The 72,089-nt window shown below is 35.2% G+C and overlaps 3 protein-coding genes across 5 annotated transcripts in view; 2 read left to right on the forward strand and 1 right to left on the reverse strand.

Moving 5' to 3' along the window:
- Positions 1–1,237, forward strand: part of LOC129003019 (ubiquitin domain-containing protein UBFD1-like) — a 10,726-nt gene extending 9,489 nt beyond the window's left edge. For all 3 annotated transcript variants that reach the window (XM_054431214.1, XM_054431215.1, XM_054431216.1), the window contains exon 7: positions 1,044–1,237. The gene's annotated coding sequence lies outside the window, so the exon portion shown is untranslated. The remainder of the gene's footprint in view (positions 1–1,043) is intronic.
- A 6,209-nt stretch (positions 1,238–7,446) lies between these two features.
- LOC129004385 (NADH dehydrogenase [ubiquinone] 1 alpha subcomplex subunit 7-like) lies at positions 7,447–8,062 on the forward strand. Its single transcript, XM_054432955.1, has one exon. The coding sequence runs from the start codon at positions 7,472–7,474 to the stop codon at positions 8,006–8,008; it is 537 nt and encodes a 178-aa protein (XP_054288930.1). The 5' UTR covers positions 7,447–7,471; the 3' UTR covers positions 8,009–8,062.
- An 18,532-nt stretch (positions 8,063–26,594) lies between these two features.
- Positions 26,595–60,057, reverse strand: LOC129003106 (noggin-2-like). Its single transcript, XM_054431344.1, has 2 exons — positions 59,856–60,057; positions 26,595–29,142 (listed from the first exon to the last, which is right to left on the reverse strand). The coding sequence occupies exon 2, from the start codon at positions 29,140–29,142 to the stop codon at positions 28,384–28,386; it is 759 nt and encodes a 252-aa protein (XP_054287319.1). The 5' UTR covers positions 59,856–60,057; the 3' UTR covers positions 26,595–28,383.
- Positions 60,058–72,089: the final 12,032 nt, after the last annotated feature.

Genomic DNA, 72,089 nt, shown 5'->3' on the forward strand with positions numbered 1-72,089 from the left:
AGATTCAACATAGTTTGATCAAACACTCATAGATAGCAGCACTTGTATGGAACTAGCCAGTCCCGTTGTATTGCCAATTGGAGGGAGAAAGATGGGACAACAAGTTGATTTATAAGCTTGCTAGAAGGGCATTTTACAGGAAGATTTACTTCCAACCTACACCATAATAACGCTGAATTCCTAGCTAAATTCTTCCCGGTGTTCTGTTGCGCATAAATTGAATGGAACATGGCCGAAAGGAACTAGCACACTCCCCGGTGAGTGGCCCACAGCGAACGTCTTCAGTTGCCTTTTTTATAGCCTTAAGTACATTTGTGTAAGTTAAAGCATTGAAAATTGATGGAAGTAAATAAAAATATGTCTCATAACACTTGAAACATATAGCCTACATTACTTTCGCCTATTGAGTTTAATGATGATCAAAGTGTCTAATCGAAATAGATCACTACTTACCATCTTTTATATGTATTAACCGTCCTGTAAGTAAACATTTATGTTTCTAGTATTGTTACGACGTACTTTTATTTACTTTTAATCTACTTTTTTATTAACTCCTCAAAAATATCAAAAATAATAAATAATAATAAAGGTTTTGTAATCTCAATGATGCCGGGATTAAAAGATGCCAATCCCGGGATTTTTGGTTATAAAAAATTGACCGGAATTTGAGATCCCTAAGTGCAAAGTATAGAATATAGAGTGTGCTGCTAAATATGGATACGACAACTTTTTAACCAATTCAAACTAATAGGACAATAATTTATTCTAAGCTAGAGCATCTTTTATGGAACATAAACTATCTCAGTAACAAAAACTAAGAGAACATTAATTTTTTAGAATATATATAGGCCTACAGGGTGACAGTTAAGTCTTATGACGACTTTATTATAACTTTAAAACGAGAAGAGATATCACGACGAAATTTGGCCTGTCATTACTAGAAAGCTACTTTTCTGTGTACATGGTAATCGAATGTCACCTATGGAGGATGTTAACTGTTTTGATGATCAATGATTTTAAATTAATAATTTATTTATTTACAGGATTTATTCGAAGAGGAGAAAACTAGGAAGAGAATAAATTTGTTTGAATTATCTTGATATGGTGTAATTTAAAGAGATTTTGTCTTTCGTTTCACCTCTACAGTTGTTGGCTTTATTTTGAGTTTTATCTTTGTAAATTAAATAAGTTAGATTTTGTATTTATTACTTTATAAATAAAAATAATATAAAAGTGACTCTCACATAAAACCCTGTGTTCTTTGCAACCTCCTAATCTGTTTTCTGTTCTTAATTATCTTTTTGCTTTTCTCGATTGCTAAAGTAAGCTTACACTATTTCACCACACAAGGCAATCTTTCCATCGTCCTACTCAAATGTACAAAATTAGTGATGCAGGGCTTCACAGAAAGTGTAAAAACTATTTTGTTGTTATTAAATAGCCACTTTGGCAACCAGTTATTTAACCTCTTGAATTAATTGTTATTAAAAGTAAAATGTTATAATTCCGTGAAAAATAGTCTTGGAAACGCTAATACAGGTGTTTATTTTAAATCTGTCCATATCTGTTGTGTACAAAGGTAAGGCTCGCTTGTTTGTTCTCATTTTTCCCTAATTTGGCCTTGCCGAAATTGCCGTAATAAATCGTTTTGACCCACCCTGTAAATACTGATAAAGAAAATTATTTTTTTTTGCACCAGAATGATCGGAAAGATTAGACCTTTAAATAATTGATGTATCACATAAACCATGCAAGTTAGTGTTTTCGTTGGACAGTCATGACCTACCTTCTAGCGGCGCCGTACGTGTCCGATGCCTATCACGCGTTTTTCGTATTTTTGTTTTGGCCAATTTATGTTTTAATGTTTTTGTGTACGTGTATGTGTTATTTTTGTGAACTTTAAACCTTATGACGACCATTCCATGGATTAAATCAATGTACGTTTGAAGATCTGAAGATGTGTTTTTACAACATGAAACGGCCGTAGTCAATTAACTACAAACCAGGATCACTTGACGGATACAGGTAATTTAAACCTTTTATTGTAAAAATCAGTGATCCAGAGGCTATACCATAAAAATGTCATATTTAAATATTTACAGCTGTCTTAAATTAATTGATATATTAACATTCTTTCAAAATGTAAACACGGATAATTTGGAAGCCCCTGGGACGTAGCCCAAGGGAAATATGAAAATTAAATGATATAATATTGCATTGTCATGCATTTGTGAGCTATGTTTCAAATTTCAAGTCTCTAGCTCATCGGGAAGTATCGACATTTGCAAGAAAGCGAGTTAATAAAAACAAGCCCATGGGGCGTAGCCCAAGGGAAATATGAAAATTAAATGATATAATATTGCATTGTCATCCATTTGTGAGCTATGTTTCAAGTTTCAAGTCATCGGAAAGTTAGTATAAAATTACTTGCAAAATTTGTACCGGACAAGAAAGCGAGCTAATAAAAACGTTTTAAAATTTCTAAAAAAAAACACCTAACCCCCAAATTGGCCCTTTTGAGAAATTTTTCAATATTTAAAAGAATTTTATTGGATCCAAGGCGAAATTATGGAGGAATGAGAACGAACAAGTGTTAAAAAGCCTTACCTTTGTACAAACAGATAGTTCCTTAGATCTTGTGCGATCTGGAATGTAGAACGATGTGTATTCCTCCCAACAACTCAGGACAACTGATGTCCCATTTACAATCTTTATGAGAATCATAGTGTGTGACACTTTCCTTTGATCTTCCAAACTACATGGATTGAACTGAGTTCTGATGAGAACCACAGGAGCAGCAGCCTAGCGATATCCCATTTTGCAGCCAAGAATCCTGATGGCACGGACTTGAACTCTCTAGAGAAGAAATAAGTCCAGTCTGGTAGTTAGCTCAGACAGGAGAGTTGAATTTGAGGAAGGGACAAACCAGAACATCACAGCTGTCAGTGGGGGGTGTGGAGGGTTAAGTGTTGCAGGCTGTCATGTTTGATTTTTTTATTCGTTGTGTGTTACAATGTATATTTTTTCTGCGCCTTTGAGTTTATCAACAGTTGACCAACCAAAATGTTCAACATTGTTTTAAATTGGAGTGCACAAACCAAGAAAACAGTTGAGGGACAGTCATGCAACTGTTGCAACCGTTGTTTCCGGACTCAATTTGCCAGACAGCTCCACGACTCAAATGTCGCAGGACTGTCGCTCCAGGCTTGGTGTCCATCGAAAAAATTCTAGACGCTCACACATACGACTAGTGTCGTTCAGTCTCAGTTGGCTACTCATGGTACCCACAGTAACATAGTGTCACTTGTGTTGTGTAAAGTTAGTTTGGAAAAAAGTACATTTTTAAGTATGAGTTGAGGAAGTTGAATAATTAATTTATGATGTTGAAAAGAGGCCGACTTTATGTTTAAAGTCATTGAAAGACTATGCTGATATTAATTTGAAGAAGACGTTGTGGAAGGAGGTATCCTAGGCAGTTACTAAAGATTAGAACAATCTAATCCTCTTCTTTTTTTGCGCGCAAAATTTCAATATCAGAGAGTACATAACTATTGCTGTATCATTTAAATCCATACTGCAATGTCCAATTTTTGTCTTAAACAGTTGCCTGTGTGCACACTCCTGCGCAACTGTCCCTTGACTTCAGAGTCTCCGAGTAAGTTGCGCAACAGTCCCCATAAAAAAATTACAATTTGAAGAGTCCATTATGGATATAATGTTTCTGTAAACCACTTTAAAATGCCATATTTGGCAAAACTTATTATGTAGTAGATATAAATGAACTGCAAGAGAAGGTATGTAATAGTTAGGCCTTACAACACCTAACAACAAGCCAAAAACAACCACCAGTTAGTTAGTTAACTTTCCAGAAGTTGTATCACAGTTAGGTATCTCTGGGGTTTTTTGTGAGACCGTGTATATGAATGTTATGATGATTAAATTTGTTCCCAATATTTCACTGCGCCACGTCTTGTTCATGAGTTATTGTAGGTCTTGAATAAGTTGTTATATTCTGGTTGTTTATTAATCATTCTTTGAGTACAACTTGAGTACGCAGTTGCATTAGTCATAACATTTTCTATTGACTCATACTCTTGATAGTTTTTGATATAACTTATATTAAAGATGTTTAAGTTAGAAAAAATAAAATGCCCGCCATTTTGGATTGGTATCCTACTAATATTATAAATGAGAAAGTTTGGATGTATGGATGTATGGATGGATGTATGGATATATGTTTGTGATAAGTGAACGCGAAAAATACTGGTCGGATTGGGCTGAAATTTGGCATGATGATAGCTCACATTCCCGATTAACATATAGGCATATTCTTATTTCAAATATCCTTTCGGGCTCCGCCCCAGTGGCTCTGGAGTTTCCCATGTTAACCTTATTAGAAATGAAATTATTGAATCTTAACACGTTGGGTGCTGATGACGGGAATTCCCGCCATTGCTTAACATTGAAATAAATGCAATTTTCATGTTCAAACATGTCAACGGCACTTTAAGTGTTAACAGCTGTTTCAATTAAACAAGTTGGTTCTGTTCTGTGATGTTCAATAGCATTAAAGTTACAAAAATTACCAACAGGGTGCAGCACTATTATTTCTTTTACATCTATGACAACAGCTAATTTGCAACCAAAAGGTGAGTGAGCGTAGCGAACGAACTTCAACCTGGAGGCGAGTTAGCGTAGCGAACGAGCTAACCTGAAGGCAAGTGAGCGCAGCGAACGAGCTCCAACCTAAAGGTGAGTGAGCGTAGCGAACGAGCTCCAACCTAAAGGTGAGTGAGTAAAACTTCAACCAGGACGTGATTGAGCCATGCGAACGAGATAATCTTGAAAATTAAGAAGTTAAACGGGGCAAAGACCGCGGGTTACAGCTAGTAGTTTATAAATCTGATACTTTGTGCAAAGATTATACTTATCTGTCACTACTTACGTACCAAGTTTCAAGTAAATCGCTTAATAAATTGGTAAGTTAGTTATGGATTCATTTGTGAAAATCACATACAGAAAATCAGGCATCTTAGACCCATGTTTATATGGTGTTTTTACTTTGTTTTGACCTAAGGAACAAATATCCAAAAGGGTTACAGAGAGTTCCGAGACACCCTGTATATATATAAACATAAAATTTTGAACAGATGGTGTTTTTGGCCTCTGGGGACATCAAAATTAAAAAGTAAATCGATCCCGGATCAAGGTCTTACCATCGATTATACATCGACGGGTCTTACCGTGCCACCCCTATGGTAATAGCTATAAATTTGCTAAAAATGAGTTGTCCATATTTTATCTATATCTGTCTTGGAAATCTCCCCTACTAGTTTGGTATCTGTAAATCTCTATGTTTTACCTCTTGTTTTAGCCTACAGCCTTGGTATCGTACGAATGTTTAATGGACATTGTGGTGTAGGGGTGAAATTAAGTGAAATGAAATGAAAATCCTTTATTGAGTGAACTTAGGTCCTTTCTTACACTTAACCTCTAAAAAACTAATAATAACAACATAATATTAACAAAAAATACAAGAAATTTTGTAACATAACAAGTAATAAAATAGATAGGATACATTTTATTCATCTTCCCTAACATACAGTCACACACACATACACCACACCTTCTGCTGCAACTAGGTCTAACGCACACAACATCGCACCAAACCACGGCCATCCAGTAAAGGTAATTTTCTGTCAGCGCCACCATCAGTTGGTTTCGGTCTTCTATGGATTTGATGGGAAAAGTTATGGAGTTCCATAGGCAGCATACTACTACTGTTACTGCTGTGGCCTCTGGTACCCTAGATGGTACTTGGCCTCCCCAACACACTGCCTCCATAGGTCTCTGCTTCTTGCATCTTCCTTCCTTCTCCCTAGCTTCCTCAGGTCTTTCTCCACTTGGTCGAACCATCTAAGTTTCGGTCTTCCAAGGGGTCTTCTACCTTCTGGGTTATTCCTCAAGATGTTCTTTGATAGGGAGTTGTCATCTTTTCTTAGAATAGGCAGCATAATGTCACTAAAAATGATTTATTTTAAACAGTTGTTCTGTGATGAGGAATGGGAAGCGTGGATAAGCCAGAGCGGGTAACCCTTGCGCCTCTTCCATTAAAGTTTTTTTAATTCTTTGCAATATGAATAAGTAATGGAAAGTATTCGTATTCATGGGGGTAATGGAAAGTATTGGTATTTTTCTGATGTCCTCTAATTTCAAAATTGATTCATTAATGTCGAAACAATAATTTTGTACACGTTGTAATTTTTTTGCCAAAGCCACAGTTATATCATTAACCACAGTGTTACAGTAGCTTGACCAGTAAGAGTTTAATGTGAAAAGGTAAAGACGTTGCATCTTCTTCAGTGTGTTAACAGCGGCAAACACTCTTTTACAGGTGTTTACCAGCACAGTCCAATGTGCGGTTTAAAGTCAAACCAAGACTTTTTACTTTGTCCTGGTACTGCAAAGTGGTTTCGATTACAGTGATATTTGGTAAATAGTCTAAATCTGAGTGACCGTGAGTGACCTATCATGATTGGCTTTGTTTTGTCAGAATTGAGTCTAACTCTCTGTTCCTTTCTGTTCATTGAACACGAGGCTTTTTACCATTGGACCATCAAGATGTTTAATTTATGCATGAAATTGATACTCAATAAACAGAAAAATAGAAAACTTAAAAGATTTTACCTTGACCCTAAATAAAAATATACTTGTATTAACAACTATATCCAATACCAAACAAAAGTTTATTAGTGAAAAAAGATTGATACCTTGTATTTTTTTTTGTACAGGCTTGACTAGTTGATTTGTTGAGTGGCTGGTTCAGTTGGCTTTTTATCTGTAAAATGATCACGATATTCATTTGTTTTCCCTTTATCACACCAACCTTTACACTATTTTGTTCCTCAATATTTTTAAGCAGGGCTTCAGTTATATTATATTTCCTTGAGTGGAGTTCTCAGTTCATTCCAAGATAATCTTGAAATTTATTTTCTCTAATTTCCTAGAGTCCGATAAAGCCATTTGATGTTGATTTAATTCCATTATTTATCTATTAATAATCTCAGTTAAAATTCTTTGGAAATTTTATATACAGTAGAACCTTGATAACAAGACACTCATAGGGATTATAAATTAAGACTTGTTATCAAGGTTGACTTCTTATCAAGGTTTACAATAACATGTGATTAAGGGTAAAATAATTTCAAGGGGATTTGGAAATGACTCCTGTTATCAAGGGTCTTGTTATCGAGGTTCTACTGTACTGCACTAAAATGTTCACTCTTTTACATATATCCATCCTCCAATACTCCTTCCCAAGCACAGCAATTCATTCTAAGCTGTGCAATCCAACTATTTGAATAATTGGAAAAATTGTAAATAAAAATTTTAAGTGTCTCACTCTCACAGCTGTGCAACAACTAACCTAAAACTGTTTAGCCAACATGTAAACCTTTAGAAGATAGAAATAATGTCAAAGAAACCTATAAAACTTCCCTATGATATTCCTTGGATTCTTCAAAGGTGTAGAGCTTTTTTGCTCGGTAGAGAGCACAGGTCAGCCCTAAGGTGGGCCAAAGACTTGGCACCTAAAACTCAACCTCAACCCGATCTTCCTCTTGGACCTTCCAGTAAAATACGCTTTAACTACTATTGCGACAGAGATCCTAGAGGGGAAGTGATGAGGCCTAGAGTTCTCTATGAAGCGGAAGTTAGAAAGCGAATGGTGTCAGAATGCAAAAGAACAGAAGCTGCAGGTTTCATGCTGGAAGGTGTAACAGTTGGGCTTGAAGAAGCAGCAAGAAAGACAGAAGAAGGAAAAGACAAAAATGAAAAAGTGAAAGGCTTTGATGAAACCAAGGATGAAGCAATTCCCACTGAGAATCGAGAACAGAACTTAGGAAGAGTGAAAGAAAAGGATAGGAACGCTGTCAGAAGAGTCCCAGGAAAAGTATGGCATTGGGACACATTGGATGGTGATCCTACCAAAAAGTGCTGTGGAAAATAAAATGTTGTTACAATTGTAGCAACTTATACCTAATTGAGCAATTTATTCAAAAAATTAAAATGCAACAAATTATCTTAAAGACAGAATATTTATGACTACCGGACCGGTACCTTATGCATCCAGCATTAAAAATAGCTAAATTTACTTGTATCATTTCAATATAAAAACAATAATTGCAAATAGAGACACTAATTTATTGAGTAGTTACCAATCTATCAACAGTTGTATGATAGTTTTTTAGGCTGAGGATATTATGGTTTGAAACAATAATGAAAAGTGTAATTTGTTATGGTTTTAGAAATGGCTTATACACTCTAGAGCTGGTAACTTGATAACTGATTTAAACAAATATTTGTTTCCCATTAAGTGTTTATTTATAGGCCCATGGCCCCATGGTAGCTTTATAGGCAGGACAATGGTGCTTATAATGTGTGCTAAGTCCACAGAGCACTAAATAAGTAGAGTTTTTATTTAGTGCTCTGTGTATAAGTTTCTATAGTGTTTAAATTATTAGGCCAAAAATTCAATTAAAATTTATGTAATTTAGAAATTAATGTCTTAAAACTCTCAAGAATTTGGAAAATAATAGTTTTTCCCACCAGTTACCTGACAAAGCTGACTTTTTCTTGCAATTATTTTAGCACGCAAAGTAGCTAATTGCTGCATTTACTAATTTTTCCGCACTTATTTTGCTTTTACGACACCCATTTGTTGCCGCACTCTAGTATTCCAACCAGACAACACAAAACAGTGTGTTTTATTAGGCACGTAATTTGTACGCTTATAATAGGTCGGTGGCACTAAAGATACAAACTGGTACGATCAGCTGGTTGACTATTGATACAATCTGTTGTTTCGCGTTAACCGCGTCCCACAAGGTATGTTCGATTTATTTTCAACACTTGGATTGAACCATTGAACATAAGAAACATAATTTAAATGTTTGAAGGAATAATAATTAAGTAAAATATTTGCAAATAATGAACACGGAGAAACTTATTTTTCTTACAGTTACCTGACAAAGTGGGCTTCTTTGCATTGGTTAGCACGCAAAGTAGCTACAGTAATTGCTGCATTTATTTACTTTTGCCGCATTCATTTTACTTTTGATGCACACCAGTATGCCTACCAACCAAACAACACTAAACAATGTAATACGTGTACTCTTGAAAATAAGTTGGCAACACTTAAAGATACAACAACTCGATCAGCTGGTGCAGTGTTTCCCATTTCCGTCCAGCTTGGATTTAACCTAACATTAAAACGTGTTGTTTAGTGTCTGAAAGACTAATTTAACTCATTTCTATACTTTATAATAACTGTAGGAAAATATAATGTGTAACACGAGTGCAAAGTGCCACTTCGCACACTAGTTACACAAATAACTATTAATTGAATTTAGTTGTACCCCAGAAGAATTAGCAGAAACGGCCAAACATGTTTTATTACACCCGTTGCCTGAAATTTCAAGGAAGAAATATGAACGCGGCTATGAACTGTTTTCTTCTTGGTGTGTAAGTAACAAAGATACTTTCAGATTTTTTATTATGTCTGTGAGATTCCGTTCTGATTTTTATTTGTTAAACATTTCATTTCGGTTTTCATTTGTTAATCTGTTTGTTGTTAATTTGAGGGTGTTGAAACTGCTTAAACGAAGTTCTCCTGTACATACATGTTTATACTGATTATACCCTTAGTTTGATGTTTTGTAGGGAAAATATTATGTGTAACACGAGGGCAAAGAGCCTTTACTGCACTCGAAAAACGTTCCACACCCGCCTGCGGCTCGTGCGTTAACATTTCTCTCAAATAACTATTTGAATCGGTTATTTAAACTAATGTTTATGATAAAGAAAGATGCAAGAGTTAAATTTGAGATAGCTCTATTTCCAAATGGAAATAATCCTGAAATTTACATTTTTTAAACAATTCGTCGTGGTGTTAACAAATTTCATTGTCAGTTCATCAGTTCATCTAGGAGTACCCCTATGTTTTTGTTTACAATTAATTTGTTTCTTGTCATTTCAGGTTTGCCCGTGCGTCGTTACAAGGTATAGGCCTAATTACAAATATAAAAATATAATTATAGAGATAGAGCAATAGAGTAACAAGTAACAAATAGAGCAACAGCATTAAACATTTATAGTATAGATGACTGATTATAAATTAGGGACGTTTGTTTCTATAATCAATGGTCTTATCACAGGAAAAGAAAAACGTACCGGTGCACTAAACGTTTATATGGATGGCTTTAAAGGAGGTTAGGCATACATTAAAAATACTTCCTTGGGGTTGCAGTAGCCTATCCTTATGTATTATTGACAATTTCAAGAAATTTGCATGTACTTTTATATGTTTAAGAAGTTTTACTATATATTTTCTCGTAATTTAACCAATGAGACAGCAAAATACCCTCTACATAAATGGGACAGAGCTTCCTCTCATTTCTTATTATGTTATCTGTTTCCATAACAAAAAGATGAAATCTGCAAGATAGCATGTTGTATTCCTGCTCATAGGTAGCTTCTCCCTCGTTCAACACACCAACTAACAGCTGTTTAGGAATGGAGGAAGACATTTTAACATCAATTTCCAAACATCCATTTCCATTGTCCACATCCTTGGCCCTGGGAGGAAGGTTGTGGGTTTGTCACTATTTTTAGCCCATTCAAACGCCCACTGCTCGTGTATTTTAACAGTTTTATCATCGCTCGTGTGTGTGGGATACTTGTATTATACAATGTTGCATACTGAAAAATCGCACCTCCAGCTCGTGTCATAACGTACTTGATCGCGCTCTGGGGCCGCTCTGACGCTCCGACACCCACGTGTGCAACTTCTTCACGATTTGTGTTGAAGGTGGACAATGATATTGTAGGGTGGATAAGAAGAAAGTGTTCCTAGTGAAGTTTAAAAACTCTTCATATAGTGCCTGCCTAATAATCAGAAACCGAGAAAACATAAGATTTGATCTTGAGAAAAATCAGTAGGTTTTAAGGGTTACAATCATACCAACTCAGTATGAACTCAACTTCGTAATGCAGTGCTGTCTCTAAATTTTTGCCTACAGAACCAAAACTGCCCTCAGTAATCCACTGGCGGCTGTTTGTTCAGCTTGTCCAACCATGCTTCAATTGAGAAGTCCTTAGGCACATGTCCATCTTTGCTCACAAACTCCTTATAATAATAGTGCACCCCTTCTTTGCCAGCCACTCCTCCTTGGTAGTCTAGTGGCATATGTGTTTAGCCAACCAAATGGAATGTCTTCATATGATAGTATTCTTTCCTGTGGCATGTTTCTACCTTTTTCCACATTCCATAAAATTCCTTCAGAGTAGTGCAGACCCTCTATACCAACCAAATGCGTCTAGTCAGTTAGTTGTCCATTGGCATTTTCACTTTCCTCGCCAAACCTTCAGACAAAAGTGCGCTTCTTCTTGCCACCTGAATACCTTCAGTAGGCCACTGGTGATACTGTAGTTCGTCTTTGCCAACCGAATGCCTCTAGTCAGTAGTCCAGTGGCGGTCGTTTGTCCATCTTCTTGTCCTACAACACATTACAGGGTGACAGGGACAACATGTCGGACACAAAAACTGGAGTCGTGGCCGCGGAATAAATTTGCGGTCGGCGATGGTCCGAGGCGCCGGATCGTGCGGATACCATCTGGGGGGGGGGGGGGGTCCAATTAAAAAGGGAACCAGAGCCCAGACCACATTTTGGATCTGATTGTGATCCTTGGTGTCAAGTTGCCGCCTTGAATGGTGGGGCGCCACCGCGGTATGTTCATTGTTACTGGATGTCGGATACGGTTATGTTTTTTCTTGATTTATGCGTTGTAGACTGAATTCAAAGATGTGCACTTCAAGATTGGCCTCGGCTAGTGGTAATAATTTTGATTCACAAATTTGTCGAACATTCGATCCTATATTGCTCGAATCTGTATTCAGGTCAACTGATTAGCGAGTAAGACAACTACTTTTCAAATAGTTGGACTGTTGAATATGTTAATCTTTTAACACAGAAAAGAAAATATTATACTGACATTTTATGCTGTGACTATAGATAACTACCATTTAGTAATTTTCCATTTTCTGGTAAAGATGTAGCCATTTTGTGCAAAGGTTCGACTGAGCTATCTACAGAATATGCTTTGATGAAATGCCTTTTCTTTTCATGCACACAAACTGGAGGGGGAACCAATGGCATATTTTATATTCCTTCAACTATAATATAACGCCAGGTACAATATAACGCCATTAGCTTAGCTCACTCATTCAACTACAGTACAATATGAGTTAAAATACGCACATAGGGCGTCCCCATCTTAAATCTATATAAATAAAATTAGAGCTTTGTCTGTACATTGTTCAGAATTATTTATTTTGTTGTTATTTTTACGTTTTATACATTTAAGAAGCCGAAACAAGTCTTATCTCAATTTCTGTCTGTCTGTATGTCACGGCCCAGAAGGCATTTTACTCGGCCTTCTCCTGAAAAACGACAGTACCTATCATGATTGAAATCATTTTAATGTATTCACTGGATTAGTGAGAGTGTCTTTAGCCATTAAAATATGGCCTCACTACATGGAAATAAAATAACGGTAGTCCAAAAACCCAATTTTGTGCGATTTATATCAAGTTTTCTCCCAATGTTTATCACATAATCATCTATGAAATAACGAACCGCTGTTTGGATCAAGATTCTTTTTTCTAGCTGCTGTCATGATATGTTTACATTAAATTATGTTTACAAATACCTCAACCTTTCCTGATAACGTTTTAAAAGCAAATCCAAACCAAGTGAGATTAAAAACGTTTTTTACTGATATAATTGATTGATAATAAATAAAATTAGAGTTTTGTCTGTACATTGCTCAGAATCATACATTTTTAGGTTATTTTTTCGTTTTATACATTAAAGAAGCCGAAACAAGTCTCATCTAAATTTCTGTCTGTCTGTCTGTCTGTCTGACACACTCAAGATGGCATTTTACGCAATCTTCTCCAGGAAAACGAGAGTACCTATCAAGACCCAAGTCATTTTAATGTATTCACTGGATTGGCGAGAGTGTCTTTAGCCATTAAAATATGGTCTCACTACTTTGTAATTAAAATTACGGCCGTTCAAAAATGCAGTTTTGTGCGATTTTTGTCAAGTTTTCTTCCAATTTGTATCACATAATCATCTATGAAACAACGAACAGCTGTTCGGATCAAGATTATTTTTTCTAGCTGTCACTGAAATGTTTACAAATGTTGTTTACAAACACCACAACCATTTCCGATCACGTTTTGAAGGCAAATCCCATCCAAGTGAGATTAAAAACGTTTTTATTACATAAAGGATTTAATTAATCGCAAGTGGAATAATATAGTGTAACCGTAAATAAAATAACTAGGCATCATCCAGGTCAGGAACCAGAAATATGTGTATAAAATTGTTTTGGAGTTTTGATAACCAGAAAGAAGACATTGAATCAAGATTGAATCAGTGTTGTATACGGCTGGGAAACTTAAATTTACTAATGACCGTCGCCAATAGCTTAGAAACAATGTTCCACTCATTGACGGCTCTTCAATGGCGGTTGTGTAAAGTGTAAAGCAAAAAATTACAACTGCAGTGGGTGATTGTAACAGAGGTTTACGGATGATGCTGAACTCGATTTTCCAATGTTTCACTTTCTGTTCCTACCTACTATATAAAGTCAATAGTTCCTACTCACCGTGTGATGCAATCGCTGGACCATACAGCCAATAGGCCCATAGCCCATCTCTTGGGTACGTGTGGTACGTATGCTTACCCAATTATTTATAACAACCCTTTCGACAACGATCCTTGATACCGGTACTTTTCCATAGAATACACGGCCTACCTAGGTACTTAAGAAATAAAATTATAAACGTCCAAAAACCCAACGTTGTGTGATTTTTGTCACATTTCCTTATAATGTTAATATATATACCAGGAACCATTGTTTAGAGAATACGTACTGTAATCTATTAAATAACAGAAAGTTATGTTGTATAAGGTTTTTTTTTAAACTGACTCCGATAAGTTTACATTAAGAGTTGTGTACAAATAAAGCAATTAATGGGAAATAACTTTGATTGCCGATAACTTTTTACGAGAAAATCCAAAACCAAGAGATCAATAACCTTGATTAACGCATATAATTGGTCGGCTGTACTACAGTTCTTAACTGTAAACGTTGGTTTTTGGTACGGTACTGGTTCTTTTCCTTTTAACCTTTAGTAGCAGCAAGAATCATTTTTACGTACCAACACATCACAGTAATTTACAAATTAGTTATCGTTGGTGTTGTACCTTATTTATTACAGGCGTAGGCCTATTCAATTTAATTGATGTCTTAACTGTATAATTTTTGCTTTTTCTGTCTGGATTCCAAAATGTTATGCTAAGAAAACTATAACGCATTTTAGTAAAACATTTATTCAGCAAACCATCATGAATTGTTCAAACACTTTGAACGTTGTTTATGTATCAATAGTTCGTGGCCTATTTTGGTAATTTTTATTACAAATTACCAATCTAAATCGTCTATAGTAGGCCTACTGTACTTCATTTCATATAGCAAACCGATTCAGATAGCATTTCGACAGAATTTCGAGTCATCTCCGGTCCAAGCAAATATAAATTGTTATGATCAAATTTTATGACATTAACAAAGATTTCAAGTACTAATTTTATATGTACCTTTTTACCTTAAAGCGTAGCAGATTCCCTAATTAAGTTCGGTATTTTTGTGTGTATGTATGATGGTAACGCATTAATGTCCTTGTTTCTCAATGTTTCACGGAAAGGACAAGAGCGCCTTGATAATGAAAATGTCAACCCTAATAAAGTGTTAAATTAAGAGGTTGAGGTAGTACCTTAAATACTTTTAACCATTATGTTATAGTCCTTTAAATTCTGAACAAAATTGTACAAATCCCATTTCCGTATATTTACTCTCACCGCTTACACATGATAAAGGTTGTTGACAAACTTATGGGAGAAAGTATGTGTCAGAATGCTGATACCGTTTATCTATCTATCTATATATTAATAGGCAAGCATGTTTCTTTAAAACCTTTTTTCTCAGCTCGTGTGCATCGCAGGGAAAATCTACGTATACTGTTGGAAAGATATTTTCCTGTAGATGTGCAGAATGCCTTTAAAAATTAAAATAGGCTAACAAATAAGAACAAAAAATGAATTTGAAAACTTCAAAAAATTAACATGGACCATATGGGTTGCCATGATGGTGACGAAATAACAACAAAATGTAAACAGAAAATCAAAACAAATGGAGAAATTCCAATCATATGTTTTATTTACAGTGTGGGGAGAAAATAGAGAAGTCTGTACATTAATTATTTTTGGTCGAGTTTCGACCACAGGACGACCACTAGTTTAGTTTAATCATTGGATATAACATATGGACCAACAAGATCCGGGTGACGTTTAATTGCGAAGCATTAGTTTTGGCTTGAAACTGTCAGATACTGTATTTGCGAAGGAATAGTTTTGTCAGCATATCTGAAAGTATGCAAACCAACTGCTGTGCTTTATATATAAGAAGGTTTTAACTGACTATGATAAGATCCCCGTGCGTAGAACGGGCACACAGCTAGTTGATAATATTCTCACTAAATGAAATGTGGTTACAACCGGTCCGTATAAATGACATTGGCACCAGAAATCACAAAAAAGACCATTCCAATATTTAATAGATTTATTGAAAATATATAGACCCAAACTGCAAGGGAAATCAATCCGACTTGTCGGGAAAAGGATCTGAGAGCAAATGTATTACAAAACCTTGATAATGCAAATGCTTCGAGAATAATAAAGGTAGATTAAATGTAAAATATAAGATGTCGTGGGACTTATGTCAATGTGTGTCGTCTAGCGTGTGTGTGTAAGTTATGGGTCACGAGTGGCGAGTACTCTGTAGTGCCTACACAGCATGGGTCTGGTGCCTTCGTAGATACACAGATATCTGAGCTCATCGCCGATGAATGAAAACACAACAACACATATCGATTTATTGTGTTGAACTGTATGACTTATGGTGAGAGAGAGAGAGAGAGATGTGGTCATTTCCAATATAGAGACAGATTTTCTCACCTTAGATACCTAGCTTTATGTGTTTGACCGTTCCTAACCCACGATTGACGATTGACGTAATTAATTAGCTATTTGTAACTGGCAGGGTTTTAACCCATATCCCCAGGGTAGAGATCATGCGCTCTAACCACTCGACCAACCTCATACCAATGTTAATTTTCAAGATAAATTTACAGTAACATGTTTCCTTATTGGAAAGCTAGATGTGGGCAATAGTAAAAATGCTCTTTCGCATTTCAATAGTATAGTTTTAACTTTTCATAGTTTTGGGATTTTATTAGTATTGAGAATAATTAGATTTCGTTCGTGTTTTCAATGTAATAGGTAGCCATTTTTATGTTCTTATCCAACAGTCCAAATTCATGGTACTCAACGTCAAGCTTTTGCTATAGAAAAAAATCTACCAGATTCATCCCGATCAGAATCGAACTAACAAATGTCAGATTTAAAGCTTAGTATTGTATCCATTTGCCATATTACAGAGTTAGCGTTTACTACAAATGATAAAACAAAATCTACATCAATCTTATGCTGCAAATATATTTGATGTAAAAAAAGTTAAGCCATTAACATAATCCCTAAAAATGTTAAAATATTCCTTTCAAAATTATTTTGAAACTTTAACTCGGCTTGTTGGGGAGACGTATCGACTTGACCTTGTCAAATAAACACTATAGACTTGACAAATCATCTGTCGAGACAGACGCTGACGCGGCGGCTGCTGAAGACAGACGGACACACAAACGGCGCGGCTATTACCATCAACTGGCGCCTGCCCACAATCGGTCAACATACACAACACTCAACGTAGAGCATGGGAGTTATGTTACCGGATTTAAGGGAGGGGATTGTCCTCCCATTTACTTCGATCAATAACTACCTATTGCTTCAAGGCAACACTTGTTTCTTGCTTGAGTCTTTGCTATATGCAGTACCACAACTACTTGATTCAGTAAAAGCATTAAGTTTGGGTACAGCAAATGGATTTATTATCATTTTGTCAGAATGTAAAATACAGGATCCTTTTTTACGCAACCCAATCATAAGTACCTACATAGATTCACAGGTTACGCACAATACAAGCTCATGCGATGGCAGTTCTGCTACTTTCCTTCATTGGCGATTGGGATCGGCGCTATAATTTTTCAATAATTCCTTGTTTTCAACGAATACAAACATTTTGCATTCATTGTTGTTTTGTCACTATCATTTTTAAGAGATATGATTTACTTGTAAATGAAGGGAGGATTGCAAACCATTCCAACGACGTTACGGGACGTAAAACAGCATACAATTAATGTACACTTCTTAACATTAACATTTTATCCTGCTGAAGAAAAAATGTAAGAAATCTATTGGTTGTATATTTTGAACTAACTATGATATAGGTTTAATAACCAAATATGACAAAGTGACAGCATTTCAAGAGAGCAATTATTATTATTTGCTACAGCACAGACAATTATTATCAATTCAGTGGAGATTTATAATCAGCGGACAAAGTTCAAAAGGGACAGAATGTTCAATGTTGCTATCGGAGAAACCATTGATAAAATATTCTATGATGACTATTTTAGTCAGTGAATTTTGCTGTTAGTGAATATGAACTAAGTGAAAATATGTTAAAATACATACATGACTTAAAAATTAAAGTCTTCAAAATGACAGGCGTCTCACATTAGTCACATTAACAACATTTACAATGATAACTTTACCACTCATTACAGATGAGACCAAGTAAAAATACAACACTTAAGCAACATTTCGTGAAAGTATCCCAATTTAGACTCTTCTCTATTTTGGATGACCTATCGTGCCTTGGCGTGCCGCGTGGCGCACGTATAGTAGCGGGCGAGCCGGGGGGATAATTCTTGGGGGTCCGAGGTGTCGGGATAATTTGAGCGGCAAGGTTGGCAATGAAGGTGTGGATGAGAGGGCAGTCGGCGCCGGCGCTGAGGTCAGAGGTTAACCACGGATTATTCCACATGTAATATGATCGTCGAGAAAAAAGACGCCTTCGAAGGCTTGGAATTCTGTTGAGGCTTGAATGGCTACGGTACAGGTCTGCATGTAGGTGCTTCTACTCTCTCAGGTCGTGTTCAGTTGGCTTGTAGGATACACTTTGGAATATTTCCTTGTGTATTCTTAAAATTTGAGGATTTCTCATAATCACCGGTATATTACAACGTTGCAGTATAAATTGTTTGAGATTTTCATTCAAACAAATGCTATTTCTGTTCTGGACACCTGTAGAGGCCAATCCTTTGGAGGCGAAGACTCTATGCTTTAAGCAAACATTTTCCTGAATTGTAACGAAACAAGTTTTCACAGTAATGTCAACTTCTTTGGTTATTTAACAGGAACAACATTCCCTAAATCATCTCCTCAAAGCACATCTCCTTCTGAAAAGTTTGCACTCGTTCTGACATTCCAAGAAGATAGTGGTGGAAAGAAATGTATTCGAGTTCAGTTGCCGAGATATAATTGTTATCATGCTAAATCTTGGAGCTAGGTATGTTTGCGTAAAAAAAACTAGTTTCAAAATATGAAAAGCTGCCCATTCCTACCACCTGAACTCCTGAAAAAGATGATCTTGAAGATCCAAAGAATGATTAGCTTATCAATAACTGTTCTACGGTATTGGCCCTCTCCAGCGATTGCTTTCGGTGACTTTACGATGTTATGTCTGAGTTAATTTCTTCACAAGATATTTTAGTTTAATTCTCTCATAACCCCCTCAAAATAATTTTGGTGAATTGGTTGGACCTGCAAGCAGAGAATGCAAACCAACAGTCTGGAAGATATGCTTCACATGACACTTCAAGTGATTCTAAATGCTGAATGTCCATACAGTCTAAAGAAGCATTGTCATTTTTAATCCCTTAATTTGGTTCTACTTAACCCTTCTAACCTAAAAAACCCTCAAACAAGGAAGTATTTTGATAAGTTGGAGTCCTCCATTTCTTGAAATGATCGTAGTCCTAAGCTACATAGGCCTATGAATGAGTTATTTGCGCAATACCTTCCTTTTCGAAACAATTTAATCACAATCACAAACGGACTCGTCTGACATATTCAATGCATATTCAAACCATGTATCATCATGTTATTAGTTATTATAACATAAAGGTGCTTATAACGCATTAAAAACACTCTAGGTACCAACAGTCTTTATCCAACAGATCAAATAAAAATGAAGTTTTTATTTACGTCATTTGGTACGACGCAAATTAAAAAACCACTCATTGAAAAGCCCTTCATAGATCAAGGTTCTTAAAGACTTAACGTACAATAATTTGTACACGCGCTCAACTCCCTTGTGGCATTGATGCAATCCAACCACGATTTCTTGATTTCGTCTCGGCTCTGATCATATTCAATTTCCATTTTATGCTGATTTTATCCAGACAATCCTATAAAATCAGCATTATTAAGTCCACACGATTTAGCTTTATTTGTTTTTCTGCTCGTTCGTGGTTATTTACTTATCTAATAAACTTTTTATGATATCGCTGGTGAGATCTACCAATAAATGCCACACTTACAGGCACGTTTATGGCAGGCAAATGTCAGAGTTTACTATAAGAGAAGGGTTCTGCAGTAGTTGTAATAAAACCGATAGCTGTAATCAGATTATAGTGCAAAGGCTTAATTACATTACTGCATACGGTTTTTATGTAATCTACTCTTAGTGTTGTACTTTTGTTTTGTCTACAGTTAAACATCAATATACATTCTCGACCGTCGTTTTCAGTCCATTAAAAGTTAAGCAGCTTTGGTTTATTACATGCAATTAATTGATTACTGAATTATATTTTCGAGCATTTACCTCGTTGAGATAATTCACAAACAAATTGGAATGTGGAAGACACGGAAAAGGTAGAAGCGCTTCTAAATTACTGGAATATACCAAACTCATTTTGTTTGTCTAATTAAAAGTGTTAAATTCCTCAAGAAGAAAGCGATCATCACTGTTAATCAAATCGATTTTTGAATTTTAAGTCCATTAAATGGTATTTCTATTCCTGCTTTCAGTCTGATTCTGACGTGACTAAGACATCAAACAACAGGGATGCAAATTTCATTGACTCTCCTAAGAGTCTTGCCAGGGCCGAAACAGCTTCCTGGTGACTGACCCGTCATCAAGGGTGGGTGGATTGAACTTCCACGTTCCACTCAAACAGTGAACAGTTTCGTACTGAGTTGGATACATTTGTACTATTGGAAGATTAATAGAATGATAGACTTTGTCATATATCTGTCGTTCGTAAGTGACAGTGACAGACAATGAAAAAATTGATGATTTGCTTTTGATGGCTCTTTTAAGAGGAATGCTCAGTTTCGACGCAGTTTCTGAAGTAAGCGTGAAGTATTAGCTTTTTGAATGGAAGGTATTATTTTTGTCTACTTCGAGCCAGAATTACTCTAGGATGCTTAACTGAGGGGGATTTTACCATCTGAATAGTCTTTGAAAATTGATAGAGGTGAGCTGAATCTAGCGAGTAGAGCTTCTACGATATCAGTCTTAATAATTAAGTAACTCTTAAATTGACAGTTTAAGGCCGAGTATTATGTTGTTGTGGCATGAAATTGTCGTAATATTAGTTCCATGTTTTTATTGAAAATAAACTGTAGCATTTAGGGAAGGAATTTCTCTCGTAAAGAGAAACGGTTTTATCGCATTTGTTTCTATATATTTAAACAAGCTCAAGCCGGTCTCGAACCATAATCCTCCATCTAGTATATTCCTTAAAACTAATAATTTTAATCTTTGGTACAAAAAGCTAGTTTTTGGTAGTTTCTACTCCACTGCCAAATACTTTGAAGGGAAATGGATCAAAATTCACCAAACTTATGGACACGTCAGGGACTTTAACCCATCCCTTTCCCACCGTTCGAGACGCTAAAATCAAATACCCTTTATGGCCCTCAAAGGTTTCCGTATTAATTGTAACAGTGACTCACCGCATTTGCGTTTAAACCATTCCAGTTAACACGGCTGACCCGGCAAACCTATCTTGCTCTTGTCTTACCATTTTCGATTCTCGCGGACTATTTTCGGCACGCGGAGCGCTGAGCTGGACACATAAAACGAAAGTGGCGGTCCGCGCACTCCTTATACGGCGAATACACTTGTGTTCACTGCTAAATTAGCTACGGAGGAAGAGGAGTGGTTATGTAGGCAGTATCCCGTCTACACACACTCACACACGCGCAGTCCGGGTAAATATTGACTCGGCCATTCATTCACCGATGTTGGTGTCCCGCAGGGATCCATAATTGTTCCGTTGTTGTTCTCGCCTAATTGTTCTGTCCGCGCCAACTTTATTTCTCCGTTAATGGGTCACCGGCGGGCGCCCGTTGGTTTGTTTTATTGCACCGCCAATGCCAAACCGGAATACAAATGGGTTTTGTGAATTGTAAGTTTGTGGGCGGAAACGTTTTGAGTGGATTTGGAAACTTTGTATGTGAATGTGTTTAACGGGGGAAGACAAATCGTAATCATCGTGTGGAAGACACAGCTAATCCTCAATTCAAGTATTTTTATGTATCCAGATGTATGAACATCGGGCCTTTGAGTGAAATTTATTTAGGACACCAAGGAGTGAACCGTATCGTACCAGAAAGAATGAAAGATTGTAATGGACGTGAATCCACAATGTTTCTGTCATGGGTTCGGGATTTTCTGTAGCAAACCCGACTAAATCATCGACTCAAAAATGAGCGTACTATTTTCTAATACGAATAATATTGAAACTCCTAGAGTATAAAGTATTTAACTTCAGCAGGCGCACCATTCTCTTGCAAGATTCTACCAAACACATTGGAATTTGTACCTCAGTTTGCTGAGGTTGAACTTTTAAAAAGAGTTTTCCTTAAACGCCGAAAGTCCAGACAAGTGAAAGAGCCGGCAGATCATTCACCTTGTAACGGTTGAATGAATGGGATACTTCAGAGTTTGGCAGATTTTCCGCCTCCATTGACAACTTTTTATCGTCTTGCTGCTTTTTTATGGGTTAGTAAATGGACGAATGCTTCACTTCATATTACAATCTCCTCTTCAAAGTGGATAGATGAAAATGTAAAGCAACTGTTGAAGATTGAGTTTTAGCAATAATTCTTAAATAGGGTACTAATATCATAGAGTCCGTCTATGCTACTACTATTGAGCCAAATACTTGACTTTTATTGACTCTGCAAAGAATTTCTGCATCCATCCCACTTTACAATTAATTCATAACACGAATCAATTAGAGGTTTGAGTGAAGTTGTAGTGATAAGTAAAGGTTTGAGGTATCAATCTCTTAGATAAAACTTTGGATAGGAAAAAAATGTAAATTGTCCTGTTAAGTTTACGTTATTCTTACTTGTGTTTTTCCTATGTGCTGCAGTCAACTTGGCACAGTTGACAACACGGTAATAAGCCCACGCATGATGAGAGTTCCCTCCCTCTAAAAGTACTTCAGGTAATATTTATTCTAACCGTACCATCAGTGTTTACATTCAAACACTTGCCACAACCCTAGCGTAATTTGAAAATTTCCTGCAGTAAAGAGTGTTCCTTGAAGATTCTGAAGTTGGAGACAATTCCAATGCGAATTTGATGATGAGTTTGATGATGAGTTCAGGTTGGAGTTTCGAGTCTTCTGTCGCGTTCGCGGGGAGAGATTCTTCGCCCGCGATGGCGGGAGAGCAGGACCGGAAGTCTGGATGTAGGAAGCTCTGTTGGCGACGCCGGATATCGTTATACTCGCCCGCCAACGCCGGTTTTTCCTCTCCCGCTCTCTGAGGTTTATAGGTCTTCGGAGCCGCCTAACGCCTAAATGCATCTCTTGTGGAGTGTGTTCTTTAGAACATTGAGGCGCAGAACGCCCAATGCTCTTGTTCTTTCAACAAACGTTCAGTAGACAACAAAGTAACCGTGAAAATACTGGGGGAGTTCTTTGTTAATCTCAGCAACATTAATTCTTTTCGGATAATCGTTATCTTCAGTGGATAGCGAAATGATCAAAATGGCATAAATGATCAACTGGACATTGCGGTGTTTATTAGTCAAGTTCAGTATTATCATAGACAAATATAATAAATACTATTTGTCAATGGTATTATACATTTTGTTCGGGAAAGGAAATCGTATTCTTCAATAGATAACGATCTCACCTGGACGAAGGATACTTACTGGATTCATCAACTAATCCAACTGATTTATCATTACTTAAGACAGCATTGACACCAAGGTGCTTAAAGTAAGTTAGAAATGGATGTAGGCAGCGTGTACACTGGTGAGATGCATTGTTTTTACTCCACCCAGTACCACCAATTAAATGCAAAATGATCAAGGACAGCAAGGGTCCAGTTTCGATCCTAAAAGCATTGAGTTTTTCCAGCATGGAAAAGGCGAACTACGAGATAACCCCTAAGAACCAAGGGTAAGTTTTGAAGTTCCATCCCCACAAGTAAAACTCAGAATAAAATTTACAAACCGAACAAATACAGTTCAAGCTACAGAGAGGTCCGTACACAATTCTTTGGTTGTTCAAATCTATTGTTGGCAGCAATCTTCCACTGAGAGTTGATTTAGTCCATTGATTGATTGAGTGGGGCTTGTAAAATACACAAAAGACTTTAACTGGCATATCCTCAATACAAACCTCTTTCCACCCTTCAATTATATCCAACCATTCCAACCCCTTGATCTGATTGCTTATTGTCAGTTAACCTTGAGAAGTACTCCTTTCGCTCCGACAGATTTTGACAGAGCTCCGATGGAGGGTGAACACTAAAACGTCCCCTCTGTTTGACAACCCTGTAGATTGTGGTTACCCCCTAAAGCACTGTTTGAGTGTCCAAATTATCGATGAAATTTCCGATTGTGCTTGAAGGACTGTTATGTTTGACATCAGCTGTTAATAGAGGGATCACAGGTCTATAAGATTTGAGGTTTTAATCATTCAAAAATTTTCACTGGAGATTGGAATTGCATAGAAAATGTCTTCAGAGCTGTCTGAGAATGTTGTATGATTATTTAGAACATGTTTTTATATTTTGTAGCAGATTATTTATAGTTTTAACCAAGTTATAGTTTTAAATGACACGTCGTACCCTAATTTTATACCTTAATCCATTAATTATTGATTTAAAGAATGACGTTATAATGATTAGACAGTAGTTGAGCAATGTTACAAAACTGATCGATACAATTGACTTCTTTAGTCTAACGAAGGGCGACAATATCATATGTTGCTAAAATTTACCAACTATATACTTCTTTAGGGAGGTTGTTTGGAATACCATCAGTTTTAGTCTCAAAACCTATTTTGAAGTTACTATTTTTTCTTCTCACCATCACTGTAGTACAATATTGATTTAACCGTTTAATAAACAACCTAAATAGTTGTGCCAGGGTCATAGCAGCATACACGTCCGTTTTCGTATGGCTTTTCGTAAATGGAGTTAAGGGGTTACCCGATACAGGGAAGGCTCTATTGACTAAGCGGCTCGTCCTTTATTGTTTTCTAGATCATTAGAGTTTAAGATGCCTCAAATCCACCGTCGCGTGGATTATCACATGGATAAAAACTATTGGTATTTGGCTGGATTTGAAACTATGCCTCCGAATAGAGATTCCATTCTTTTATTACTAAATCAGTGACGCTTCTGGATTACAACAATACACAACTTTAAATCTTAACCATCCTCCTTTATCTCAATTCTTTGTGCACACAACTATTTACATTCTCTAAATGAGAACACATTTCGCGCACTCAAACACATCCCTACGCGAAATGACGTGTCACTCGTAGAAAGTGTCGGGTCGATTTGCATTAACAGTTAGTTTTCGACAAATTGGGAACGCCTGTTGTCCTCATGCCCACTGTCAGAACATAATTGTTGGCGAGAAGAATAAGAAAATTGTAAATATGGCGTCTGTCCATGCAACGCCTACGCTGCCTTTGGCCCTTAGCAATTAAAATGTGTATTGTTTTTATTTCATTCAAAAATTTAATTTTGTGTTGGACTTTAAAAAGTTTTTAATTTACAGTATAGTGATCGTTTATGATATTTGTCAATCCGTATAATGGGCCTAAAGAGACCGTTCACTTACAAACGTGAAACATTTCAGATTAAAAAATGAAACCGCATTTTTACGGTCTAAAATGTATTGGGCCTATAACGTACATAAAACCAAATTCATAAGCCCAATGTGTATTTAATTAAAAACTCAAAGTCTAAGGTAGTCCAGAAACAACAGTCAAACCTGGGAAAATATTTTAATGGACTTTCATTTCTTGAAACATGGATTAATTTAGGTATTTATAAAGTTCTTAAAATTTGAATATTCTGTCATTACAGATTATATTAAAATCTAAAAAAAATAAAAAAAACAACAACTCAATGCCACATTCGTCAGGCTCCGATATACACTAGCAGTCTCCTCATTATTTTAATTTGATACCATTGTAATATTCATTAGTTCACCTTACAAAACCACTCTTCACTGATTTACGTTAACTTCCAATGGATTATAAAATGCTGTTCAATTTCACAAAAAATGGACATGAGCCTTTTGCATTCATGAGTAATTGTATCTTTTGTTCGAATAACACTTTCTTCAAGCTTTTCATTTGGAGGAATAAAATACTTGGCTGATAATAAATATTTTAATCATTAATGCGGGTGTAGTATACAATACAATACAGGTATGAGTCCGACAAGTCGAACGATAGGCCTACTGTACAAGGGTTCGATGCTGTACAAACACAACTACAAAGGTTAGACTAGATAGGTACATCTCACGACACTCAAGTGTGTCTATGTAAGTCGTCCTAGATACAGAGAAAAAAATATAAAAAAAAAACTAAATAATGACTTTGAATAAAGAACTTTTATAGTTAAAAGTATTACAAAATATGTTTGCAGTTGACGTTGAACTGATTTGTATCTAATTTATAGAAAATTAAAATGTAATTCTACTCAAATAATACGTCAATTGACCCATTGATTTACATGCGTAATTTAATTACATTTATTTATATGAAATGTCTAATTAACTCAATTAATACAGTAATTACTCTATTTGGAGTTTAATCAACTCAATTAGATGCGTAAATTAATCAATTACATGCATAATTTACTCAATTAAACGTGTAGTTGATTTAATTGAGAATTAATGAAATAAACAAAATATATGTAGAATATAACCAATAAAATGTGAATTGTAATTAACTAAATGTTTAATTTAGTAGCCTAAATTAAATGCAAAATTTACCAAACAAGTTTGATATGCTTAATTAATAATGAATTAATTGCTCAATCACTCAAGGACCTTGAGACAACATGCAATAAATATCCATAATTATTAGGATTCTGTGTTTTCACATATGATTAAATTGAGTTTATTTTGTTACAAACTTTTGTAACAAAATAAACTCAATTTAATCATATGTGAAAACACAGAATCCTAATAATTATGGATATTTATTGCATGTTGTCTCAAGGTCCTTTAAGAAAAAACCTTTCACTATGTCTTAAAAAGTTAATCATGCTATCTAGGGCGACCAGTTTGAATAAGTTACACATTTTAAAAGTTATTTATACAAGTCCAACAAGATATATGGACACAAAAATAATACAACTGTACCAATTACAAGTCAGAAAACTGTTCGTGTTTGCCATACGCTTAACAAGTCTTTATTGAAATCATATAAATAATATATATTACAGCCTAAGTATGGAAATTATACAAAAAGTTCAGGCACTGTACAATTTTGTATAGTAACCACTTGCGAACTTGCTTAAAACTGAAACACGTTTTTACAAACAAAATTATGATTTAAAAGTAAAATACAAAATACGCTCTATTATCTAAATTTGATCAAAAATTTTACATCTGATTTAAATTCTTACTGCTACGGAATATAAACGGTGCCGTTTAACATGCATACAAAGAGCGAACATATTTTAATACTGTAACAAGTTACATTAAAGCAATCGAATCAGTCTTTGTGGTTATTTAGCGTCAAGGTAGCTTAAACTGTACTATACTCCGTTCACATAATCTAGGCGGAGGGGAAGAAATGTAAATCCCCTCCACTCTTAATCCTATCTTTAAAATAATAGCTCAACAGCTGGGGTTTGCCAAAACGTCAATCAGCTGCACCAAATATATTAAGAAAAAAGTATTAAGGTTAACTTTCCCTCAAATCGCTTAAATTTTGTGAACGGAATATAAGTGGTGAAAAGGTCCAAATAAATTGTTAACCATTCAATGAATAGTGATGAAAACAGTATTTAACTGGTGCTTAATACTTACTGTTATCAACTTTATAACTTCACGAAATGAAGAAAATGAAACAGTTGAGGTAGAGTAATACAGTAATTTAACAGATTATTTATCTTTTTAAATAGTAGTTTTTATTGCAAAATTTTACTGTGTAGGTAATAGTTGTAACACGTTTTCTTGGGAGATTTTTTTAGTAATGATTTTTTTAACTTATAATTTTTTGGGTCTTTTTAGGAGGTGCTATATCTATAAAATACATCTTCACGTGGCAAAATACTACGTAAAGTACTCATTTCCAAGTGTTCAATAGACCACTAAATTCAAGTTCTAATTCTTATTTATCTGAAACATGGTAATGTTAAAATAAATACTACACTTATTACGTTTATATTAACACTATTTTGTTCAGCCTTATCAATGGTAAATACATAAATAAAGCGATTGCAAACCTTACACACCCTACAACTGCTACTGAACTTTTGTAGATGTCCACCTATCAAATTGCAAAACATAAATAGTAAAGTTAAAATGAAATAATTAAAGCTTTTATCTAATATTTGCATACGTAAATGTCCACTAAAAAATTCGAAAAATCTCTTTTCACTTGAAATATTTAATGATAAATCGAATGGAATCAAGTTTATCAAGTATTATACTATATTTTGAAAAGAGTGTAAGTGTACGTTTTTAAATCGGACTAGAAACAATTAAGATAATGATTGAAAAATTGAAACAATTCATACTGTATACACGTGTAAATTAACTATTATTGTACATAATGATTATGGATTTTCAAATTCATTGGATAAAGTTAGATATAATAATAACAAAATGAAATAGGAACTTGAAATATTGAACATTAATTCAACCACAAGAGTTCAGCAGCAAGTCACACACAAATCTCGCACGCTTGACACTCATAGCTACAGTATTTACAATGTACAAGGGGGGGGGGGTTCAAGAGTAGGAATTGTTTTGCCCAGGACACGCACACGAACACTGGGTCACTATCGGGTATTCCACCTTGATCCAACTACACAACCTGTGATGGGGCTGCAGAGCGGCGTTGTTGAACACCGGAGAGCGGCAGTGCCATCGGAGGATGGTCTTGTGGACAGTGGACGACGGTCGACACTTCATGCCCGGGGGGATGGAACAGGAGGTCTTCCCCGAGGGACAGTGACCCTCCTTGAGCCACCGTGGCCAAAACCTCAAGCCCAGGTCCTTCCAGCGGTAAGAAACCGGGCAAGAAGTAAACGCCCACAGAAATTGTTGCAACTTCTTCTTTAACTTCGCTGACACCCTCGTTCTCAACTTGGTGCCGTCCGGGAGTCTGACGAATTTAAAGTCCATGTCTTTCAGGTGCCTCGGCATGTCTCCCACGGGCACAAGCCGTCCTCGGCGGTTCCTCCTGAAGAGGAAGTCCGAGTGGTTGAAGAACTCCTTGGAGTCCCTGGGACGTGAAACACTCATGAAGGAAGTGTCAAGATTCTTCCCCAGCTTGTGCCGCAGCAGTGTGCTGTTGAGCTCTGAAGGCCGCGGGTCGTGGTACCTGTTGGTGTCTTCTATCAGGTCCGGAGGTGCGTCCTCGGGCGAGGCAGGGCGGAGTCCTAGGTCGTGGGGTGACAGGGGGAGGCGGTGGTCGGACAGGCTGGCAGCGACGGTGGCGAGGAGCAGCACTCTCAGGAGGTGCACCAGCCGAGCTTCAACATCCATCTGGAATATGAGAGAATCATTAGAGGATGTATAGAATCAAACATCTCTAAAACAATGAATGTGATTTAAATTTGCCAGACACTGGACCCACTAAGGATTTCAATAGTTTTAAAAACCCTTGAATAACACAGCAGTGCATGCAATAAAACGAATTACAACCGTATTGCGTTTTAGTTACTATACTTAGGTTTGAGTATTTTAATGCTAGGCATGATATTCATTAGTTTAGTTGCCAAGCAAGTATGTAGGTAGTATTTTTTGTTATTTTGTGTTCACTTCTGGTCAGATAGTGGATAGACTTTAATAAAAATGTCAGATACATATTCGGAACAAAGTTTCAGCATCACAAAAATTCTTTCAACAAAAATCTGGACGGTTGAGAATTCCCCAAGTTGAGAAACCTGAAGAAATATTGGACAGGGGTGGGCGGGCTGCTAAACGGGCACTTTTTAAATGGATAATTAAACGTTACAAACAGTTTAGTGGGAAGGGGCGATGACATGATGAGGTGGGCAGACAGACGTTTGATAACATCTGATCCGGGCGCCCCGTAGGTCCTGAGACTATAAATTCTGCCATGTTAACACTTGTGCCGCCCAGCATACCTATGTAAATCCAGAGGACCAGCGTCGGGCGCCATCCAACCAGTGGTAAAAACCTAGTTAGCTGTGAAATATTGAGGCGGTCAGTTAGCAAATTGACGGGATAGCCCACATTTGTCAAGCAGACCACATCTCCTACATTCTTAGGTTTGCTACAGTTTGCTGCATCAATAAATCATGGTGGAATCTTTTTTGGGGATTTGCTAAAGGGTCTGATGGGTATTTTAATTGTTCTGTTAGTGCTTTGCAGTTAAATTGACATATTAGGTTTGTATGCATAGGCTATGCCAAAACCCTAAAATTTAGTTTACGTTTCCACTGGGACGTTTGTATTTGGTCGATGTTCACAACATTCAAAGCTCTTGGAATTAATTATTCCAAACACAGACACTGCTTTGAATAGTAACTTTTCAAGAGATTAAGTTGTTGGAAAACTAGAAGATGAAAAAATGTTCTCATAAAAGTCACTCACTCCTACATCACACAATCATTAAGTCCAATAGATTCTTAGACTTCTTGGAATGTGCTGTCAAGGTGTCTAAAAAGTCATTGTTGGTCTTTAAACCCGTTACTACAATATACACCTCAGGATTTATAAAAGACTATTTCCTTTCTCAAACGAGGTTCCAAGAAGGGAGCCAAGACCAATCAAACCTAAGCTAAGAGGATTGCTGAAAGATTATATTTCAGCCGTTTAAAAGTGAAATATTATATTCCTCGGATCCTCCCCGTGGGTCTTAAGAAGGAAGTTGTTTGAAGCCATGAATGAAGAGAGAGGATTAGTGTCGGAGGTTATAAAATCTGCACGGCCGAGGATCAAGACCTCGAGGATTAAGGATTTTGTTTCCCTGGCGCCACAAAGACTAGGGTCACAAATTTCGATCCGACCCGGTGACTTTAAGAGCCGTGCGCCGCGCCATAAGTCAGTCCGAGCATAAGCCGAGCGCTGCGACCGACGGCCAATTTGTTATTTGAAAGCCGCTGTAAAAAATTTATAAATAACAGCTAATCCGCGTGGAAGCGACGCGTTTCGGCTTCATTCTCTTTTTTCATTGATGCTTGACCCCCTCCCCCCACCTCCAGCCAGACTGAGGTGTTCTACGGACATGGGCCCTGGGAAGTCTCACCACATAACCGCATCATTAGCTGCTTTGAGGAGGTTGTAAATTTGTCTAACTGACATGGCTATTACAATGTATTTGATTTAAAAGTTGATTAATACATGTTGATTAAATAGTTATTAACTAACTAAATTGGAGTAGTGTTACAGGTTTAAGTTTTTTGATCTTCCGATTAAATCGAGAACAGTACGCTGGCTTGAATCTACTTTGAAATTTTTGGTACTACTTCATGTTCTTCATCACCGTTTGTCCAGGGAATTTCTTTAAGAAAATGTTATTATTTGTGTTTGTGTCAGGGTACCTCTTCCCTCCAATTGTCGGTGAAACTTAAATATAGCCGAAGTATTTATTCCAAGAATTAAGCACAACCAAAGACCACGTAAAGAATATTTTTTATGCTCAGCCAAATAAGAAAAATCCAAAATTTATGAGTATTAGTGCACTGATGCTCAATACAACCTCGTCTAGTAACAAATCAGTTCTGATGCGGCAGCCCAAGAGTCTAATTGGTAAAAATGAACCACATCCGATTAAAATAAAGAGCATCTCTACATAGGTAAAGCGTGCAAAGTCCTGAATAAAATTACAAGCTCAATGCGATATCTTCAAAAATAAGGCATTCTCAAGAATCTCTTAGAGTAAAAACGAACCGCAGATGAAAAGAGCATATCTATTTTGGATCACAATGTCTGTTTCTCAAGTTCAATCAAAGGCTAAGCAGTAGTTGATTAAAATCAAGAGTACGTCTAGAGCCGAATCCAAAGTAGATTCCTCAATCCAAATTCCAAACTCTGTAGCCATCATATCAGTACACCAAAGCTTAAGGCGACAAAACAAAGCAGTCGTGAAGCAGTAGCCCAGGAGTCTGTCGGTTCGGGTGAGTCAGGCAGGATATCCCGAGTGTTATGAGAACGCCGTCGCGAGTCGTCCCACAGTGTCTTGATAATGATCACCATCCAATCACCTTCAATGCAAATGGCTCGGCTCTTCTCTTCCTACGGACGCCCACTGAGCTACGCCTCGCTTTCGGGCACTTTGGACGATATCGCTCCGGGCTCCGGACACGGGCTGGGTGGACAGCACGTTCACTTTCCTTCTGATAAAGAATCGAGGGTGGGACGACTACTTGTGTTTGAATAGTAGAGGTATGCAGTGGATACCTCCACTCCAAGGATCAATCCTTGGAACAAGTATAGGTGGGCAATAAATGTTTGGGAGATAAATGTTGTTTCAATAAGAGCTTCCAGTGATGCTATATATTTGGACAGTTTGGGTATGATATTCAGTGATAGGAATTGTTAGGTCTAGGACTGATATTGTTTTTCTCCTTTTGTCAATTTATTAAGATTTTGTTTTAGTAAATTTTTAATTCCAAAATAATGAATGACTGATAATAACTCGTTTGCCGTGCGCAGGCTTCGCCTATGTGGAACATTCTATGTTTTAAAGATTTTTATATTTTTTAAACTTTCTTTTTGGAATAAATGTTATTGTTGATTTGATTTGAGTGTTGGTGATTCGACTTCAAAACGACAATTACATTCATGTACAAGAGATATCGAGAATAGTCGAGTAGAATGTTCAGTGAAAGACCTAAGACCTAAACCACTTAATGCCCGAGTGGCACACAAGACAACATCGAACCTGAATGAATAGTATAACAAACCATAAAGATTAGCAGCGTATAAATCAATAACGTTAATGATATAGATGAAACTAAAGAAAATAAAATACGATATTCATTATAATGTTCCAGGACCGCGAGACAGGCTCTAGAGACACCAACGATGGGACGGACTGAAGCACTACTCGTTGTAGCATTGAAGCACTACTAATCATTGTAAGTAACCTTTTCAATATTTTCAATGCAGTAACCAACACCCATTTGAAATTATATTTTAACCTGTTCGAAATGTAGATAAAACACAAGTATTATTTCTAAAATAGTTGTATGGTTTTACTCCTCGTTATGAAAGTTCAAGCGTGGGTAGAAGTAGAACTTTATAAACATATGTACTTCGTAATGCATTCACCATATCACCATGGATCAGCTGCAGAAAATATTAAGGTACAATCATTTTCTACCCAGAATTGTAGGCAAAATATCCGCACATTCAAGCTACTCGAGTAAAAGATTAATAATTACCGGTATAGGCCTCAGAATTAAAATAGTATGAGAAGTCTACTTTCAATGTCTTGATAGTATAGGTTCCATAATATTCCAATAGTCTTATAAACATTTTATTCGATGACTCTTCAATGGCAATGTCCTTCATACGAGTAACTAACTGCAACTCCTTGTTCAAGAGTGCGTGATGAGGGAGTGTAGCCGTTCATGAATGTACACGTAACCGGTTCCAAATCAAAAGAATAACTCTGTTAACTGAATCGTTCTCAAACTAAATTCGGAAATTTTAGTTGTTTGTCTTCTCACATTTGGATTATTATTGGTTGTTAGATTACGTTGGTTACGGATTATGACTCTGATGTGTGTTGATAAAGGAGGTACTCTGTTTTGTGAATAGTTCTCTTTGTTGATTCCCTTGTTCTTATTTGTAAATTATGAAGTTATTTCGTTTTACACATTTTGATTATTGGTAGCCTCTGAGCATTGTCTTCTTCGTTGACTATTTTACTTGAATTTGGGAATGCTAGCAATTCGGTTTCTGGCTGAATTATCCCAGTAACTGTTGTGATCTCTTAGTTTTGCTGGTAGCCGTACCCAAATCAAATTACAGTACTTAAAGGACTTAAAGATTGGGAATAAACACATTTCAGGATACACATATAAGCAATTTCCCAACGTGAAACAACAGTTTGAATAGATAGTAATCATGTATAAGGGACATTATACACACGTTTGGTTTGATATGCACAAATTAATCCGTCCAATCTTTGTCTTTGACAGAAACTGGTCTTCTCTTCATTGAACTAATAAAAATACCGAAGTTTCAGGATGAATTGCTGTAATGCGTACAGAACATCGGTCAGTATGTTCGGCTTTTCAACGGCGCAAGACGCAATCGCCGAAGACTAAGATTTAGATTGTCGAATCATAATTTATGCATTGATTTGTGCAAAAATCCCATCTACTCATCGACAAACTGACAAACAATTCCATTACTACAGATACCATTACGCACATAATAATAGGAGTAAGTCAATGAGTAAGTCACTGTTTACCGCATAATGTCATAGTGGGAGTGTCTGCATACCCAGAGGCACTCACAATGTGTGAATAATGATCAATCTGATTCATTCATTTGCACGGGAAATTTCCCTTCGCACCACTCGATTTGCGCTGAGTGAGTCAACAATTTGACGGAGCCATTGATTATACGCCGCTTTCAAGTTTATGTTTCGAAGTTTACATAATGACAATTTTAAAACGTGGAATCTTTATCAACATCAAAACTTTTTTATATAATATAATATAATCACTATTCTGTAGTCTGTCATTAACAGGATTCCAATGGTGTAGATTGGACAGCTACTGTCTACTCACGATTGGTACATTTCTGTCAAAAAGGTCAACGTTGGGATGCAAGTGAGCACAAATTTTCAGTTCCTTCAAAACGCTCAATGCAAATTACTTAACTTATTTAAACTGGTTAAACTTGTTAATGTAGGGAGATATGTGAAATAATAAAACAGACATACATAAATTAAATCTAGACTAAATACTTCAATAAACCGTATCCTGTAATACGAATTACGTTCTGTTTAAATCAAAAGTACTTTTGTTGTTGTCAGATTTTTTTTGAAGGGTTGTGTTGGTCGGTCCCAATTTAAACATATAAATTAGACATGTAGTCGTTTCAATGTTAGAACTTAATCTATATATAGCTATTTAAAATAAATAAACAATAGTACGTTATTTTGAATGCATAAATATTTGAAGTTGCCTTCAAAGTTTGAGGAAGTAACCCCTCTCCTAAGAAAACTCTTTTATCTCTTGTGACCAAAATGAAGAATAAGCCAAATTGTTACATCCTCTTAACTATTAGCAGTCACAAAGTTGGAAACTGTGACAAACCTAATATTCTCAAACATCGAAACAAAGAAGCCTTAATCTCAACAATCGAACCAATTTCACAGGCCAGTGAACGACAAAACGAACTGAACCAAAACAACAGTGGAAACAGACGGAGCAAGTAGAGCTCGTAATAGTGAAATCCAATCATCCAAACCTCATGATCCAATTAAAATTTGAAAATAAAGGTGGCGCCTAGGTAATGCCGCCTCGGCGCCAGTCGGCGTATTACAAGACATGCGCCGGCGCGGGTAATGGCAAGATTTACTGAACACGAGAACTCGTACACCACACACACACACACACACACACAACACGAGATTCACAACGTTGACAATTCCGGTTTCGTCGTTCACCGCGATTGTGTGGGAGAGTTGAGATTTCCTCCTCGCAAACCCGCATCGTGTACATTGTATGGGTAAACTATGGACAGAAATTGCACAAAATTAATATTTGGTCAGAAAAGAACAAATATTTAAGTAGAGCATGTTTTGGACAACCTTTTTGGTTCGTGGGTCACTATGACTGAGGAGGAGGAAAAATTCGAATTTGGTCGCAAAAGAGAATATTAACCTCAGAGCACAGACAATATAATACTGTAATACGGTTTCCGTAGTCTGTGCTCAGATCATCTAATGGATAATTCTCCGGCTAGGTAGAGAGAGGGTGGCAGGGAAACTATAGACGCGTTACCTAACCTAATTCTAATACTATAACAGGTACCGAGGTTTTTAAAGGAAGTGAATGTTGTCAAATTAAGTTTATCCTACAACGCCTACTAATTTTTCAAATTATATATCTTCCTCGGTCTTCCTGTGACTATTGGGATTTTACTGTTTCTTTTACTATACATTTAATTGAATATTGAAACGTGTTCATACATGAATGCTACGTGCTAGTTTCAAACTAAATTTAGTGTGGAAACTTTGAATTTCAGAAATAAATATATTTGACTGAGAAAGCAATTTTAGCTGATATTGGGCTAGGCAAAATTTTGTTTTTTCTAAAACTATATAGAAACTCACTACTCATCCGCGGCTACTTCGGTTCTCCGGTACTGAGCTTACAATAATAGTATCCGTTATTACGAGAAAATCGGATATACAGCTAAAATACAAGGCCCAAAATGCTATTACTATAATTATCAGATCAATGTTGTCTTCAACTCTCATTTTCCATTAGACCTACCCCTCACTTCACATAATGGCCCGCGAACTCTTCTAAATACACCCAGGAGGTTTGTTCGGTGTAAAAATCCTAAAACCCGACGCCAGATTGATTATTGATTGTGCCGGATTATTGGAGGAGAGATTAGCGGGGTTTATTATAAAACAACTATCCTTGGTTTTTCTTATCAATTCCTATTATTCAATTTCAACTGACCTTCTACTTATGAGTGTCAGTAATCTGAATGCATTTACACGTTTTAACTGCTGACTGTATTGCGTTGTAAACGCAGTTGTTGCATTCTCGCTGGCGCCATTCTCGATGTAAACAGAACTATTTCCGTCGTAGCTTATCATGTGTGTGAGTGTAGTGTTGTCTGCGTTATCAATGTTTCTCACTTCATCCCATTCAGTCTCACTTGTTGTTTATGAATGACGACACACGCGAGAAAACAGAAAATACGTAGTAACCTTGAGTGTTCTCCACTACTGTGACGTATCCATATTCTAGGGTAAAGTCCTAAAAAACATCTATGATTCCTAACGTCTGTAGTAGATTTAAGGACAGTGGTTGTCAAAAGTTGTGTAGACTCTGTTTAGGGGATTCAAATTAAACTCTAGGGGGTGGGCCCTAGGAAAATACCATTTTAGTTACAATTTGTCCCGTTGTTAGATCATGAGCTTTAAGATGACACCTGAATCGTAAAAATTTGTTAAATAGGTCGGGTGGAAAAGGGATGTTACCGAGAAACCCATTACTATGTATACATATATTGTTACCTATATTGGTTTGTAATCTATTGCTTGTACCTTTGCACACGGTATAACGTTGTAATAATAGTCAAAGGTATAACGCAAGAGTACACAAATATTTGAACATTGAAAGTCAGTGGGTGAACTTGGTACCTGATAGCGCCTGTCAATTGAGCAGCAGCCAGCCATATGTTGTACTTATCGACAATTGACACCATAGTTCCTTGTTAACGGGAGGAAGAGCCAATCCCGGCCCTAGATTCCCATTAAATCCCCCTTTAATCCCATGCAACGCCATCCCAAACAAATCATTTGTGAATTGTCTATGCAATTGTGTGGGACTCTTGAGTCTTAACGAATTATGAACAATTTTGTAAAGGTTGAAGCCTTATAAGAATTGCTTAGATGAATTAGGTCTTCTAAGATCTTCTAAGAAAAAAAAAACAATTCTTAAAAGAGTTGCTTGATAGGTGTTATTTATCACTTGGTATGATTACTATTTGAGATTGCGATGGTCAACCGAAAGTAGATGGATGAAAGCGTTTCAAATTCACTACCTGACTTATTTAAGTAAGTTGACATATTTTGTTAGAGTTTTCAGTAGTGAAACCATTTTTTTCATTCTTAAGACTTTATATGAAAGAAACTATGTTCACAATTTAAAAATGCTGTTCAATGTCCTCAGTAGGTCTATTTTCACTCCATCATCAGAATCGAAAACACTTATTTATACGATTATTCTGTATTAAACATACGATGTTGTAATTTAATATTCTTGGCGAGAAATTGTCTCTTGGTACTCAAAGCTTATCAATATTCCCTGGTAAATTAAATAATGAATACTCGCAAGTACTGTCCTCAGGAAAGATATTCGTCTCTTTCTAAAAACCATTATTCATTCACATATCATAAAGTTTATACAGTTTTCATTTGTCCTCAATAGCACAGAAAACGTACTTAGTACGTTTTCTGTGTCAATAGGCTCAATAGGTGTATTGGACCACAGTGTTCTAAAACTATTATTCGCTGATATCAAAATATCCACCGCTTTAACCTTTTCCACGACAAATGTTTTGCCTCGCACTCAGTGTTTTAAACCTCATCATTAATCTCTGATATCAAAATATCGACCACTTCAACTCTATAATAAGATTTTTACTGTCTCACTATTCCAAACCTCACATTGGGCCCTGATATCGCGATGGATGCGATCTGAGTTCCCCAACTATCTTGTCTGGAGAGGAAGCGTATTTGACGCAGTCGCTATATTTGATCTCGCCTCATTAATAACCATGTCAGCTGACACTGTTTGTCTGATAACACTAACAGTGATAACGTCACACAGACGTGGGAATGTCTTCTTCTTCCTTCCTGTCCCTGGGTCATCCGTATCCTCTGGATGATGTCAGTTGAAAGACATGCGAAAAGTCAACGCCTTAAATTGCGAAACCTCTGTGTCTGTCTAAAATAACGTGTTGGATTTATTTGTTCAGTTGAAATTATGAGCGTTCAATGAATGGTGGTCCAACTTACAAATTTCCGAATGTCATATTTTTTACTTTTATCTAGGTACATATTTATGGAGTTTTGAACGTTTTGCAGTTCCCTGGACTATGGACGCCTACCCTTAACTAATTTCTGTGGCCATCCACGTCCATTTAACACTTTATATTAATGTTCAATTGACAGTAAAGTTAGCTGTTAAATCAAAAACCATCTCTGCTAATCAGTGCATTTGATTTACCAATGAACTGGAAGTACCATAGCCATGGACCTCTTAAATCTAAAATCCCTCGCTCTAAAACGACTGGGACGGTGGCGACGTCTTGTAATCCAGCTACTAGGAGATCAAAAATTGTGGATATTTATAGGCATGCACTGTGGATACGATACTCCCGGTGTGGATTAACGTCCGAGTATGTATACTACGTTACGATAATTAGACCAATTCGTTATACCAAGGTAAAAATGTGGTTCGGGTTCCACTATAAGTAGGTATTCTGATTGGAGATCGCTCGTCAATTATCACTATTGCTCAGCACGCGCTGCATCACCGGATATAAGATAGGTAGAGTTTCCGGTCTCAGCAGCTGTGGGTGAGGATAGGCTACGTCAGCACCCAGCACTAGCGGCGTGGCGCCTGCAGCCGATATGCTGAATCAGCGCTGCAGCAGCTAGAACACTATGTAGCTGCCTCAGCAAATATCACCAAAACGTGTTCACATACAAGTGTAAATTAAATACTGTATTGTTAAATATCTTCTTAAAATGTGCTTGGTTAGACTTATTTATTTGTGTGTTTCCAGGCCTAGCATTTTTAAATTGTTTGCGAGGTAGGTCAAACCCCTTCTTGTATAGTTGTCTTAATTGGTCCAGGAAAGGGCAGGAATATGCTGAGAGAAATGAGAAATTATGGTAAACCGATTCGCAAGTTTAGGAGATTGCGTTTAGATTTAGGTAGGATAAACATGTTGTGAAATGAAGGAGACACAAAAGGTGGAAAAATATGAAAGTTTGAGCTCTCTAGGTGACATAAGTTAGCCTACAAAATTTAGTACAATTTGTATAAATTGGTCAAAATCTCAATTTTTATACTCTTCGAACTCAAAAACCAAAAGTCAGAAAAATTTAAAATTTAAGCCAGTGCTGGAGGTTGCAATCCATTAAAAAATTCCAGCCGAATCTGAGGAGTTAAGGTTTGCTCAAGGTTGATTTGAGATGAGAAGATTCTTTTGAGCACATTGAAAACTACTAACTTACCGTATGTATTGCATTAGATACCTTTTTTATTTTTCTCTGTATATGGATGTACAGCCTATAAAATACTCCGAAAAACTAGGCAACAGCATTAAGCAGATGATGTCCATGGTTGATATTAAAGTGATAATGACTTGAAGTGTAAATTAGGACCTCTAAAACTGAAATCCCTCGCAATCAATTCACTACATAAACTATTCTTTCTGTGTCCTGTAAAATAATCCGATATTATTTAGGGCTAAGCCAAGTACCGATCACATATAGTTGAAATAGTGTAATCTCGAAGGTATAATGTGTAAATATTGGGGTTTTTAGCTTTAGCTAAAAACTGTCTAAAACCGTTACAAAGATTACTTGTATTAGGTCATAGCTTCCTTTCTTGTTGTGCTTATGTTCCAACAAGGATATATCAGGATCTAATTACAAATGGTACTACAGTAATGCCAACAACACGACTACTGTACACTTTACAGCCATGTTTTGATTGTAAATTCCCCGTTTAATACCAGTATCACGAATACACTTGTATAATCCAGACTTATCCGCACTTGTCTTGTAAACAGTAGATAGTTAAGAGTTACATGGTCTATAAACAAAGACATATCCTGCATCTCTCTCTTAGCATTAGCTATTTTGAGGTTAAATGTTAGCTGTATTTTTCTGTTATAAATATTTGACTAATGGTTGTATGAGGTACTAATGAGTTTTTCGAGAGGTAAATAATACAACTGTAGCCAACTTTAGGTCCAAATAGAGTGTAGATTATTTGAGTTTACTTTCGATTATGATTATTCTCTCGAAGTTGATAAATGTAAAGGCCATATCCTACCAATGAGTTTGAATAGAAAAGTATACATCTATCCTGAAACAATGTTTCTAACTAGAACGTATCCATTTTTTCAAGAACGAAGTTGGCAATAATTGTAAATGCACAATGTCGAAGTCATTCATCAACCCATTTACATTTCCATCGCCCACAATATGTCTGGCCAATTAGACTAACGAGAATATTGTTCAACAATTGCAAGGGTAGTGCAGCTTTGATAACCTTCTTCGTAACAAGCTCGGCAATCAATAGTATGAGAGGAATGGCTACCCACACAATGCAAAAAGTAGAGAAAATGTACCAGGGTAGCAGTATCTGTAACCCAGTTTGTGTAAAATTTATGTTTCGTTTTTGGCATTGGCTGAATACTAGCTTAATAAATCTTGGTCCTTAAATGGCTAAGTAGCTGAATGTCTTTAGTGCTCGCCCTGCAAATGGTTGCCGTACGGTCCAAAAAAGTCAGTAGCTTTTAGATATTCCGAAACTTTACTCGGCTGTCTTGATCCTCAGAACTTTAATAATTATATTGGCTAATGAACTATCTGGTTTTAGTAAGTAGAAATGCTAGTAACATCATAATCCCGCGTTCGATCCCCGCCAAGTCACCAATGGATTTTATCTAAGTGATAATGCCGCAACCCCTAGGTCTAGCCTGAAGTAAGTGAAAACCCATCCCAGGCTCGTGCCTAGCGTTCTAGAAAAAAAGTAACATCATAATATTCACCATCTCATTACTGTACCTTACTCTGTTTAACACTATCCTTAACACATATTTGAATTAAAATATGTCCATTCGCACGTAACATCAAACCAACTTTATCATTGCTAAAATAAAGATATTCAAGTATGCCTCACAGGAAAGATATTTACCGTTTATACTTAAAGTTTTCATCTTACGACGTAAGACCTTGAAGTTCTCTATCATAAATCACTTAATTCCTCAACATCTTTACCCTACCTAAGGTGGGTTTTCCTGTAACAAATGCGAACTGACTGGGTGACAATGATTTATACATTAGCGTGTGAATCAAGGTTCAAGGTTAAGTTGTGAGAGATATATGAATTGTGAAATTAAGTAACGCAATATTTCATATAAGAAGAATATTAAATTTGAAGAAAAATTACGTCATTCACGTGTAAGTATGTGGTGGGAACGGCATTATGTTTAGTTTTGAAGACTGTACAGGGAGTCTCTATAACCCGAAGTTATCCGAAAGTCCCCTAAACAAACCTTTTGAGGGATATATATCTACGGTGGATAGGGAAGAACAAGACTTTGAAAACAATGAACAAGTTAAGAAACCGAGGCAAGGCCGAGACCAGAAAATGAGCAAGGGACACAATTCCTTAAGCTAACTAATTCACAAAACTTATAGATCGTACATTATTTACCTATATGAATTAGATTTTCCATCTTCTCAAGCTAACTTATATGCCAACAGATGTTACTGCTATAAGATGAGACATGTATGAGTAAAAATAATCCGATATGGATGGAATTTGTTACAAACGTGCAAACTTAAGTTTATTCGAATGAGTTTACGAACCATCACTATCGGATCATGGAAATGGTGTTTCTTGGGGTAAACATTAAATATTCCCATTTCGCCCCTTAAAACGTAATCTTTAGCAATTTTTTCTAAACCAAATTGAGATTTACACTTAGTATTTAGAAGCGATGCTATTTCTTGTGCATTTATAGTTACGGAAAAGTTTTAAAACTGTAAATTTGAAATTGTTATGCTATTTTTATGGAGAATAGTAAAATTTTCATAGTTTATGGCTATATTTTTCACATTATTTATGTTGTACTAAGCTAATAATATTTAAATAAAATTAATCTTTATTAGGTTCCGTAGCAGCAAACCTAAATACTAATTAAACCTGATATTAAAATAGAAATACATTTTATATGTATTTTAGTGAAAATCGAATCAGGCATATGGAAATTTGCTTAGTCTACAGGTTTCTTGCATCCCGGGTTATTTTATTTAAGTATGATAAAAACGCTTGAACAATAAAGGTTCAAGCAGGGGTGTCATTTAGGGTGACAGGGGGGGGGATAAGCCCCCCTTGTTTTTAGTTAGAGAAAAAATAAGCAGTACTAGCTAATATACAAATAAGCATTTTCTCCTGTCAAATCCTAAAAAAAACATGGCATCCAAAAGTCTGTCTATTCTTGTAATTTAAAACATAGATATTAATTTATTGTCTCTAAAAACTTCTTTAATATTAAATTTATTGCAGTTCACACTTATTATCTTATATATAACCGTTTCTTAGATGACTAACTTACCAAAATATTATTATGTTTCTGTCTGTTGTCAATTCTAAATTTTCATTAATTTTCTGTCTATATTTAAATAGAATTCAAACTTAATTTTGTTATTATTCTAAGGGTTTTTGACATTTAAAATAAGCTTAAACCCCTCGTTTTGGTTTTAAAACTACTACATTTTCCGGGGGAGGGCTTCCGGACCCCCTTCTTTGGTGGAGGATATTCCATACCCCCCATATTCCCCGGTGTTTATCTCCCCCAAGGATTTGGTGAAATGACGCCACTGGGTTTAGACGATAAACCACATGAGTCAGCCACCGCGGCCGACTTATTACTACCCGGTACACGACTACTGTTCTTGTTCAGACAATACAACAGGTAATTAATAATTGGTACGAACCCACGGAGGCGTGTATGCCACAATCCGGATGAGATTTCTGTGAGGTCCTCGGCTCAAGTCCATCCCACAGACTCAGTTCATCCATCTATCTTGGCCGATTATATGTTAAACACCTGGTGGTCGAGCTTGGCTCAGTGAATTACTGTTTTTATTCTTTAGTTGTATGTTTGTGGATCCCGATTGTGCTTTCTATAACTTGAGGGTTGAAAATGAATGATTTACGAAAATATCACTGAAATTGTCTTTATGTGTAATACGCTTCATAGTCTGAACTTGAAATGCTAGTTAATAGTAGGAATAGTAGGAACACATACATACCTAAAAGTAGTAGTAGATATATTAATGTGGTTGCTAGAGTTAACGTAAAATACAAGTCCGTAAATACTCAAACAGTGTTCATATTAGATTAAACCTATGTCTATCATTCATTCATTCATTCATATAATTATATTCATATGAATTTATGTTTTAGAACAAGAAAATCTGGTAGAATGATAACTGTAGAACATTTAAGAACATTTGAGAAGTTAATTACTGAAAAATAAGATCTTGTCACGGTGAAATATGTGTAGCACCATTTCCTTTACACCTAGCGAGACTGTGTAAATATTATAGTTACTGCATCCAGAAGTTAAATTAAATTTCATACACATCTTTACTCGACTGTCTTGATAAAAAAAAAACATTCTGTATTACCATAAATGATTGTATTTTATTTGGCCTGTTTGTGAAAATATAAGGTCAAAAGAAGCTGCAAACCTCATAATAAATAATTAACAGAACTTTTCAAAAATTTTCAAAATTCAAACATATCTGAAAATTAATAACAATTTTCTTATTTATAATAAAAACTTGGGCGAGCCTACTAAGACGCCAGACGTCAGCTGGGTTGGAACTGGCAGAAGCAATAACAGCTGACAGGCTCATTGTTGAATCATTGAATCAGCTGACAACTGCCGCCAACTCCCGCCAAAACTGCGACGCCGCGCCTCTCCCTGACCTAACCTTAACTGGGACTGGTTATCATTCTATTTTCCTAAACGCTGGAAACATACGATCGGAAAACGGTCGTAAAATGTTTACAGTCGTTGTGGGCGCTTTATATTGGCCCAATTTGAGTCAACCAAGCCTGTGATAAAACTGGTGTGCGTTGGCTACGGATTATTTTGGGAGAACTTTGGTTAAAACCATTGACTAAGGTAATTCCCTTGTCTGTGGTTAAACGCACCACAGCTCTGATTAAAATTAAAGCTATATTATTAGAGTTGGTGTCTCAAGTTGTGACGTCTATAATTATTCAAGATAAAAAAAATAATAATTTCACAATACACGTTTCTCCGTTCTTTGAATTAATTCTGAAATTAATGTGTGTCCTGTGATCCACTTACAGGTATTACTGTTATTACTGTTATGTTGTTAGGTATTACTGGTATTAGAATGCAAATGAAAAATTCTGCATTAACCATAAAGTAGCTTACGCGGTGATTAGTACTGTACTTGAGGCTGGAGCTAGATCAAGTGGTTTATGCAAAGATCACGGAAATTATCAGCTTTCAAAAATCAAAACAACGTTCTTCATCATTTAAGCTAGAAGTTGATCAATAGAATAATAATTCGTATGACTGGCATTAAAATCCTCCTTATTGAACATAACAGCATTGACTATATTATGTAGTCAATGATAACAGCTAATCATTATGGTTATATATATATCTGCTACATTATATATGCTATAGTGCTTAATATTTTTGAGATATTTGCTGGAGATAAACATAGAGAAGAGTACTTGAGTTAGATCTCTAGATGTATATCCTAGGGTCAAAAATTCTAGAGCTAAAGATAAAGATGATGCTAGTGCCATAGATTAAAGGAGTGCTAAACATAAAGAGAGATGCTAGCATACTGTAGGGCTAGAGTATATACTCGAGCATTAGGTATAGATAGTTGGTAGTGTTCAAGTAAAAAAAAAGATGGTTGAGTTATAAGAGAGATATTTGCTAGAGCAAGATAGATTGTTGCCAGAGCTAACGGCTGATATTTGATAGATGGTTAGAGGTAGAGATGGTTGCTAGAGCTAAAGATAACACTTCAGTTAAAGAGAAAGATAGTTTAAACTAGAGCTAGAGTAATCGACAGTTGCAGTCCAGTTGCATCCTCTAGACCTTGAAAGGTCACTAGTGGACCGGAAACCAATAAAGCGAGCCGGAAATGGAATCGTCCTCATGAAATCAGATTCTAGCCCGCCTACGCGACCAAAACAATGGGCGGCATCCTTTTGAAAAATCGGGAGCGAACCCATCGTTGCATTTGCATCTGCATTCTCTCGACCTTGGAAGGTCAGTCCACCGGAAACCAATAAAGTAACCGCAGGAAGTCACCGCCTCCTGTATCGACGCGTCCCTCGTCTCCCGTAGATAGATACTGTAATAAATGTCATGTCTGCGACGGGCAAGCCCTTTTTCATTCATAAATAATAGACAATAAAAGTCCAGCTGAAACTTTGTAGTCTCACTGCATTGAAATTGACATAGGAGTGCTATTGGACGTGCGGCTGATAAATATAAAAACAAACTGTCTGGATCGTAAATACGTATGTTTGAAAATCATGGATGATTTCACTTTCATTTAAAATTCAAATATTGATTCCTAGATTAACGTGCTTTCCAAAGAATAGCAAGTACTTGGTAATTTTCAGTAAGAGGGATTTGAATTATCCTTACCAAAAAACTCATAAAGTTCCTCATGAAAAAATGGTGTATCTATGAAATAAGAATATAACAATACTACTGTATTAGTGGCTAACTTGATGAAATACAACAATCTTGTGCTTTGAATACTTTGCAAACTTAGGCCGTTTCCAGCATCGTCGGAGAATTCTGAAATGATAATGAACTTAATAGTTCAATAGATGCGATATCCACATGGGTGTTGTTTATCAATTATCATTATCTAATGGGTCTTCAAGTTTGCTTCACTCTGTCATTAGATGCAAGACTTATACATTTTGGGTATCCGTACAAATTTCACATCTACGGCCAACTGTTCCAATAGAAGAAGCCCCATGTTGACAGTCATTTTTCTTCCCTCCAAAATCGCAACCAGACGCGAAGCATACCGCTAGTCTGCTGTGCAGACGACCCCGCCATTTTCGACACCGCCAGTGTTTACTGCCAAGTTAGCGCCGCCATAAAACGAATGAGTCGAAAGGCGTAAAATTAGCGGCGAGATAAGATAGCGCGGTTCCCACAGCTTAGCGCCGCCAAGGCACTGCGTAGATTAGAACTCGCACACGAGTACGAATATCCAATATGGTTACGCTTGATGGCGTTTGAAAATAAATGCTTTATTTGTTAAGATATTTAAAAGTATTGAAATTAATGAAAACATTGAGTATTGATTGTAAATATATAAGATTTTGGTTAGTTTTGTACTGATAAATAAAATATGCTTAAAACCATGTATTATCATTTTTTTAAATTTACATTAATTTTAGGGTTAATCCGAACCCGAACATCCAGAATAGAGGTCTCGCGTTAACCACGAGCCCAGTCTCTGCGCGTTGGAGGACTACTTTGGTAGGATGATCAATGATATTCCCATTGCCATAGAAAATTGATTATATATATCCAAGCCAAATTCAGTAAAAGATATAAATCTCGGTCTACAAAGAAAAGTAAAAAAAAATCCGTTGAGTGATTTGATTTTGTGGAGCAAAACAATTTACGAGAAAGAATAATGTTGAAATGCAATACAGTAAAGCAGTAAAAGTTTTATTAAAAGACGGTCTGTGTAAATATTGAATTGTGCAGAACATATCAGTTGGCACAAAAAATCATGAAAATATATTATGTAGTAATGACACAAGTTTTGAAAAGGCATTTAATTTAAATAAAAAAAAGACCTTTTCCGATAATCTTGAATAAATACTGAAATCTTTCATATCGACTAAGAAATGCAGAAGTGTTGCCTCATATCCTAACTATTTAACAAGACTTCTAACAAACTGTATACTTTTCCACAACAATTCTACGCGGAAAAGATCACTGGCACAAAGCTGTATCCTTGTGGCTCGCCGTACCCTCGGCGGGGGCGGCGTGGGGGCGGCAGTGAGGGCGGTGTCGTCGCTTCTCGCTCTGAGACAATCACAGCTCCGTCTTAAATGGTTTGTTGTCCGTAGGCGAAGTGGTCAGGCGGTCATAATCGGCTACCGACTTCCGTTGCAAATTTCAGATTACGACCTGGAATATTTCACAGCTTTCACGCTGTTGCTGATTTCTTTTTCTTAAGTGGCGACAATTAATAGATGGTTTATTCGCTCAGTAGTGAGTTCATAGGTTTTTACACCGCTTATTTTGATCATATTGTTTGAATCGGTAGCGAGACAGACGGTAAAACCATTGATTTTTTAGTTCTCGCCCCGATGACTAACTAATGTTTCTCTCACTCCTACTTTGGTTGAAGGCAATTACCTTTGATGCCGAAGGTTCAGGCAAATTCAAGTTTGAAAGAGACCACCGACATCAAAACAGAAGTAGTTTCAAAATAAAGAAAAATATTAAATCCTGATGCCGCGTAAAATAAAATTTTGAAATTCAAGGAGACGTGATGCATATCGTCTTGAAGATCCACAAATTGTACAATATTTAATTTACCAGATCCAATCGATTTAAAGGTTTCCAAGTTATTGTCACATAGTGCAAAGCGCCCTTCGCACCGGGGGTTCCACAAGGGCCCAATTCAGGGCCTTGAAGAACGTTTAATGTTCCTTGCAAAACGTCGCCAATGGGCGGCCCGGAACACCTATTGTTTGCATTTCCGCTATTACAGAGATAATTTGCTTAAGCACCGTACTTAAACTAAATGCGGCTTTTATACAGAACATTGGCTGGGATGTATCGGCTATTCATCGGCCCAGCCTTCTACTGGGGAGTGTTGTCTGAGGAGGGAAGGGCAAAGGATTTTTTGAACTCTGTAAGTTTTGGTTAGTCTTCATTTCATATTGTTATTAATTTGAATAAAATTTCGTTTTGTCCCCTCAACCCTTTTGAAAAGACTCTAATGAAATTTCAAGGAATTTCGTGGTTGTAAGCCACTAAAACGTAGTTTTGTTTCATTATTTTCATATAACGTATCAGTTGTATTTACTGCTTACAAATAGCCTTGAGAGATAATAGCTTGATATATTTTGATTTTACAGATTTTATAACTTTAAATTTAAAAAGTTTAAACTGAAATAATGTGTGAAAGCTCACAAACCTATTCGGGGAACCCAACCTTTTTATTTGATTTGGAATCTCTATTAAGAATTTTTACAGAGGTTGACCTTTGGAAAAGTCAGTACAGTAACATATAAAATATCTCATGTCGCGCTGATTTTGGTTTCTCCGCCCATCTGATCCACCAACTTACCAAACTAAACATCTTTTATATTATTAAAATTAGATTTCTTTGAAAAAGAAATAAAATAACTTTCTGGTTAAAATATAAAATATTAAAATCGAATTTTAGACATATTATGGCTAGAATGTGAATCCTACGTGACATATAAACAACCTTCAGTTCAGAATGAGAATACTGACGAATGAGACGTATGACGTCATGTTGGCAAGCTTGTATGACATGTAGATCAGCTGATATCAGACTGTCATCTGCTGAATGTAAACAATCTTGAACCGGATCAGGGATTGCTAATCGAGCAGACGAGCCGTCGTGGCAAGTGCAAATTTGTATGAGGATCTGAATGGGAATCGTGCAATCTATATTATTAATAAGCTACATGAAACTTTGTGAACAATAAAGCTTTTTTGTTTTAAGATTTAACCCCACATATTATGTACCAAAATGTTCGTCTAGTTATATAAATTTGTAAACTGGCCTTACATTTTTTTTATGTTCCTTGGGCTCTGCCCCAGTGGCTTTTTAAGTTCCTATGTTATCCTTATGAAGAACATATTTGTTTACATTATGATCAGCTGGATAATTTAATTGAAGTAATGAGGAAATGTGTGCTACAAACATTTTACTGACTTGGTTGAAATTTAGTATTATTTTATTTTAAATTGGGTTGATGTAAATAGAATGGAAAAAGCGAGAAAGCCTAGACTATTTGATATACTAAAAAGAAAACTGAATTAACACTGTTCTTTATTTCTTGACCAATCATTGCAAGAGCCGATTTGCAAACTATGTAAACATAGGAAAGTCATAGAACACTACCAAGCAGAAGAAATAGAAATGGCTTTTTTAAATTCATAATCGTTATTATGGACAACCTAATGCGGCTATAAGTGGGAAATATTTGTAGAAAACACTAGAAAACAAGATCAGCTTTTGAAAGATGATAAGATATTTACAAAAAATATTGATTATATCGATTTGTTATGTACATAGTGAGTATTTCCATAATATTTGAGCCGACTCTTCGGAAATTATGACTGTTATCCGTTTTAAAATAACGACTGTAATACTTCGCAATTGCTCGAATTCGAGCAACAGGTACACTATTGTAAACCTAATCTAGGAAATCTGTGTAAACATATGACTGATAAGCGGGTGTGATAGAATCACAAATTGAATATTTAAATAGATATGTGAATGAGCCAAGAAGACTCTTCATTGAAATGTTTTAAGTTTTCCTGTTGAAGAATTTGAATTACCTATATGCAGCATATTATTTGTCCAAACAAAGATTTTTTAAAATTCGAATTGGTGATATCTTTGTGGTTTTATTTGACCTTGTCAAGTTATTGTCTTCCGAACATACTGATACAATTTTCTGTCATGTAAATGTTAATTGTTGCTACTAATACAACAGTTTTCTTGAATCTTGAAATGTGTTTTGTAATAGATTTTCGACTAGGAAACAGTGAAAATCAAAATAATATTTTTTTTGTTATGTTCAGTTGAACAAATGTTATAAAGTAAATGAAACAATTATATTTTCGATAGGTGTGACGTATACTCTGCTAATCCAAGATAACATTCATCCTGAATAATAACTGTCAAACTGTCCCTGTTCATTGAGTTTAAATAAATGATTCCGACTGATAAAACAGGCAATCTTATTCATAAAAGCTACACAGATCATCTCACTCTATTCTACCATTCTACACTCATCCTTCACTTATATTTGGGTTAAAATACGCACCTACATAGCGTCCCCATCTCAATTCAAAGTTAATAAATAATAATAATTAGCAATTCAATACATAATTTATTTCTCGGGACACAGGGACATCTCCAACAAACCAGTGTCCAAGTTGCTATAGTGGATAGTATCTCAGACTTCAGTACGAAGATGTGGGTTCGATTTCCGGCATATCCTCAAAAACTTGGTGGGTTTGGATCAGTTTGGACCACTTGTCTTAAGCGTTTATGAATCTATTGGAAACGTCACTGACGTAGACACAAAAAATATGTAAATACCCCCGCCGCAGCAAACCTGACGCCTAAGCGAATTTCCATTTGGCTGAATTGATTTTCAATTGATCTATTTAAATAACATTAGGTTTAACGAGTACCTAGGTTTGCTGTTACAAGGAAACTAATAAAGTGTGTGTTTTAAGTAAAATAATTATTGCTTGGTATAAAATGAATATATTTGCCAAGTTTGATCAAAAGATATCCATAAACAAGCAAACTACTATTTTACAATATTCTCCATAAGAATAACATGGGAATTTTAAATTTACCATTTTTTTAGTTTTCTCCGTAACCAATAACCGTACAAAAACACTTTGATATACTGAATTGTTTGTTTTTTTAAGCTCTTTAAGAAGGTTTAGAGAAAATTGGGAAATTTTGTGTTTTGAGGGTCAAAAGTGAGAAAAACCAATTTTTACCCCATAAAACCCCCCATAAAACCCTGTTCCCATGGTCCGATCATGCTGGATCGCGAACTCATTCAAGTTTATCCCGCCTTACACCTTCAAACCAAATTTCATCAAAATCGGATAAAAATTACTCAAGTTATCGTGTTCACGGACACATATATATATATATATATATATATATATATACATATATACATATATAAAAATTTGAACGAGTGGTGTTTTTGGCCTCTGGGGACATCAAAATGAAAAAGTAAATCGGTCCCGGGCCTAAGTCTTACCATGAGACCTACGGTAATAGCTACTTCCCTATAGGGAAATTCGCTAAAAACAATGACCATCAACCGAATTTAAAGAGAAAATCTACAAAAAAGCTACGGCCATCCGCTTACTGAGAATGAATGGAATAAACCGCGCTGGAAATTCCGCGAGTCTCCGCGACGTTTGACGTTTGACGTTTGCGAGTAGCGAAGTAGCGAAGTAGTAGCGCGGCGCGGTCGAAGGCGTGGTTAAAATCCCAGTTCATTACATCATAATGAATGAGTCAGACTATCGCAAGGAACATGTTAATTGCTCTGGCCACCGCCGCGACTGGCAGCGCTGCATGTCAAACTGACAAGCCGGACTGGCGGCAACATTACACATTACACAGGGAGATACCCAACCAATCACTCCTGAGGAAGCACATGGCATGGCGTAATAGATAAGTTGAAGTTCAAGGAGTGTGGCTAGTATGCTTGTTGGAGATCAGAACTTTACCACCAAGATTCGGGATTAAATCGGGTCTACTCTTCAATCTATGATACCGACAATAGGTTTTTTTTTAGCTGCGTGACAACATCGTAAGTATATAATTTGGAAATGAACATCTGTCCTTTCATGGTTTGTAAATCTTCTCAAGGGTAGTAAAAGAATAATAATTCTTACGGCATTTCGTCAAATTTGGATAAAAAGTTTGGTTCAACGAAAAAAGGAAAACAAACATATTATGCATTTGATGTGCTGTTCGTAACCTAAGGATTTATGTTGTGGTAGTAATCAGTATCACGATTAAATTAACGAGAATTACCATGGTTTGGAAGATTACTAGAAATAGTAATGTAGATTTGTCAATTAACATTTTCAGCTGAATATGGTGATATGAAAAATATACATCGGATTGGCATCCCCAATAGGATACCCCCGGAAGTAATTGAATCTGATTCAAATTAAGAAAAATCTCTGAAGAAATTCTGACCAAATTGCATGGCGTTCACATTTTTATGTCAACGCCAAATTTCTTCAAGCAACTTTTACAATGAAAGGGCCCAATCAACAAATTCAAACGGTAAATCACAACATACATACTAAGACTGAACAATACGCCATAAAGCTAATGAAAACTTTTCCCACCGTCAACTTTCCGATTGGAAACATTCCATGGACAAAGGCGGGGGCTTCATTCATTGGCACCGACGCTGTCTTGACACTTGGCGTGTCTCTTTGATTTACAGCGCTGCAAGTAATCAAGCAACACCGAGAGTGCAAGACAATAAATTAATCCTGAGCTTAACGAATGTCTGTTGTAGCGCCGTGCCGTCTGTCGTGTGTCCGCAGACGGATACGATCTGCTCTTGATAGTCAACTTGTAGGAAATATATCCCGGATCAAGTGACGTTGAAAATCTTTGATGGCCAAAGCATGTATAGATTATGTATTTCTTTTGTCCTAGAACGTTAGGCACGAGCCCGGGATGGTTTTCATATTACATCAGGCTAGACCTGGGTTGCGCAATATCACTTAGATAAAATCCGTTGTTGATTTTGCAAGATTTGAGCCCGGGACCTCAGGGGTTCAAGTCTCGCGCTCTAACCACTACACCAGCTCGCTCCGGGGGTATGGATCAAGTGATGGTAAATATTTATGTACAAAGGATATTGAAATGTCGTACTGTATTGTGGTTTAATCATTTGAAGAAATGAATGGTTCAAACTACTTTGAAAATCTTTGATGGCCACAGGATGTAGATTCGAGATAAAGTATGAAACAACTGACTTTGAAATTGAGAAACTTCGATGGGCAAAGGATATTTGAATACAGTATTACTGTGGAATGATTTTTAGAAATGACTTAGTATGGTTCAAATGACGTTGAAATACTTCGATAGCCAATGACTTTTGGTATACAAAATAATACTGTTGAGCTAAGATCGCAAGGGAGATTAAGGGTAGCTGGATTATCTGACATTGATAAACTTTGATGGCCGAAGGGCGTTAGGATATAAAATCATATTTGCTAGGTTGTATTCAAAAGAAAATTAGGAATTAATATCAGAAAGTCACATTGCTGTCCGAAAGAAATTGGATCATACAGTATTATCATAGAGAAAATATCAAAAGTATAGCAAAGCCCACTGTGATGTTAGAGAGCAATGAAATTTGGATCTAATAACCCTGAGAACTATGATGGCTAAAAGCAATTTGAATATAAAATAAAATCATCTTGATTAAATTAAATAGAAGGAATATTATACATTCTGGATGATGATTCTGCATATTGTGAAGGAAGTATTAAAAGGAGAATTGTCTGGATTACGTGAAATTGATACGTGGTCGGATGTGATACAAATATAAAATAATATTGTTGGGGTTTGGTTGGAAGGAAAATGAGAAAATCTGGTTCATTTGACTTTGAGACCTTTGATATAATTTCACAAATGAAATATTTTATAAAACAAATCGTCGAAAGGGATGAAAAATGTGCTAACAAATCAGAAAGAAGAGAACAATTTTGAAAGATAACCCCATTAGATTATTTGTTAATCAAAAATCAGATATGCTCCCGCGAATTTTCTGGCGACTTTCAACTACACTGCTTGATAGTGTCAAAAATCAAAGAAGTAATTATTACAATTATTAGTCTAAGAACACTGTATGCTTATTTCAAAGCAAAATAGGAAATCTTAAGAGACTTGTTTTTAAAATCGAGAATATTTCTTCTTGGGTATTCAAATTCAATACTACCACATTCAAAATTGCAGTCTTATTTATTACTTTCTGGACATAACTAGCTGCAATGGAAGTCAAAACCCCGAAGTTTCAAGTAGTACACTGTAGCGTAGACGCTCGCCGGCGCCGGTACCGCTCAGTTAATCGCGTTTTAAAGCCCGCTTGATGCAAGCCAGTCGTAATATTTACGTCATTTACAGTTCGCAGTGAGATCGGCGTTATTGGTCGTCAAACCGTGACAACGTCACATTCGGTTATTTTGGTTGAGGCTATTTTCAAGTTATGAGTTTTGCACTTCATTTCTTCATGAAGTAAGTTGGGAGTGCAGTTAAAAAGTTGGGAATGTATGATTTTTTGTAAAATGCGATTCCTCTTTAAATAAATAAACATCGATGGTGCCTAACAAGATGACGTCCTTACTCAGTAACTAGACTAGATTTTGGATAGTTTTTATAACGTTAGAACATGTCTTTTTGTTGGAAACACACACAATTTGATGAAAATACTATAATACTAATACTGTATAATTAATTACTATAATAGTGTACCATTATATTACGTTCATTGAAACATAACTATACTGATTTCAATGGTAAATCAAAAGTAATTAGTATTATGAATTATAACGAGTAATTTAAAACCAAAAGTATAATCATACTACTTTACTAATAGACGTACCTATTTATTAGCATACTAATAACTTAATAATACTTTTTACCCAGTCCCTAATAAAAAAACAAGAAAAAGGTTTAATTTGCTGTCTCATGACACCATTTTCTGGAATATATTTTAAATTCAAGTAACAAAAACAAATTTATCAATCTTTTTAATACACACATTTTGTGGGTGTTCCCGTTAAATTTTCGAATAAGTTCCAATTAGTTATTAAAAATAACTACAGTTTTGAGCATTATTGAATGTCGAAAATAAGTTAATCTTATTAGATAATATTTCCAATCCCTCCCTGTCCCATCCCCAACAATTTCTTTCTGTACCTTATCACATAATTTATTATCTTACTTAGTTCCGTTCCTAAAAATGCATTCATTCTCTTATTACCTAATATTTCAATTCTTTCCTTGCCTTGTTCCCAACAATTACCTTCTGTCTCTTACACTATCACATTATCTATAATCTTACTTAGCCCTATTCCTAAAAATATAACTATCTTCTCACATAATATTTCCAATAATTTCTGCTCCCATCCCCAGCAATTCCTTTCTGTCCCTTTAGATAATTTATAATTTAACTTTTCCCATTCCTAACATGCTTATCTCTTATCACGTAATATTTCCAATTACCCGTCGTATCATCCCTGACACCTTCCTTTGCCGTCTCACGTATTATTTCCAACCATGATGTCAAATCCCTAACAATTTCCTTGTCTCGTCACACAATTTGCATTAACATGTCACAACTAAACTTTCTGTCTCGATAACATTTCGGATCACTTTCCAATCGTCTCGCCAGTACATGATATGAATATTCGCTTATTTCCAGAGCACTTTGCCTGTACAAGGTGCGCAGGTACGTTGGTAATTCGCTGACCATGTTGTTGCTAGGCGCCTCCACGCATAACTGCTGACCGACGACTACTGGACTCCACGATCTAGACCAGACGGCTACGCTCTATATGACCCTTCGTCTGTGTCTACGCTCCTTCCGCCTCCGTCGCTCCATCGCTCCGTCGTCTCCATGGAGACGGGGGTGTCTCCTTAACATGCTCATTGATAAATTGGAAATATCCATAGACTTTCTTGGGCTATGGATAGACTGCACTATCTATTTCCATTTAAGTTGTTGCATCGAAATAAATATACTTCGTAATAGATGTGTCATACTTAGAATCAGCTGAAGGAACTGTCCATTTAATATAGTGTGCGGTTTTTGTTTACGGTTTAATTCTTTTTTTTAACCTAGTTTAATCAAACAAAGGGATATAACTATAAAATAATTGATTATTATTTGGATGTCTTACAAACTGTGTAAAAATCGTAAATTATACTCTAAAATAAAGGAGACGCATTTAATTAACAACCACCATTCCAACCTTTACCAACGTTAACTGCACAAAAAGATAAAACAAAATTGATAATATCATGAGAAGTCATTTTGCTTATAGAAGATGATTGAAAATAGCGTATAGAAGCAACACGTGCTTATTGACAAGCGCTATACTGATCAAGAAGTCAGAATTCAAAATTATTTTTTAAACTAAATAATCTATACAAGTATCTTTCCATTCGTCTGGGTAGTAAGCGAATGATACAGCGCACTTTGAAAGGTGAAATATAAAAGATTATATCTATAAAAGAGATATATAAGACGCATAATAATATAATATTTAATATTTATATTATAATATAATATATAATATAATATTTAAATATATAGTTGACGCTAACTGAGCTAAATATCAAATTTGGCGAAAATCTGTATTAAATACTTATTGTATTAAATTAATTTTAAAGAGCGTTAATATTGAGTATTTGAGAAAAAAAAGTATTCTTATCATTTTACGGTGTCGGTTTAAATTACTTTAGTACTGTATAAATCTTTCAATTGTAATAAGTAGTTCTTAAAACTTATTATATAAAAATGAAACAATGAACAACGTCATGTTTAGTCGTCATGTATAGCATTATAAGATTGCTTATTCTGTTTAAACTATAATGCAATTAGGGATTTCCACAATATTAAAGAGTTTATTCATTATTGTCTTTTTGGTGTGACGGAAAATGCATTCTTAGAAAATAGAATAATGCTCAAATTCAAGCAAAGTGTATAGCCGAAAAACTTTTTTTTATCAAAACGTGTTATGAGGCTAAAGCTATACTATAATATCAACATGTGTAAATTTAACACCATATCAATGCTGTGCCGATCGACATTACAGGGTGATATAAACAAAACATGTCATCGTTCAATGACAGCTGTCAACAACAACTAATTAATCAGCAATAACATAACAAGCAATGCTTAATAACAATGCTTAGTTTTGATTAAAAATAAAGATAATAACTTAAGACGTTATATTTTTTAATATTTATGACAATAAATATAGTTTTTGGTAAAGCCAATTTTAAATTAATAAATACTGTAACAAGTAATAAACAAGTAAGTTGTCTATAATTTAAAGAACTAAAGTATGCGTGCTAAAACTTAAAGTTGTTACTCAGAGAACACTACTTTAAATGTAAAATCAAATCAAATAAAAAGATATAACAAAAAGTTTTCTAAACCCAAACAATTGATTGCTATGAAGAAAAAAAGAATAGATATATTCTGCATATGTAGAAGAAATAATTATAAGGAAAGATATATTTAAGAACGAAATTACATTATACACTCATGAAAATATTTTAGCGACTCAAGCTTATATTGCCATAAACAATAGGATACCTTCATGGAAATTTGTTTTACTATATTTCAATGGGAACCGCAAAAGTAGGTCTGTATGTTTTGCCCTATCTGTCAATGTAAAATTACCTTTATGATAAGCATTTACTGCTTAGACGATAAGTTATGATAAGACTTACAATTTTAGATTGCCGTAGTGCTCAATAGTGTCAAAAACTTTAAATTTCGGAGGAAAAAAATTAAAAAAAACTAGCCTACGTGGTTAAACAATCAGAACGTTTACTAAAAAGTGTTAAAAAAACTATGTTAAAACGAAGGAGTTAAAAATTGAATGACTTTAACGGTGTTGTGTGGATTTGTTTAAACAAATGTGCACAACACCGTCGAAATATATTTGAAATGCAGAATTTAATATTCAGTAAGTTCAAGTCAAATGTTCAACTCGAATCAACACTTTTTATCTTTCAATATAAGGCTTTAGATTTTAAATTTTAGGAATGTCCATGAATTAAAAACCATTACTCAATATTCAATTTGACATGGATTCTATTTTACTGCGAAATGGACCACGATTTTTTTTTTTTTATAAAAACAGATTTATACAAATAAAGAAATAGCCTTTGCCAAACAAATAAGAAATTAAGACACCAAACTTTGCCATTTACGTAAACTATGCCCGATTAAAAGTATAAGAATAAGGGTATAATAGTAGATAGTGTGGACATTAATATTGTAAACATAAAAGTTTGTATAAGTAGTATTTTGAATTAATAACTATTAATGCTAAAAAGTTTTCTTATTGGGCTAAAAAAATGTAAATGAACATGCATTTTAAATTCATATTTACAGATAAGTATTGAAGAATATAAATGTTATCAAAAAACTAATAACTCATATTTTCTTATGTAGTTGAAAAACAATTGTCTATATTAATTCAAATTTTCTCCAATGACTCAAAAATGTATGAGAATACCGGGTTTACTGTTCGTCATCATATTATGAGCGCGTTTGCATTGTAGGTAGATACACTTTTTTAAAATTTTATTTTCTACTTCCAAAAAAATGAATGGGTAAAGTGAATAAAAAGCGTTTGGAAAACATTGAAAATTGTATGAAGAACAACATAAACAAAAAAAGTTATATTAAAACAATGTAATTGAATAGATAAACTTATGAAACAGTACATGACAAATTAATCTCTTTACCTACTCTTTCTTGGAATATACACTTCAAATAATTATGCACGTTACAAACAAATATGAGACTCAAGTTTTGCTGCAAATGATCCAATTAAAACTTGAAACGAATTACTAAAATCCATTTATAAACATACGTAAGTTTTAATAAAGAATCACTTATCGACACTGTTCAATGTACTGTAAATATGTGCTAAATGAATGAAGATTGTTTGAAATTAATGAAATAAAATTATTCAGTTTACACCAATCATATTAATTTTGTTTGGATATATTCTCTCCAATCACGATACATATTATGTTGTTCGGTAATCACACAAATTGCTCAGTACAAAGTGATACAACCTGAAACCTTGCATTGAAGTATGAATGAATTTGGCTGGACACAAAGAAATTCCCTATGGTTAACTTAGGTCATTGAAACTACTGTTTCAAAATATATGGCGGAATCTTTTTTATTATTAAAAAGTGTCTATTGGGATGAATATAATAAAAAAATATCAAACAATCTATTTAGTTGTCTATCAGCAGATTGTTTAGTATACAATCATTATACCATATTAAAAAACTTTTACTTTAAAAGACTGTTCTCCAACAAATCAGCCAAAACGTCTATTTCCATTTCAACTTAATTTCAATATTAATGTTTCGATTAACATTACATATCCGAAACTTATATTTACGATATTATATTGTATACTTCTTATAGATAACGTTAAATTTGTTTACATATAACCCACGATTCGTAACATTAGGCTATTCCAGAACCAGAACCATTTTGAAAACACTTATCGTGACTCAAAAAAGTCCACAACAATTACTGAAGTTATAAACTCGTTATCCACAAAAATGTTACACGGTGTTTCCCATGTTTCGCGTGTTATTGTTTTAAACGCTTTCTCGCCTATGGTCGGGAATCCCAAAACGCCGCAAAAACTAAAATAATAACTATAACGATTCTTTAAAGACAAATTTATGAAAAACATTGTCTCCAAAGAAAGGAAAATTGAATTTCAAGAATAAAAATTTAGATTGACGGCATTACGTCTAAAAGCTGTCACCATTTCCTTTTATAAATATTCCATAAAATGTGTTTGCATTTAAAGTATCCCAAGGGTTAAATCCCTACAAATATTGTCCATAAACTCATTCATTAAATAACAAACAAATAAGTTAAATGTTTACATTTAATTTTGGATACTTCATTTTTGTTAGAGTTATTATAATCAGTTATCTTATCTAGAAAAATGGCTTAGGTGGTAACATGGTAAATGTTTTTATAGTTCACTTAAAAAAAAAGAAAAATGTTGGTGCCAATAAACACATAAAAAATTATGAACACAACAACACTTTAAATAACATAAACTCCGCACAAAAATTAACAAATAAAAAAAATACTTACTTTCACTTCTGGAAACTAAATCCTCCAAGGGGTTGGCCAAAGTGGGGTTCCATAGTGGAGAACATGGTGTCAAAAGGTTAGAATGTTAACATGTCACTGGCACTGCACGGCTACACGACTGCACGCACGGTACTAGACCACCACGTCTGGCACGGTACTGCAGGGCTCCGCCACACTGGCCCCCCCTACCCGACGTGTGGCCAGCGGGGCGGAGTCCCCGGCTGATATAGGGGAGACAGAGGTCTGTCGATCAGGAAGTCACGGTAATGAAGGGGTAGAGGGTATTATGGAAATTGACAATGTCGCTAATGTTTGAGGAGGTGATGTAAAATTAGTCTGATTTTGATTCGTAATCTTCAAGTATTTGAACTTTGATTGGTCAATAAAAGTCTTGGTAATGGAGGGTATTATGGAAATGCAATTTTTCTAGAACGAGGTGAGGTATTAGTTTATGATGAGTGTTGTATACAAACACAAAAATAATAATCTAGTAATCTAAACTGCAAATATTGTTAAGAAATAATTAATGGATTTTATTTTAAAATGTTAAAGTAAGATTAAATAGATCTGTTTCGAATGTGGGAATAAAAAAAAACAGTAATATTAAAAAAATGTATAAACAAAATCATCAAGTAATATAAGATTTTGTATTATTTTGAACTTTTAAAAGAGTAAAAAAAATAGAGAGATACCTGTTTATTTATGACATTTAAACTCATAATCCAAAATTAAATGAAGTTTATGCCTGAAGTTTATAAACTTACAATGCAGTTGTTGAATTGTCATTTATCGTTCTTTCAACACAAAAATCATGAAAATCTGTCAAGTGGTTGATTCAGAATCGTGAAATAAAAAAACACTGTTACGTTTTAATATAAAGGCCGTCCCGTAACTCTCTGGACACATGTATATAGAGAAAAGTGGTCATGCATTACGAAAAGAACTCATTTCTCTGTTGTTATTTATCAATTCTTAACAAATAAGGTATAATTATTGAAAACTGCATAAAATTTACTAACTTTTTTGTCTCTTGAAATGTTTTTTGTAAATCTACGGTTTTCGTGAAATTTGGCATCACATATTTTAAATGGCCGCCGTTTTGAAACGGTTTATGATTTTAGTTTAAAAATAAATGAGTCTTAATAAGATAAACAATTTTGAAAAATCTCAACACTGTATCTCAAACCGTTTAGGAGTTATTAATTATTTTGTAAAAAACACATACGGACAAACGGTAAACTAGGCACCACCATCGATACATCGATGGGCACCACAGACCCATGTTCCTATGGTGAAATGTGTTTGTCTTAACCTAAGCAATAATGCTATACTGTATACGTGTGTCCAGAGAGTTACAGGACACCCTGTATATGATTACATGAAATTATATGTTATAGTCAACATAGATTTAACTCCTTTAATTTATGGTGGATACAATTTATAGCAAAAATTATATCTAACTTTATAAATCGTGTGTCTCTTAAGGTAGATGTGGAATAATATAAGTTATGGAAAACCTACGATTAAACAGTAGTTTAATGCAGTTATATAAGTAAGGAAAAGTAGAGATAGTTTCAAAGTAAGATTTCTAATATGCAGTTTGAATACAAAAAAAGATATGTTTTACTGGATCTGACTAACTTACAGGTCAAATTATTTTATGTAAAACTAACGATTGACATTTAATTACTATCGAGCATTCTACTTATTTGTAAAAAGAAGTGTCTGTTCACTTAGTTGATCAAAATAAGTGATTACAGACTCTATGTTTATAACAAAATGTATTGCTTTATCAATAGTTATATTATAATAAGCATTAAATACTTTGTCTATTATATGTAAAGAAAATATTGACATCAAACACTTTTTAAATTATGCGTTAGCTAAAAAGATACCCAGGGCTATTAAAACAATTTATACAAACATAATATACTGTGTTTTCATCATTCGCAGTTTTGAATTAACACATTACGTAGTTCACGGTTTGTATCAATAGTTTATCGAAAATTCACAATGACTTCAAAGTATTTTAGTTATGTTGTATTTCGGTTAATATTGCTGATATTATCCAGAGGTTTTTTATTTATCTAAAAACTTGTACACAGTAGCATATTTAAATACATTAACCATTTAAATTCATTCATGTCTAGGTAATCTAGTGGTTATAGTGATTACCTTAAATTTGAAGGTTGCAAGGTTCGATCCCAAGCAAAAGTCAATTCTAAACCTAGATGTCATCTGTAATTGTGCTACTAATTAGTGACGATATCTGAGAAATGTTTGGCAGGGTGTGGACCGTTCCGTACAAAATAATAAAAATAATACTATTAAAACGCACAAAATTAAAGTGTAAATTGCAAAGAAAATTGTACGAATCTTGTTAGTTACATCACACATGGTGTTCAAATTTCAAAATCAAATCTTCCCAATTTCTCTTCAAACAAGACACCTTTTGTAAAATTGTTTAACTTGAGTTGAGGACCAGGTCGGTATTTCCCGGGCTTTGGTATTTTTGTCCCGAACGTGCTCGAGTCAATAGTACTCGCAGGCGCCGCCCAACAAACTAGGATTGTAAAGTGCAAAACTCCTCTTTGGAAGTTCCAAACATGGTTAGGCCCGACTTTCTTAGAACACTCTAAACTAAATTGTATCATAGCGTGGAATGCGGTGGGAATTTCAACTTTGGAAATAAGCTGAAACCGTCAAACAATTTTTACTTTTGTGAAAATGATTGGTGGATGAAAATACAAATCTAAGTATTTTTGGAGGGGTTTTATATATTGTGTTGACTTAATAATAATATTAGGTATTTATGTTAGTGGGGGATCCGTGTAACATATACTTTGATAGGAATTGTGAGACGCTGTTAGGTAAACGGAAGTATGTGGGTTTGCACAACTAATAGAGATCTGAGAGTTAGGAAAAAAGTTAATGGATATTATATCATCCTGCAAGTAATTTAGACATGAATCTTCATTTACATTATTCGATCAGCTAAAACATGTACATTAAATTAATCAAAACAAACGAATATTTACTTCTCAAATCCGATTGATTTGTTTTTACTTCATCTATGACGACCAACATACTTAGTATGTGCTTTCTACGATAAATAACCCCGGAGATGAAATCAGATTATTCACTTTCAAAAAGAATAGACAAGTACAACTCAAAAGTAAGTACAGAATGGATGATTTAGCTTTAAAATTTCTTTATTTACGACATAGCCTTAATTTTCAAACATCACCTCTTTATTACAGGTTTCAATGAATGGTTTTACGTCGTGTCGAATATTTTACCGACAGGAAGCTGTTTATCTAAGTTTTTATTAGGTTATTTACCAAGACACGTAGAACGCTCTGTTGTGTCCTTTAGAGTCTTTGAACTTATTAAGCCCTTTAGGTTCGTCACACAATAATCCATGCTAAAACGAACTCTAATATCATGTTGACGAGAAACGTAATCAGGGTCCAAGATAAGTTGTAGCTCTCTCTGGCACATACACTATCAAAGCCAAGTTGGTTGACTCCGGTCAAACTGTCATACTACGCAATAGTGCGTAATCCTTTCAAACTGACTAGGAATTTCCAGTAAAACCTACATTTGCCTTGACGTTAAATAAGGAAAATGAACAAATGCTAACGAAGGAAGGATTGTACGCGAAAGACCCCGTTTCTTTTTACACATTCAGTTGTTTGTGGCTTTGTCGAGGGTGCGTTTTTTAATTAAAAACTTTGTCTGTGTAAAAACAAAGCCATCAACACAAAAAATCGTATATGGCCATGTTAATAGTTCAAATACAGTGTTCAAAGGGGTCCTACAAAAAAAAAACGTAAATAACTTAACATTACATTTTGAAAATGTTAATCATATAAAATGTAAATCCACATCTATTCCTGAAGTAAGGACCCTTACTTAAATGAACGATGCACTTACTACGAAGTATTAACTGTATGTTGTGTATATCAGTTAAGTGGGATTTGAGAAGGATTCAGTGCGAATGCTTCGCATAGGTCGTGAAGTATCTTCGTTGACATGGTGATACCCTTATGCACCGTTACCATTAATGTCACTACGTCACCCTGATGTATTACACTACGGGAATCGGGAAGTTAATAAGAACTACTGTTTAACACTGTAAAACTGCTAACGACAAGGGAAACAAGGGGAACTTTTATTTCCTTAGTCAATGGTATAACCATCGATGTATATAACCTTTATATACATCGATGGCTATAACTGAGGTGTGGAGGTGGCGGTTAACATGGACTCATGGGTCGGGGAAGTGGCGTGACCCGATCGTCCAATAGCAATCGTTTATACAAATATTATTAACTGGTAGTGGGAAATACAAACGGTTACAGTTCAACGGGGCGATGTCTACTACTTGTACCGGCGTCTAGTTGTACCTGCTGCATTTTGGTGACAGGCGTCTAGTTGTACCTCGTCCAAAGCTCTAGGTACAACTTGACGATGGTGCGGACGTCTAGTTGTACCTACGTCTAGCTGTCTCTACGTCTAGTTGTACCTCTTAAAAATCTACAGGTACAACTAGTCGGGTACGCCACCGTCTACTTGTACCTCATACGTCTGCGTCTACTTGTACCTATAACTTGTACCTACGACTACTTGTACCTACGACTACTTGTACCTACGACTACTTGTACCTACGACTAGTTGTACCTACGCCTACTTGTACCTACGTCTAGTTGTACCTACGGCTAGTTGTATCTCCCCTTCAACTTGTCACCAGTTTAAGGGATTTATTTTATTTCTTTAAAAATCATACAATCTTACAACAATTTTTTTTAAACAACTTGCTACAAAAGCCAGGAAAATTTGGCTTGTCTGCAGCTCATTGAGAAACCCCTGTTCTTGATAACAATGTACTTGTGTCCCTTGGTCAGTGCTTATCCATTTTACACTTTGGTTTTCCTTATTTCTTGTCAAGATCTGCTATCATTGTTTTTTCCACTTAAACTCTACCTTTTTATAGAAAACTTACCTTTAACAACAACTTAAAACAATTATCTTAAATAAATAAATTCAGAGTTTACACAAACAAGTAATTGAGTATAATGAAGTATTTTTGTATGGTATTAGTCACGGAGAATATTACAACAAGTTCAAATTAAAAATGTATATGTTATTCTTATGGACATTACGAAACTGGCGTAGTTTGGTTGTTATGCATATACTTTGACAAATTAGTTTATTTCACACTTAACTACTAACTTTTCTCAAAAACACATCTTAATTACCTTCTACGCAAACGTAAATAAAGCTCAGTATTTAAATACCATTGAAATGCCAGTATTGATAATTATAATAGTGGTAGTTAATTGTGTTACAAGACTATGACAAATTGCCAATTATTGAGTCAACTCGGTCCCCACGCACAGGCTTCGCATATGTGGGCCCTGTCGATTTTCAGAAATTACGTTAATTCTGTATGTATTATTCTTTTGTTATGAATTGCTTTTGATTTTATTTATTTGATTTAATTTTACTATGGAATTTTGCCGGACAAACTCAACATATAGCACGGGTCGAGGTTAATTTAACTACTTATAACTAATTCATTCAACGATAGTTTGCCGGAAAACTATTTTACTAATATTTGTTTAAAGTTTTACAGAATACACTTTTTATTTATACATGATATAGGTACTTACAAAAAAACTTGTAAGATAGTAGGACAACAACGTAAACTTAAAGATAGGAGCGAGTGTATGCAATTCCAAGATAGAGTTTAGTATTCACCGATCCTATGATAATTTAAGAGTATATTTCGTACCTAGGGCCGAAAATGACTTTTTTGTCAGCTCGGGATCATTTTTAAGTTCAGCCGAAGATGAAATCGGCCCGTGGTACGATTGCTATTTTTCACCAAACTATACAAAACTGAGAAAATATATCAATAATATAGGCAAGCATGTTTCTTTACAACCTTTTTATCAGCTCGTGAACATCACAGAGAAAATATCCGCATATCGGTGGAAATGTATTTTCCTGTCGATCTACAGAATGCCTTTATAAATTAAAATAGGCTAAAAAGACATAAAAAAGGATTACAAATTTTTAAAAACTAACATGGGTTTAACGGGTTGCTATGCTGGTGACAAAATAACAACTAATTATGAAAATGAAATCAAAACAAATGGAAACTATTCCAATCACATGTATTATTTACAGTGTATGTTAAATAGAGAAGTCTGTACATTGCATAGTTTTTGTCGAGTTTTCAACCGCTGGACCTCAACTTCATTGTACACTTCATTCTTCATTGTTCAATGGGAAATCCATTAAAAACTATAAGAAATGCACACTAATCAATGCAAATACTTTAAGGTTATGTGAAAAAGTATTTAAAGGAATCAGCAAAAATAGTAATACATAATTGCTAGACAGCGGTCTATTGCAATTCATTAAGGATATACTGCTTGTATATTTAATGATATATATAAATGTTTTAATTAAATAAGCGATTTTCTGTACTAGGGCTGGAAAATTTTAATTACAACTATAGCTGCCATTTCGACCCTGGACAGCAATGCGTAGCTTTCAGCCTCCAATTAACGTCTGTAAAACAAAACATCGTAGTGCGGTGAAAAATATTTGCCAATCATACTCAATTGACTCGGAACACTGCAGTTCCTGATTTAATTAAGGGTATTATTAAAAAGTACTCGTGCAGTAATCAATTAAACGTGGTAACGAATTGATGGACAGATACAACTAGACTATAAGGACACAAAATACGCGTAGGTACAACTAGTCGTAGGTACAACTAGACGTAGGGACTACTAGACGGAGGGACCACTAGTCGTAGGGACTACTAGTCGTAGGGATAACTGGTCGCATCCGTACAAGCTAGGTGATACTACTTGTCGGTGGGTTACACGTCTAGTTGTACCTACGTCTACTTGTACCTATGTCTAGTTGTACCTCCTACAAATCTGCAGGTACAACTAGTCGGGTGAGCCACCGTCTACTTGTACCTACGACTAGTTGTCCCTAGGCCTCGAGGTACAAGTAGACGTAGGTACAACTAGACGGCGGGACAACGAGACGCGGTCCCCAGTTCAACGTACACATTTAGATATTGCCAGCATAGCTTTGTAAATTATCAAATAGCAAAACATGTTATATTACATCTATATATATAAAATCCAATGCATGTTTGTTTGTTTGTTTGTCCTTTATGGACTCCGAAACCATTCGAAAGATTGTAATGAAACTTTCAGGCATTATTAAGCATTTTTCAAGGATGGTATGTGTGAAGTTTGGTGCAGATTCGTCAAAAGGGCTCCGCCCCAGTGGCTCTGGAGTTTCCCATGTTAACCTTATGAGTACTCATATTTAAATGGAATTCAAGAATCTTAACAGCTGGTTCAACTAAACAATTTGATTTTGTGATGTTCAATAGCATTAAAAAGTTAATAGGTTTACCAACAGGGTGCAGCACTATTATTTTTTGCAATTCATGACAACAGCTAATTTGCAACCAAAAGGTGAGTTAGCGTAGCGAACGAGCTAAACTGAAGGCAAGTGAGCACAGCGAACGAGCTCCAACCTACAGGGGAGTAAACGTAGCAAACGAACTTCAACCAGGACGTGATTGAGCAATGTGAACGTGCTCATCTTGAAAATGAACGAGCATTTGTCATAAAACCACATTAGGACAGGACGACGTCTGTCGTGCCAGCTAGTACTAACTAAAATAGTACTGATGGCCATGTATCAAATATAATAAATATGCAAGAAATATAATAGCCTATAACAAATAAATAGGTACAACTTGGAAAAATTATTAATTAACGTTGATAAGAAAGTTTTAATTCATTCGACAAACAGACATTTAACATTTGTTGTGACAAGTTAAATATATCGAACTGATAGGCATTACAAGTGGGAGACATTAGATTTAGTGGGTAATTGAGTCCAAGATTGGTACGAGAGTAACGAGGGGTTAAATAAATACATGAGTGCTGCGTGAGTTGTGTCGCTTTATTCCAAATAAGTTGATTAACCACCAAATTGTTTGTTTATTAGATATATTTTTGCACTATTGCGGTTGTGAGATGTTGATTTGGATCGTATCAAGTAAATAACTGGCAAATGGCAAAAGTCGTTAATAAACGTAAGAATTATTTTTAACCCTTTTCACTGCTGCATTTCTGAAATCTAACTAAACCATCCCATACAAAATTGAAAAAGTTCCAAAGTGTGTGACAAACTATTGTTTTTGAAAACCTTATCCGGCAAACCTAGGTAAAAATCTGGAGTTTGGCCACCCGCTTCCTCCTAACAAACTGTCAAATGTGTTGATAGCCACACAAAACACAAATTGTGCTTTTAGTCATTTTCTTTGCACATTGCGATCGTTGTTGTTGTTGGTGCGTAAAATAAACTATTCGTCCGGCACACCTACGACAATGGGAGCCAACAATGGTCCAGGGGTACACAGCATCAGCTGTCTATAGGCGCCACCAGCCAGGTGCAGTCTGTCAGTCTGTCTGTGTAGGGTAATTGGTGGGACCCCTGCAATGGGTACAATGCTCCAGTCAGGGGTGGCGACACTGAGGGTGGACTAAATCAACGGAATAAAACTAATCTGTTTAGATAATTTTATTGTATTTATTTTTAAAAAGGTTTCGTGGAAATTAATTTTTTTTACAACATAAGTCACCGTTTAGTAGTAGAAAACAAATAATTTGTAATGACTCCAAAACCATTGTTTGTAAATATAGTAATTAATTAAATTCCAAACTGAATCTAGTTTATATTTTAATATTTATTCATGTGCATCTTTTGCAAATAATGTAAAAATGTATTTGCCAAGATTCCCAAAACCTATGTTAATATTAATTATAACAACATATTGTCTCAACATATATAAAATTTATAATCAAAATGTATTCATTTGCTTATCAAAATTATTATTCTAAAACAATTTCTACAATTAAAATACAATGCATCTGGGTTCAAGATTATAAATAAAATTCAACACATGTTTTAAGTATGTGAACCCCATAAAAATAAAGAGATGATTCACAACAATGAACACTGTGATAAATGATTCCAAGAAGAACAGATCAACAGAAATCATTATAGTTGTGCTAAACTAAATTGTGAAATTTAAACTATATTATATAATAAAGTGTTACTTATATAATATTGAACACCAAACTGAAGAAAAAAGAATTATATAATCCTGAAGACAAATTATACTTAGCCTATAGAAGATTGGTGAGAACTTTCCATTTCATTATTAAACTAAAACTATAGACTCCTTCAGCATCCATTTTGGACTAGGCCTACCTCGATTTCAAAAGTCAACCAAAATTTCACTTAATTATTGTTTGAAAATTATTATTCAATTCACAATTTATTGAATTTTATATTGGGCCTAAAGGAAATCTTTTGATTCAACAGTCTACACGAATCCCACCCCTGAAAATTTTGTAACCTTAGTTTTAATAACAATTTGAATTTTAAAAACATCTGTCCCTCGTCATTACTATTATTTAAGATTAGAATAATTATAAAAATAACAAATATAGAGGTTTATTTCATATTCGAATTTTGTATGTTCAATTCTAGATTGTACGTATTTTCTAGATTTTCCAAATTATTTTACTTATTTTTAGATTTTTAGATTTTAACGAGTATTGTCGGATATTATTGGCCAGAGTCTTTGTATCTAGACTTCTATTTTCTGATCTTTAACTTTTTCTTGAAATATGAAAATCATTATTCAGATCTCTTTCCATGTCCCAAGCCTCAGTTTTTCAACTGAAAAATCTGTATGAGTTATCGAGCTAGAAAAAAACCTGAAAATTAATTATGTTTCGGTTTTTATTGCTAAGTTACTAGTAGTATCCAAAAACGACAAAATGCTTACAATGCATATGTGGGACAGTACCAGCACGGAAAAGCGCATAGTAGCAGAAGAAGTTACTAATACGTTCTATTACCTTGCGTTTTGTGCTATTGAATAATGATTATCTGTCAAGACTAACAACACTATTCAATACTGTTTATTTTATGAATTTTCCCTGAAAAATCTCGTTTTCCACAAACATGTCTTATTATTGTTTTAATTTATACCCTAAGGTTACAGCTTTGTTGTACACAATACATGTAACATATATCACTCAAATTAACACGCAAACACCGGTGTACAGTAAATATTCATTAAGGCGACATGTACCGGCAAAGTCGTGATTTTAGCGTTGAGTTTACAACAATGTACAGCGGTAGTTTATCACTTCAAACTATAAATATCATACTTATAATGTGATTAATAATGTCTACTTTATGTAACTTATGTCACCTGCGTGTATATCCGCGATGTTTATTTTGTATTTGACAGTTTTAAAAATCTTCTAAAAAAATTATCTCATTAAATTTTATATAGCTTTCTTATCCAAAAGAGTTGTGAAGCGAGAAATACCTATGCAAGAGGAAACTGAAGAATAAATATGTGGTCCATAAATTCAAAATCTATATACAGTAGGAGTATGATTAACAAACGGTGCTTTTACTTACTCTGAAATGTACAACATTTGATGAAACATGAATCTGGGACGATCAAGTATTTTTTTTATTAGAACCTCAATTTGATACACTGTTGAGTAAAATTTACTATACCAATAATTTTATGAGAATATTTCCAGTTATGGTGACATCATCATTGCATGAGCCACCCACAACTCTCTTCATTAAGTATTGAACGACATTTTCTTATAAGTAATATCCTTTGTAGGACTTGTATCAATAACTTGAATAACACCTGGATCACAATTTGAGCAATTTTAACCCTCCTTTCTTATTCCTAAATAAAATAATAAGCTGAGTACAATTTGTTTGGTCAAAAACTTAAAGATTACACATAAATGAATACATTTTAATTATCTTTTTAGCTGTTCACAAACACTATCGTTGACTATTGAACATAATATATACCTAAACTAGTTTAAGCAAAGTACAATTTGTTCTACCAACAAATAGTGCTACACAATCAATAATGAAGACATTTGAATGGAATTTCAGCTATTTACAGACCCTACCCTTAAGTAAGTTATTGAAACAAATGTATTCCTAAGTGGAATACTAATCTAAAACTGTATATTACCTCCAATCAGTATGACATCTGCATAACAATTTCAAGCTGTTCATAAAATCCTTGAGGGTTTAAGAAAATATGTTCAAAATGAAAATGCTGGACGTTTTTTATCTACAAATTAAACATAATGGATGTGTTCGTAGTGGTTAGCGTCTCGGACTTCGATGCGGGGTTCGATTCCCGGCACATCCTAACACAGGGTTTGGACCGCTTTCCCTAAAAGCTTTTTTTAGTACTGTGCATGATAAAATACCAATGTTAATAGTATCCATCAAAACTGCAGATGTTTATTACCCTCATTCTTAAACATTAAATTATAACACAAAATTTCCTTCATAGACGTTATATCATTTCCTCTGCCAATAACAAAATTGACTCTCATTCAGGAATGTGTATCTGTTTATATCATTCAGCAAAGCAATACAACATTTACTTATCAATGCAAATAAACCACTCGCATTAACTTACAGATCGGAATACATAGCGGCAAACGGTAGACGGTATAGTGGTGCGGGAATATAGAATACATGTTATGTATGTATTCTATAGCGGTACAGTATTGACCCAGCCAGACAGTTCAAGGTTCACGGATACGTTGTTCATTACAATAACTGGCGTTCATGAGAGAGTGTGAATAGAGATTACTTCAGTAGTAAAAACAATTGTAGTTTACTGCGTGGTAAAGATTTTACGGTAATGTTGAGGTATTTTGCATTTTAGCATTACTAACGAACGTTTATTGCAATTGCTGACGTGAGAATCTGATCAGTTGGGATTATAAATATAAATATTGTATTAATATGTTTAACTAGCAGAGTACCCGTCCTTCGTACGGGGTTGGGGTATAAGTATAAAATGCTTATTGCAGGTTTTCTCGTGCTTTGCATTTGCATTAGGAAAGGACACGGTTTCGTTCTTTTAACTTACGTTAGGCCCTATGCCATATGCTATGGCATAATATATAATATGGCATAGGGCCTAACGTAAGTTAAAAGAACGAAACCGTGTCCTTTCCTAATGCAAATGCAAAGCACGAGAAAACCTGCAATAAGCATTTTATACTTATACCCCAACCCCGTACGAAGGACGGGTACTCTGCTAGT

This window comes from Macrosteles quadrilineatus, unplaced genomic scaffold (genome assembly GCF_028750875.1).
Source record: "Macrosteles quadrilineatus isolate MER2022 unplaced genomic scaffold, UCM_ALF_1.0 Scaffold_9__3_contigs__length_116548681, whole genome shotgun sequence".
Taxonomy (NCBI): Eukaryota; Metazoa; Arthropoda; class Insecta; order Hemiptera; family Cicadellidae; genus Macrosteles; species Macrosteles quadrilineatus.

Excerpts from the sequence above, each read along its gene's own strand:
- LOC129003106 (XM_054431344.1), bottom strand. The coding sequence starts at position 29,142 with ATGGATGTTGAAGCTCGGCTGGTGCACCTCCTGAGAGTGCTGCTCCTC.
- LOC129004385 (XM_054432955.1), top strand. The coding sequence starts at position 7,472 with ATGTCAAAGAAACCTATAAAACTTCCCTATGATATTCCTTGGATTCTT.